The following is a 72,089-nucleotide window of genomic DNA, read 5'->3' on the forward strand; positions in this document are numbered from 1 at the left end:
TTTGCTTATGCTTAATTATGATAGGCAATCTCGTATTTTCCATGTATATTATTAACACGTAATCACATGATTGTTCTAGTGCAATTTGGGATAAACAAGCACTTGTTAATTTTTGCACAGACCACAAATTTACTCGTGCTTGTTTATTCCAAATTGCACTCAAATTCATGTGATTACTTACAAATTGAACCGTTGCTCAGTGAAGTGCATGTTTTGTTTTGTTTGGTTTTTTTTTTAGCAAAGATTTGAAAAATTTATATGATAAAGACCGAGTTCGATACCTAACTGACATCAGCACGGTTTTTAATAACTTTTTCCACTAAGCGGCACTATTGTCTGTGCCGTAAGGCCAAATCCAAACTCAAAGGCCTGCTTGCGGGATAAACAAACGACGGTGAGAGCTCTACATCTATTTAACAATGACTCACCCATCAGAAGGCGTGCATTTATACAAGCGAATAGAGGGGTAAGTTTCTAAAGAAATTGTGGCTGCGTCGGTGGGAGAGTAGAGCAGGTAATTTAGTGTTAACAACTGGGTTGAAAACGTAAATTAGCCACCGTAAAGGGTAAAAAAGCTGACGTTTCGAGCGTTAGCCCTTCGTCAATCGCTCTGACGAAGGGCTAACGCTCAAAACGTCAGCTTTTTTACCCTTTACGATGGCTAATTTACGTTTTCAACCCAGTTGTTAACACTAAATTACCATTTATGCAAGCACCGCACTAAGGGTAAATAGACACTTTTAAGTGACAACTGCAGATGCTAGTCAAAACATGCACCCGTAGCTGTCACATATTACTTTTCTGTAATAACGGTCATAAAGATCATCATTTTTATTAAGAGAAATTTTCAAAGAAAACTTCCTATTGTGCACGCTCATGACGTCGGCAAACATATCCTTCGAGAAATAATTTTCCATCGGGTTTAAAATGTTATAAAACAATTGGTTCATACGTCAGCTGTGCGTTCATCGAGATATGAAGCAAGTCACAGTCTTAAGTCACAGTCAGTGGAGCGCTAGCATTCCTAACTGGTCATTGAACAGTACAGAGGAACACAACATATGTTGCAACCAGGCTTCTTCATCGTTGTCTCAAAATGACCAATACGTCTTCGACGTCTTCTGCTAGTGTCAGCCGACGAAACGATACAAATGATGCATACGATGGTACTCAGGGGGAAGGCATTGCGTTGTGCAGCGCTCTAACGCTAACATCTATTCTAGTTGTCGTGGGAAACTTACTCACCATAACTATTTTTGCGAAAAACAAAAATATTCGCAAGAAATATTTGTTGCTAGTTGTCAATATGGCGTTTGCTGATCTGTTCCTAGGAGCTCTGAGTTTACCAGTATACATTTACGATGTCGGGTATGAGTTCCACCTATGGACCACGTTCGTTGGAAACTTATGGACCTACAAGCCTATCTTAATTCCCTACATGATCATTGACACAGCTTTCTCGCAGGCCTCTCTTATTTCTGCAGTGTTCATAACGTGTGAAAGATTTTACGCCATACGTTGGCCATTTAAGCATCGAAACTTATCGACACAAGCATACCGCATTGCCATATTTTCAGTGTGGGTACTGGCTCTCCTTATTTCCGCAACCATGACTGGTTCAAACCTATTATTTTCTTACAAGTACACTGTGTTTTTTTGGGGGCCGTACAGTTTGATTCTAATTTTAATCACATGTGGCTGTAATATTGGCATTTGGCAAAAGTTTCAAACTGCAAGAGTCGCCGCTTCACATAAAGACAGCCGAGACTTACAAAACAAGCGCTTAACTAAGACTTTGTTAATTGTATCTGGCCTTACTTTACTCGCTTGGCTGCCGCTAATTTTGTTAAACTTACTAATGCATGTTTGGTTCTTCCATGTACCAAAACGATTTTATGATATGGTAAACCTTTTCAACTACTTTAACTCTTTTGTAAATCCAATTTTTTACGCATTAAGAATTGCTGAGTTTCGACGAGCACTGGCTTTATCTTGTACAGGAAGACATGTGCAGGCAGCTTTAAACACAAAGCTTTCTAAAAGAAGGAAAGAGAGGCACGGAACGACCGCTGAGTTTAGTCGTGAACTGGCTTTCGAACAGGATGTTATGGATACCAAAATGTAAAACACATCATTCAAACACATAATGCTAACTGAGGACTTTCCATTTCTCATTAAAAATATTGGAAAATTGCAGAAAAGTAATATTAAACATTATAGTTTGTATGACAAAGAATCCGCAAAGATGAAGAGTTAGAACACATGTACCAAACGTGTTTGCACAAAAGACTCCATATGGTCTAGGGTAGGATCACGAAAGAAACAGTTCAACAAATAAACTATAAGATTAGTATACGATTACTGTAAGAGAAGTATACGATTACTATAAGATTAGTATACGATTACTGTAAGAGAAGTATACGATTACTATAAGATTAGTATACGATTACTGTAAGAGAAGTATACGATTACTATAAGATTAGTATACGATCATGTGGAAAGAACAAAAAAGTGACACACGAGGCACAGCCGAGGGTGTCATTAGTCACGTTCTTACCACATTTTGACATCTGTAATCTATTACTGTAGAGATCCACGGCAACGTGGAATATAATTGTCATATATGACTAATATATACCCCCTCTAGTCTGACAATACATTATAACGAAGAGCCAATCAAGATTCATGTATCATTCACTTTATCGCCTCGATATTCATATGCAGTTGTTAAAATTTGGAGTGGAAAAAGTAATTAAATCTCACTATTTCGAGGACTCACGCTGACGCACGCGCAATTTAGTATAGGTAAATCCCCATCCTCAGTAGGATGGGGAATTGACTTAGCTAGAACCGAGAGATATCGGGTATAAACAGATGAAATCAATTTTTTGAATGTGTGTGTGAAAAAAAAAATTATTACCGTCAGTTGATATCCGATATATGAAAAAATTTTTGGCCGATATTTATGTTTGAGGTTTTTAGGAAACTTTTCATAAATTAAATGAATATGGAGGGACAGATGTTCCAAGCTTTTCAAAAATATCCTGGAGGCTAGGAAATTAGAACGAAATAAGACTTTTGAAAACTTACGGTTTCAATAGTCGCCTGAAAAAGCTTGGATTCACGGAAGGTTCCAAAGGAAATATATCCTTAGATAAACTATTTGAACATGTGCCAATAAAAAATAGCATTACAGGAAGACAGTTTCTACTCTCTCCCAGTGACCCTAAATAGAACGAATATATCAGTAGCATTCTGAAGGATGAAACTATCAGCAAGTTAGAGATTGATTAGAGACCGTCAAGAAAAGCAGTTGGTAATACAGTCAAACTTGTATTTAACAAGGAATGGCGGATTGACCGCTAAAATCAGGTTGACCGCTTAAATACAGGTTCCAAAGAATAGAGATGTCGTAAAAACGATAAAAAACCGCCATTTTATGTCTTAAGTGACAACCAAGAGTATATTTTTACATTCTCTTACTGACCACTCAATGTACAAAAGCTCGCGAAAAAATATTATCAACATTGATTTCAGGAGAAAAACATGGAGTAAGTCTTGCATGAACTGGGAGAATTCTTAGTTTAATTTAAGCGACTCCGCTCCGAGTGACCGTTCAATACAGGTGGAAGATAAACAAGTCGCTAGAACTCAGTGAAGGGTAAGCACGACTGCTTAATAGAGGTGACCGAGTTGAGAAATTACAGTCTTAAAAGAGAACAAATTTCGGGACTTTAAAAGCCGACCTTTACATACAGGTTGACCGCTAAATACGGTGCCGCGTCATAAATGTAGGTTTGACTGTACTTGGCTTTCCAAATTCAGCTTGAGACGCTTCAAAGCTAACGGTCGAAGAATGATTCAACCGAGAGAGGATTTTAACGACCTGAAGAGGCTAAAAAAGGGAAAAATAACACAGCACTTCAGTGCAATGCAATTGAGATCTTTTGGCAAAGATATGCTTAAAATTTGATTGTAGAGCGTTGATTTTCTTCCCAGAATTTCCGCAGCATCGAGTATTTCTTTCTTTTTTGCGCCTATATCTGTTGACTCACGCAACGGATATTGCTGGGAATGAAGGACTGCTCGACGATTTAGGTTGTTCTTCTATATTATAAAGGTGGTAACCTGAGGCTATATACTTCCATCAGTTTCTTTTGTGCTTAATTTCGTAGAAACTCTCATTGATAGGTGAGTCTTTTGGTAAAGGGGGTCAGTTTCAACTACTACAACTAAGAAACTATGGTTTTGAGGGAGGGGGGGGGAAGGAATTACATGATAATTTGGTCTTAGCAACTGAGTTGATAATGTGAATTGGCCACCATAGAATATTTGTAAAGCTGACGTTCCGAACGTAACGTTAGCTGTTGTTCAGAGCGAAATGAGTTTAGTAGTAGGCAGGAAAGTGGGGAAATTTTCAGACTTTCCGGTCAGAGATACAGGTATAGGAGGAAATGGAACCGCTTTACAGCGCTGTAGGACCTTATGACCTTTTGATTCTTTCTGATGCTTGCTGGTTCTCCTGAGATAGAGGACATTCCTCACAACTAAACTATTAAAGGTTTATAATGACAGATATTCTGAATACTCCTACATTTGCTCTTTGTGCGTAAGTATGTTGTTTTCATATTTCACATTTACCCCTGAACACCAGTCTTTTCAATGATGGAGGGTGGAGAATTTGGAGGGGGATCACATGGTTTTAACGGGCAGTGGAGGGGGGGTAAGTCGTCAGCAACAAAATTATAAGGGGGAGGGGGACTACAGAAAGTAGTTAATTTTCCATTTCATTATTCGTTTCCCGTTTTTTTATTTCATTTTTAACTGTAATGATTAAAGGTTCCGAATGAATAGCAGCGGATCTGTTTGTAAAGCTTGAACTTTGAAGTTAGACAACGTAAATTGATTGCTCTCGACTTTTCGGATAGTCAATGCAAATTCAACATCAACCAGTAACGAATATAATGCACAACTCACGTCACTGCGTGACCTCATATCCTCTCCAAAAGGACACTGTCACTCAATCAATCAATGATTGCATATAAACAAGTTATACATATTTTCTTATTTCTTTTACCAACCAATTTACTTCGAACATCTTAATTAAAAAGAGCAATATGACATTACATATTTACTGGATCTTTTACCAAAATAAATGGACGTGATTTGCATAGTTCTTTTAAGCGATAATAGTGCAGTAAAACCAGACTAATATCTTCGACACACACACTCAAGAATTTAATATTTATTTATTAGCTGTTCGGCACTTGGGAGATATATTCCGACCAACAAAATACATATATGTTATTTGCCGGCTGGGAGGTCCGTATGGTGAAAAACTGTGACCGAGGTCTTGAAAATACTGCCCGAGGCCGTAGGCCGAGGGCAGCATTTTCAAGACCGAGGTCACAGTTTTTCACCATACGGACCGACCCTTAGCCGGTAAATAACGTATTTATTGTTTTTAAACTTGACGAAATTCTTTCCGAAAGAACCCGAATGATTTATGGCCGTAAATACGGCAAGATCTTCCATAAACTGAACAAATTTTTTAGTGGGTAAATGGTAGTTAAAATAGAGGTGATGCAAATTTAAGAGAGATGCCTCAGCGAAACATTTTCATTTCCGTAAAGATAAAGGTGATTTAAAAGGCTTTCAAACAAACTTTGAAACATTATTTTTACAAGTTTCTGTCACAATCTGACACCTGTCAATTAGAGAGCGCGCAAGAAAAAAAAAAGCGAAGGAACATTTGAAAATCAACAGAACTAGTTTGGCAAGGACTGTCACGACAATGTTTTCTTCAAAATCAGTTAATGATCTAACGGAAAGTATTATTCACTCTCATCGACGATTCATTCATGTACGAAGATTTACCTCTGTTCATTAAGTAAACGGCGAGGAAAGTAATTGTGAGTAAATTCAATCTTTTTCTTTTGAAGTTGTGAGAGTTTGCTCGTTTGTTTGCTGTAATGGCGTGTTTAACTCTGATCTTTCCTTCACAAAAACTAAATTCGAACGGCACACTCCAACGAGACACAAGGGAATGTAATGCGGCCTTTTCTCAAAAAATTCCTTCAATTTCTGTTGTGCAATTTAAGGTACAAATGTCCAAATTGAACGGAATTGGAAAGACTCACCAGGAGCGTATATTTGTTGTAGAACTTAAATTAAAACTTCGCTCGCTCTTCCACTATGAACAAATTGCTCGAGAAAATTCAGATATTAAATGAATGAAAGTTCCATCGTTCAGTTTAACTGTAGCCAAATACCTCACGTTCCAACTTTCTGGGTACTTTTTGTGAACGATTAAAATTAATTGCAGAAGGTTTTTAGGCCGCTTGTCAACCAACGTAATGACACTATAGTTTATACAAATTCATTCTGAAACCAATATTTTTCTGTCAACCAAAGTGATTTGATAGCAAGAAAAGAGAGGATTCATAAGTTATTTATCGGCTTGAGGTAGTGACCGACTTGTTTGCTTTAAAATACTGCCCAGCCGGAAAACGAGGTATATTTATGAAAAATGACAACGAAAGTTGGGATGTACTCGGCGACTCACGAAAGCGTTACCGTGGCCCGTGGGCAGAGATAGGAAAATACTGACCGGGTAAAGAACCAATCAGATTGCAAGATTCGTTACCGTGCCCTCTAAAAAAACAATAAAAACATCTTATGAAATTTAAAAAACGATCTCTGGCTAAAACTTTTAAAAATACGAGCTTTCGGCTGTTTGCGCTACAGCCTTCAACGGGTAAAATGATAAAAGGTAAAAAATACCAGGTGTGAAGTACAGAGTAAAAATTAAAAATGCTGATAACTAAGAATGTTTGTTAAAAAGAATGTTGTATTGTCCGGGCAAAAGACAGGAATTGTTCAGGGGTAAATGTGAAATATGAAAACAACATATTTACGCACAAAGAGCAAATGTAGGAGTATTCAGAATATCTGTCATTATAAACCTTTAATAGTTTAGTTGTGAGGAATGTCCTCTATCTCAGGAGAACCAGCAAGCATCAGAAAGAATCAAAAGGTCATAAGGTCCTACAGCGCTGTAAAGCGGTTCCATTTCCTCCTATACCTGTATCTCTGACCGGAAAGTCTGAAAATTTCCCCACTTTCCTGCCTACTACTAAACTCATTTCGCTCTGAACAACAGCTAACGTTACGTTCGGAACGTCAGCTTTACAAATATTCTATGGTGGCCAATTCACATTATCAACTCAGTTGCTAAGACCAAATTATCATGTAATTCCTTCCCCCCCCCTCCCTCAAAACCATAGTTTCTTAGTTGTAGTAGTTGAAACTGACCCCCTTTACCAAAAGACTCACCTATCAATGAGAGTTTCTACGAAATTAAGCACAAAAGAAACTGATGGAAGTATATAGCCTCAGGTTACCACCTTTATAATATAGAAGAACAACCTAAATCGTCGATGTTTTATCCTGGCTGCGGCCCCTCTATCTTTTCACAAAAATACAAACAATAATTACGGTAACCCTTTTTCATTAGATTTCATCTGCTTTATTACTTTAATTACAGACAATACGATCGGGAAAGGGATTATGCCGACAGAAACATCTGCCAGTTTTTGCTTAAAACTTGCCTTTTATAAATGTAAATATTTTGTAAGTTTCTGGCATTGATGTCGTCCGTTTTTAAAGTGGTTCTTTGAAATTTGGAAGCTGCTGTCATATTTTGCAGATATTTGAGTATGTGTCGTGCACACTTGAAGAGGAAATAAATGGGATTAATATTGCTCAAATTTTGACAATTTCATGTTCAATTTAAACTTAAATGACTTTGATAACCACTTGAATCAAACGGAAATCATGATTTTATGACAAAGGACCGACTCTAAATGAGAGGTTACAGAATTTGTTTGGAGAAAGTTATTTTCCAAATTTTAATGTCTTTATTTACGACTGAACTCAAGGTCGGATGAGTTAGCCTCTGCAGGGACTTTGGAAGTGCGGTGCGTCATGATCTACAAGCTGAAAAAAAATACTCGGTGGGTACTTCTTAGTAATGGGGATGTGCCGCTGGATGAGATGGTATTTTTCACGACTGGATTGACTATATCAATAGAGTTACTAGAATTGGGTCGCACATTTCCGGGATTTTAAGAGTTAAAAAAATTGTTTTAAGTAAGAATGTGAAAATGGTAATAACCAAATGCACCAGAATATTTGTATTATTGTTCCGCAGGTAAAAGTTTTAAATGCACCAAAATGTTTTTAATGTAGATGAAAAATCAAGTGATCTGCATCGAGTTTAACAAGTAGATTAATTTGTTATAGGATGATCTCCTTAACAGGCTTTATAAAGTAGATGCAATGCCAGAAAGTGACTAAGTTGGGATCAGGAAAATCACATATGCCTAAACGTGATTGCAATGGTGTCTATAATTGGCCACGGAATAGGTTGAGAGGCCAGCGGTACGAACTCGGTAAAAATTGACCAAAGTCCCCCCCCCCCCCCCCCCTCCTCTCGTAGGACCTGGCTCTATTTCAAACCAAGACCCACACTCGTTTTCAAACTTGGTCTCTAAAAGTTGAACTTGGTTCGCGCTTAGCATAAGTAAAAAAAACCTGCACTTCAATGAACAACGGTTCAACCGACTCGGAGCCCAGTGCACTGATCACTGGACTGAACAAAAATGACTCTTTGAATCAGTTGACCACGCATGTTAAAAGGAGCACCTTGTACGGTCGTACGGTCGTACATCCAAATTCTTTCGGCTTGATGGGTTACTAATATTTTGTATAATTATGGGGCTACGCTCTGCGAGCTCCGCTATAACGCGGTAGGGGTTCTGATAGGTCAGCAGCCCATACGCAACAAAAATTGACCCTATTTTCAAATTCCCCTCCCCCGAGCTAAAAACCCATTGCCTTAGGCGGTGCATGTCCATGTATCCTATGTGGAGGAGTCATGGGCTCCTCATGAATTAATTTCTGTCAGATTAGGGGATCCCATTTAATAGATGTTCCAGCACGGGAGCAGCGATGTCAATTTCTATTTCCGCATAATACTGCCTCCCCCCTCACCCCGACTTTGTTTCTGAAGTCTTTGTGGCCAAAGAGTGTTTACATTAAAGAGGTTGGGAAACTTGGTTTAACCCTTAAACACCCAGAAGTGCTCAACATGTAACTTCTCCCTACAATATTCAGACATTATCCAGCAGAAATATAATTCTTGTAACGTAATTCTTGTAACTAATTTTCAAGGAAATGTGTAGTAGTTAGTACGTAATGGAAGGGTTGCCTCGGCTGCTTTAAAAATGCCAAGTTTTTTTTTTTTATCTCCGCGAGGTCATGAAAACCAATTTTAAATGAGAAAGTCCAATATTGGAACTGAAATGGAGAGTTTCTTCATTATTTATGATAAATTGAACCGTTGTTCATTGAAGTCCAGGTTTTTTTTTTTTTTTAGCAAAGATTTGAAAAGTTTAAATGATAAAGACCGAGTTCGACATCTAACTAAGATCAGCACGGTTTTAAATAACTTTTTCCCATAAGCGGCACCCTTGTCTGTACCGTAAGGCGAAATCCAAACACAGGGCCTGTTTGCAGGATAAACAAACAGAGGTGAGAGCTCTTCATCTATGTAACAATGGCTCACCAATCATAACGCGCACACTTATACAGGCACCGCACTGAGGGAAAATAAACACTTTAAGTGACAATACATATGTTGTACCCTGGCGTCTTCATCGTTGTCTCAGTATCATCTCAAAATGAACAAAACGTCTTCGTCGTCTTCTGCTGGTGTCAGCCGACTAAACGATACAAATGATGTATATGATCGCACTCAGGGGGAAGGCATTGCAATGTGTAGCGCTTTAACGCTAACATTTATTCTAGTTGTCGTGGGAAACTTACTCATCATAGTTATTTTTGCGAAGAACAAAAATATTCGCAAGAAATATTTGTTTCTAGTCGTCAATATGGCGTTTGCTGATCTGTTCCTAGGAGCTTTGAGTTTACCAGTATACATTTACGATGTCGGGTATGAGTTCCGCCTATGGACCATGTTCGTTGGAAACTTATGGACCGACAAGCCTATCTTAATTTCCTTCATGATCGTTGACACAGCTTTCTCGCAGGCCTCTCTTATTTCTGCAGTGTTCATAACGTGTGAAAGATTTTACGCTATACGTTGGCCGTTTAAGCATCGAACATTATCGACACAAGCACACCGCATTGCTATATTTTCAGTGTGGGCACTAGCTCTCCTTATTTCTGCAATGTGGACCGGTTCAAACCTGTTGTTTTCTTACAAGTACATTATGTTTTTTTGGGGGCCATACACTTTGATTCTCATTTTAATCACATGTGGCTGTAACATTGGTATTTGGCAAAAGTTTCAAACTGAAAGAGTCGCCACTTCACATCAAGAAAGCCGAGACTTACAAAACAAGCGCTTAACAAAGACTTTGTTAATTGTATCTGGCCTTACTTTACTCGCTTGGCTGCCGTTAGTTTTGTTAAACTTTCTAATGTTTGTTTGGGTTTTCCATGTACCAAGACGATTTTATGATATGGTAAACCTTTTCAACTACTTGAACTCTTTTGTCAATCCAATTTTTTACGCATTAAGAATTGCTGAGTTTCGACGAGCACTGGCTTTATGTTGTACAGGAAGACATGTACAAGCAGCTGTAAACACAAAGCTTTCTAAAAGAAGGAAAAAGAGGCACAGAAGGACCGCTGAGTTTAGTGATGACCTGGCTTTCGAACAGAATGTTCTGGATACCAAACTCTAAAACATATAATTCAAACACTAGCTGGAACTCGATTAAAATGAAATAGGTAGAACACGAGCTGAATATTTTAATGTCAGGAAGTCGAAGTTAAAAACCTAGTAATGCCTCTCAAATGATGGAAATGACAACGGTAGTGTTAAGTAAAAATTGTTCAAATAAATGAGACATATAATAAGGTACTATTCGTCTACATTTAAGTCGGCAATACATGATAGGATAAGAACTGTGTCTTAGTTGACAACTTCCAGGGTCATTACCGGTCAGGTATATTTTCTAAAGTAACCAGAACTTCAGAAACAGCAAAAAAGGAAGAAAAATGACTCTTTGAAAAAATAATTCCTACTTATCTTTACATTGAAATGTAAATCTCACCATTTCAAGGACTCACGCTGACGCATGTGCATTACGTATGGGTAGTGAAGCGATGAAAACTCCTAAGCTGGATGGGGAATTGACCTAGCTAGAATCGAGAGATGTTGGGTATAAACAGAAGACATCAATTTTTTGAACGTGTGAGAAAAAAAAGTTATTGCCGTCAGATGATATTCTACATATGCCAAATTTTTGGCAGGTATTTATGTTTGAGGTTTTTAGGAAACTTTTCATAAATTAAACGAATACGGAGGGACAGATGTTCCAAGCTTTTCGAACACGTCCTGGAGGCTAGGAAAGTAGACCGAAATAAAACTTTTGAAAACTTACACTTTCAATAGTTGCTTGAAAAAGCTTGAATTTACGGAAGGTTCCAGAGGAAATATATCCTTAGATAAACTATTTGAACATGTGTCAATAAAAAATAGCATTACAGGAAGACAGTTTCTACTCTCTACCCGTTACCCTAAATAGCACGAATATATCAATAGCTTTCTGACGGATGAAACTGTCAGCAAGTTAGAGATTGATTGGAGACCGTCAAGAAAAGCAGTTGGTAATACAGTCAAACCTGTATATAACGGGGTATGGCGGATTGACCGCTTAAATCAGGTTGACCGCTTAAATACAGGCTTCACAGAATAGAGATGTTATAAAAAACGATAAAAAAACCCCATTTTATGTCATAAGTAACAACCAAGAGAATATTTTTACATTCTTTTGCTGACCACTTCATGTAAAAAACTTGCGCAAAAATATTACCAACATTGATTTCGGGGGAAATAAATGGATTAAATTTTGCTTGAAAGAGAATTCTTCGCTTAGTTCGAGCTGTACGGTTCCGCTCTCAGTGACCATTCAATACAAGTGGAAAATAGTACAAACAAGCCGCAAGGACTCAGGGAAGGGTGAGCACGACCGCTTAATAGAGGCGACCGCTTAAGAGAGTTGAGAAATTACAGTAGTAAAGGGCAACAAATTTCGGGACTTCGAAAACCGACCGTTAGATACAGGGTGACCGCTTAATACGGTGCCGCGTAATACATGCAGGTTGGACTGTACTCGGCTTTCCAAATTCAGCTTGAGACGCTTTTAAGCTAACGGTTGAAGAATAATTCAACCGAGGGAGGATTTTAATGACCTGAAGAGGCTAAAAAAGGGAAAAATAACACAGTACTTCAGTGCAATGCAATTGACATCTTTTGGCAAAGATGCGCTTAAAATTTGATTGTAGAGCGTTGATTTTCTTCCCAGAATTTCCGCAGCATCGAGTATTTTTATATTGCGCCTACATCTGTTGGCTCACGCAACGGATATCGCTGAGAATGAGAGACTGCGTGACGACTTAGGTCGGTCTTCTGTGTCATAAAGGTGGTAACCAATGGCCAACTTAACTTCGTAGAAACTCTCACCGATAGGTGAGTTTTTGGGTAAAGGGGTCGGTTTCAGTTTTTAAAGAAACTATGGTTCCGGGAGGGGGGGGGAAGAATTACATGATAATTTGGTTTTAGCAATTGAGTTATTGCATTATGAATTTATGCATTATTGAACCAATTTTTAGTTACGCAGATACAGCCTGGGGTGAACTACCCGAGAGCAGTATCACTAGTCTGCAACGATTACAAAATCGAGCCGCGAAAATCGTCACCTGTCAGAAAAGTACAAGGACAGCCCGAAATATTGTAAATTGGCCAGATTTAGAAACACTGCGAAAAATACACAAATGTATTTTAGTATATAAATGTTTACGGAATTTCGTTCCTATATACTTAAAAAACTATTTTAAGGTAAACAATGATGTACACAATTACAACACTAGGCAGAGGAGAAATATTCACCCAGATAAAACAAATCTTGTTCTTGGGGGGCGAACTTTTAAAAATTCAGGGCGTTTAGCTTTTAACTCACTGCCAAGCAGAATCAAAGAGGCAAGTTCTCTAGCAATTTTTAAACGCCTTCTTAAAGGACATTTTATCTGATTTTTTTTTCTCCCCTTTTGTAAATTTTAGCAAATTTTACCTAACCTTGTAATCTTATTGTAAATGTTTATATGTAATTTTTATTGAACCCAGGGCCCCTAAGGATACCAGCCTTGCAGCTGACTGGGCTACCCTGGTAAAATAAAGTTGTCTTGTCTTGTCTTGTCTTGAGTTGATCGTGTGAATTGGCCACTATAGAGAATTTGTAAAGCTGACGTTCCGAACGTAACGTTAGCTGTTGTTCAGAGCGAAATGAGTTAAGTAGTAGGCATGTAGGTGGGAAAATTTTCAGACTTTCTGGTCAGAGATACAGGCATAGGAGAAAATGGAACCACTTCACAACGCTCTTTGACCTTATGACTTTTTGATTCTTTCTGATGCTCACTGGTTCTCCTGAGATAGAGGACATTCCTCGCAACTAAACTATTAAAGGTTTATATTGACAGATATTCTGAATACTTCGAACATCTTAATTAAAAAGAGCAATATGACATTACATATTTACTGGATCTTTTTACCAAAATAAATGGACGTGATTTGCATAGTTCATTTAAGCGATAATAGCGCAGTAAAACCAGACTAATATCTTCGACACGCACACTCAAGAATTATATATTTATTTATTAGCTGTTCGGCACTTGGGAGATATATTCCGACAAACAAAATACAAACAAGGATTACGGTTACACATTTCAATAGATTTTATCTGTTTTATCATTTCGACATGCCGACAGAAACATCTGCCACTTTTTGCTTAAAACTTACCTTTTATAAATGTAAATATTTTGTAATTGATGTCGTCCGTTCTTTGAAATTTGGAAGCTGCTCTCATATTTTGCAGATATTTGAGTATGTGTCGTGCACACTTGAAGAGGAAATAAATAGGATTAATATTGCTCAAATTTTGACAATTTCATGTTCAATTTAAACTTAAATGACTTTGATAACCACTTTAATCAAACAGAAATCATGATTTTATGACACAGGACCGACTTTAAATGAGAGGTTTTTACGACTGAACTCAAAAGTTGGATGAGTTAGCCTCTGTAGGGACTTTGGAGGCGCAATGTGTCATGAACTACAAGCTGGAAAAAAATACTCGGCGGGTACTTCCTGGTAATGGGGATGTGCCGCTGGATGAGGTCGCATTTTTCACGACTGGATTGACTATGTCAATAGAGTTACCAGAATGGGGTCACACATTTTCGGAATTTTAAAAGTAAGTAAATTGCTTTAAGTAGAGATGTGAAAATATAATTGTCTTTCCCTTTGGTTCCATCGGAGTTGAAACGAAAATGACTTTAGTATGTCATCCGAAGTGTCATCCTCTTGCAGAATACCATCAGTTTACGACCGGAATGATCGAATCCATACACGTTTTCCAATCGATGGATAGGGTATACCTATATTTCACGCCTGGAGTTGACTATAAACTGGATTGCGTTTTCAGTAGAGTTCATATATTGGGTTTACATATTTTCGGGACTTTGGGGTGAAGAAAATTTCTGGTACGTAGGGATTTAAAAATAAGAAGAAGAATCGCGGTTAAATTCTTGTTACCGTATCACCAAAAGTGACTAAGATGGGGTCTATAATTGGCCACAGAACAGACTATAATGCGGTAGGGTTCTGATAGGTCAGCGGCCCATACGCAACAAAAATTTACTCTATTTTCAAATTCCCCTCCCCCGACCCTAGAACTCATTATCTCAGGCGGCGCATATCTATGTATCCTATGTGGAGGAGTCATGGGCTCCTCATGAATTAATTTCTGTCAGATTAGGGGATCACATTTAATAGATGTTCCAGCAGTGGAGCAGCGATGTTTTTTATTGAAATAAAATTATTTTTCCGCATAATACTGCCTCCCTCTCAACCCGACTTTGTTTCTGCAGTCGTTGTGATCAAAGAGTGTTTACATCAAAGAGGTCGGGAAGCTTAGTTTAACCCTTAAACTCCCGGAAGTGCTCAACATGTAACTTCTTCCTACAATATTGACACATTATCCAGCAGAAATGTAATAAGAATATTCAAATTAATAAAGTAGAAGTTGCTATCTCGATTTAACAGGAAATTCTTGTCACTAATTTACAAGGAAATGTGTAGTAGTTAGTATGTAATGGAAGGGTTGCCTCGGCTGCTATAAAAATGTCAAGTTTTTTTTTTATCCCGGCGAGGTCATGAAACTAATTTTTAATGAGAAAGTCCAATATTGGAACTGAAATGGAGAGTTTCTTCAATTTTTATGATAAATTGAACCGTTGTTCATTGAAGTGCAGGTTTTTTTTTTTTTTAAAGCAAAGATTTGAAAAGTTTAAGTGGTAAAGACCAAGTTCGACATCTTACTAAGATCAGCACGATTTTTAATAATTTTTTCCCATAAGCGGCACCCTTGTCTGTGCGAAATCCAAACGCAGGGCCTGTTTGCGGGATAAACAAACGGCAGTGAGAGCTCTACATCTATTTCACAATGGGTCACCCATCAGAACGCGTGCATTTATACAAGCACCGCACTGAGGGTAAATAAACACTTTTAAGTGATAGTTGCAGGGCATGTTAAAACATGCACCTACAGCTGTCACTTATTACTTTTCAGTGATAACATCATAAAGATCACCATTTTTAATAAGAGAAATGTACAAAGAGAAAAAAACTTCGTCCTCCGCAATTTAATGGGCGATCTCTGTCATCGATAAGATGTCACAGTCAGTGGAGTGCTTGCATTCATAATTAGTCAGTGAACAGTAAAGAGGCATAAAACATATGTTGTACCCTGGCTTCTTCATCGTTATCTTAGTATCATCTCAAAATGAACAAAAAGTCTTCGTCATCTTCTTCTAGTGTCAGCCGACGAAACGGTACAAATGATGCATATGATCGCACACAGGGCGAAAGCATTGCATTGTGCAGCGCTTTAACGCTAACATTTATTCTAGTTGTCGTGGGAAACTTACTCACCATAACTATTTTTGCGAGGAACAAAAATATTCGCAAGAAATATTGGTTTCTAGTTGTTAACATGGCGTTTGCTGATCTGTTCCTAGGAGCTTTGAGTTTACCAGTATACATTTACGATGTCGGGTATGGATTCCACCTATGGACCACGTTCGTTGGAAACTTATGGACCAACAAGCCTATCTTAATTTCCTACATGATCGTTGACACAGCTTTCTCGCAGGCTTCTCTTATTTCTGCAGTGTTCATAACGTGTGAAAGATTTTACGCCATACGTTGGCCGTTTAAGCATCGTACATTATCGACACAAGCATACCGCATTGCTATATTTTTAGTGTGGGCACTAGCTCTCCTTATTTCTGCAATGTGGACCGGTTCAAACCTATTATTTTCTTACAAGTACACTATGTTTTTTTGGGGGCCATACACTTTGATTCTAATTTTAATCACATGTGGCTGTAACATTGGTATTTGGCAAAAGTTTCAAACTGGAACAGGCGCCGCTTCACATCAAGAAAGCCGAGACTTACAAAACAAGCGCTTAACTAAGACTTTGTTAATTGTATCTGGCCTTACTTTACTAGCTTGGCTGCCGCTAGTTTTGTTAAACTTACTAATGTTTGTTTGGTTTTTCCATGTACCAAGACGATTTTATCATGCAGTAAACCTTTTCAACTACTTGAACTCTTTTGTCAATCCAATTTTTTACGCATTAAGAATTGCTGAATTTCGACGAGCACTGCCTTTATGTTGTACAGGAAGACATTTGCAAGCAGCTGTAAACACAAAGTTTTCTCAAAACAAGGAAAGAGAGGCACAGAAGGACCGCTGAGTTTAGTCGTGAACTGGCTTTCGAACAAGATGTTATAGATATTGAGTTTAGTCGTGAACTGGCTTTCGAACAGGATGTTCTGGATACCAAACTGTAAATACATAATTCAAACACTAGCTGGAACTCGATTAAAATGAAATAGGTAGAGCAGGAGCTGAATATTTTAATGTCAGGAAGTCGAAGTTAAAAACCTAGTAATGCCTCTTAAATGATGGAAATGACAACAGTAGTGTTAAGTAAAAATTGTTCAAATAAATGAGACATATAATTAGGCACTATTCGTGTACATTTAAGTCGACAATACATGACAGGATAAGAACTGTGTCTTAGTTGACAACTTCCAGAGTCATTACTGGTCAGGTATATTTTCTAAAGTAACCAGAACTTCAGAAACAGCAAAAAAGGAAGAAAAATAACTCTTTGAATGGCAGAAAAGCGCAAAATATAATTATGATATTAGGTTGTAGATTTATTCCATTTTAGGGAAACAGCTTCGTCAGATCTCATGACATGGAGCCCTCTGCTTTACTGTTTTATTTTTCATTGCGTTTTATAGTTGTATGTTTTCTGTCTTTTTCATTGTCGATTCACCTCAGTAAAATTAACGGGAACGCTGGCTCTTTGCCCGATGGTAGTAAACAAGAGAATAGTTTGCCAGTTTCTCCCATTGATCGCTGACTCACACGGAGAAATGCTTGCTCATTTACGCATAATACTAAGTAAGGACTTTCTATTTCTCGTTAAATATACTAGACAAGGAAGAAAAGTAATATAAAAAATTTTAATTTGCATGATAAAGAATTTTGTAAAGATAAAGAGTTCGAACAGATGTACCAAAGGTGTCTGCACAAAGACACCTTATGGTATAGGATACGATCACAAAAGAAACAGTTCAAAATATAAACTATAAGATAAGTATACGATTACTATAAGATTAGTATACGATCATGTGGTAAAAACAAAAAAGTGACACACGAAGCAGAGGCGAGGGTGTCATTAATCACGTTCTTACCACATTTTGACATCTTCTCTAATCTATTACTGTAGAGATCCACGGCAACGTGGAATATATTTGTCGTATATGACTAATATATACTCCCTCTAGTCTGACAATACATTATAACGAAGAACCAATCAAGATGCATGTATCATTCATTTTATCGCTTCGATATTTATATGCAGTCGTCAAAATTTTGAGTGGAAAAAGTAATTCATACTTATCGTTACATTGAAATGTAAATCTCACCATTTCAAGGACTCACGCTGACATATTTGCATTAAGTATGGGAAGTGAAGCGATAAAATCTCCTAAGCAGGATGGGGAATTGACCTAGCTAGAATAGAGAGATGTTGGTTATAAACAAGAAGACATCAATTTTTTGAACGTGTGTGAAAAAAAAGTTATTACGGTCAGGTATTTATGTTTGAGGTTTTTAGGAAACTTTTCATAAATTAAGTAAATATTGAGGGACAGATGTTCCAAGCTTTTCAAACATATCCTGGAGGCTAGGAAAGTAGACCGAAATAAAACTTTTGACAACTTACAGTTTTAATAGTCACCTGAAAAGGCTTGAGTTCACGGAAGGTTCCAGAGGAAATATATCCTTAGATAAACTATTTGAACATGAGTCAATGAAAAAAAGCATTACAGGAAGACAGTTTCTACTCTCTACCCGTTACCCTAAATAGCACGAATATATCAATAGCTTTCTGACGGATGAAACTGTCAGCAAGTTAGAGATTGATTGGAGACCGTCAAGAAACGCAGTTGGTAATACAGTCAAACCTGTATTTAACGGGGTATGGCGGATTGACCACTTAAATCAGGTTGACCGCTTAAATACAGGCTCCACAGAATAGAGATGTTATAAAAAAAAAACGCCATTTTATGTCATAAGTGACAACCAAGAGAATATTTTTACATTCTTTTGCTGACCACTTCATGTAAAAAATATTACCAACATTGATTTCGGGGGAAATAAATGGATGAAATTTTGCTTGAAAGAGAAATCTTCGCTTAGTTTGAGCTGTACGGTTCCGCTCTCAGTGACCGTTCAATACAAGTGAAAAATAATACAAACAAGCCGCAAGGACTCAGTGAAGGGTGAGCACGACCGCTTAATAGAGGCGACGCTTAATAGAGTTGAGAAATTATAGTAGTAAAGGGCAACAAATTTCGGGACTTTGAAAACCAACCGTTAGATACAGGGTGACCGCTTAATACGGTGCCGCGTAATACATGCAGGTTGGACTGCACTCGGCTTTCCAAATTCAGCTTGAGACGCTTCAAAGCGAACGGTTGAAGAATAATTCAACCGAGGGAGGATTTTAACGACCTGAAGAGGCTAAAAAAAGAAAAAATAACACAACACTTCAGTGCAATGCAATTGAGATTTTTTGGCAAAGATGCGCTAAAAATTTGATTGTAGAGCGTTGATTTTCTTCCCAGAATTTCCGCAGTATCGAGTTTTTTTATTTTGCGCCAACATCTGTTTACTCACGCAACGGATATCGCTGAGAATGAGAGACTGCTTGACGACTTAGGTCTGTCTTCTGTGTCATAAAGGTGGTAACCAATGGCCATCTTAACTTCGTAGAAACTCTCACCGATAGGTGAGTTTTTTGGTAAAGGGGTCGGTTTCAGTTTCTAAAGAAACTATGGTTCCCGGAGGGGGAAGGAATTATATGATAATTTGGTTTTAGCAACTGAGTTGATCATGTGAATTGGCCACCATAGAGAATTTGTAAAGCTGACGTTCCGAACGTAACGTCAGCTGTTGTTCAGAGCGAAATGAGTTTAGTAGTAGGCACGCAAGTGGGGAAATTTTCAGACTTTCCGGTCAAAGATACAGGCATAGGAGGAAATGGAACCGCTTCACAGCGCTCTATGACCTTATGACCTTTTGATTCTTTCTGATGCTCGCTGGTTCTCCTGTGATAGAGGACATTCCTCACAACTGAACTATTAAAGATTTATATTGACAGATATTCTGAATACTCCTACGTTTGCTCTTTGTACGTAAATATGTTGTTTTTCATATTTCACATTTACCCCTGAACACCAGTCTTTTCAGTGATAGAGGATGGAGAATTTTGAGGGGCATCACATGGTTTTATCGTGTTGTGGAGGGGGGTCAGTCGTCAACAACAAAGTTATAAGGGGGGAGGGGGACTACAGAAAGTAGTTAATTTTCCATTTCATTATTCGTTTCCCGTTGTTTCTTTCATTTTTAACTGTAATGATTAAAGGTTCCGAATGAATAGCAGCGGATCTGTTTGTAAAGCTTGAACTTTGAAGTTAGACAACGTAAATTGATTGCTCTCGACTTTTCGGATAGTCAATGCAAATTCAACATCGACCAGTAATCGAATATAATGCACAACTCACGTCACTGCGTGACCTCATATCCTCTCCAAAAGGACACTGTCACTCAATCAATCAATGATTGCATATAAACAAGTTATACATATTTTCTTATTTCTTTTACCAACCAATTTACTTCGAACATCTTAATTAAAAAGAGCAATATGACATCACATATTTACTGGATCTTTTACCAAAATAAATGGACGTGATTTGCATAGTTCATTTAAGCGATAATAGTGCAGTAAAACCAGACTAATATCTTCGACACACACACTCAAGAATTTAATATTTATTTATTAGCTGTTCGGCACTTGGGAGATATATTCCGACAAACAAAATACAAACAATGATTGCGGTAAACTTTTTTCATTAGATTTCATCTGTTTTATTACTTTAATCACAGACAAATACGATCGGGAAAGGGATTATGTTGACAGAAACATCTGCCATTATTTTACCGTAAACGTTTTTCTTAAAACTTACCTTTTATAAATGTAAATATTTTGTAAATTTCTGATGTCGTCCGTTTTTAAAGTGGTTCTTTGAAATGTGGAAGCTGCACTCATATTTTGCAAATATTTGAGTCTGTGTCGTGCACACTTGAAGAGGAAATAAACAGGATTAACATTGCTCAAATTTGGACAATTTCATGTCCAATTTAAACTTAAATGACTTTGATAACCACTTGAATCAAACGGAAATCATGATTTTATGACACAGGACCGACTTTAAATGAGAGGTTACAGAATTTGTTTGGAAGATGTTATTTTTCAAGTTTTAATGTCTCTTTTTACGACTGAACTCAAAAGTTGGATGAGTTAGCCTCTGCAGGGACTTGTGCGATGCGTCATGATCTTCCAGCTGGAAAAAAAATACTCGTTGGGTAGTTCTTGGTAATGGGGATGTGCCGCTGGATGAGATCGCATTTTTTACGACTGGATTGACTATATTAATAGCGTTTCTAGAAAGATGTCGCACATTTTCGGGATTTTAAGGGTAGGAAAATTGGGTTAAGTTGGGATGTGAAAATAGTAAGAACCAAATGCACCAGGATATTTGTATTGTTGTTCCGCAGGTAAAAGATTGAAATGCACCGAAATGTTTTTAATGTAGGTAAAAAATCAAGTGATCTGCGTCCTGTTAAACAAATGGATCAATTAATCATAGGATGATCTACTTAAAAGGCTTTATGAGGTAGATGAATAACCAGAAAGTGAGTAAGTTGGGATCAGGAATATCACATATGCTCAAAAGTGACTGCGATGGTGTTTATAATTGGCCACGGAAGAGGTTGAAAGGCCAGCGGTACATACTCGGTAAAAATTGACCAAAGTACCCCCCCTCTCCCAGGTTCTGGCTCTATTTCAAACCAAGACCCACACTCGTTTTCAAACTTGGCCTCTAAAAGTTGAACTTGGTTCGCGCTAAGCATAAGTACGCGTCAGAGCCAAAGACAAACTGGTAAATTGACCTAAAAAATTCAGCTCGAGTGACACGATTTGATATTATTGTCTCTCCCTTTGGTTCCATCGGAGTTCGAACGAAAATGACTTTAGTATGTCTTCCTACATGTCATCCTCTTGCAGACTTCCATCAATTTACGACCAGAATGATCAAATTCATACACGTTTTCCGATCTATGGACAGAGTATACCTATTTTTCACGCCTGGAGTTGACTATAAACTGGATTGCGTTTTCAATAGAGTTCATATATTGGGTTTACATATTTTCGGGAATTTGGGGTGAAGAAAATTCAAAAATAATTAGAAGAATCGCGGTTAAATTTTGTTACCGTATCACCAAAAGTGACTAAGATGGGGTCTATAATTGGCTACAGAATAGACTTTAATGCGGTAGGGGTTCTGATAGGCGGTGCATATCTATGTATCCTATGTGGAGGAGTCATGGGCTCCTCATGAATTAATTTCTGTTTGACTAGGGGATCCCATTTAACAGATGTTCCAGCAGTGGAGCAGCGATGTTCTTATTGTAATCAATTTCTTTTTCCGCATAATACTGCCTCCCCCCTCGCCCCGACTTTGTTTCTGCAGTCGTTGTGGGTCCACTAGTCGACGGTAAATATGACAACAGAATTATATATTAAAATAGAAATAAAAATACTAAATCTGTATTGTTTCACTTATTAAGAGTACTCTATACTCAAATAACCGGAGCAGAATAGAATTGTAAAAATGGAGAGTTACACATAAAGATGGTAATGCACAACAAGAGAATATAGAAGACTTTATATTCTCTTGTGCATAGATATATGTTACAAAGATTTTAGACACAAGAAGGGCATTGACCATCATAAACCGACCTTTTCGGGCTCACCATGCTTCACTTTGCATAATCGAAGAATGTTTAAATTAAAGAGATCGGGAAACTTAGCTTAACCCAATATTCAGACATTATCCAGCAGAAATGTAAAGAGAATATTGAAACTTATCAGGTAGAAGTTGCTATCTTGATCTAACAGCAAATTGTTGTAACTAATTTACAAGGAAATGTATAGTAGTTAGAAGGGAGAATTAGCAATCAGATCTTAGGAGTTGGGCGTTAAAGGGTTAAATGAATACCCACTCGTTCAGAACGCGGGTTATACAGGTTACCATGTAATGGAAATGTTGCCTTGGCTGCTATAAAAATGTCAAGTTTTTTTTCTTTTATCCCAGCTAGGTCATCAAACCTATTTTTTTAATGAGAAAGTCCAATATTGGAACTGAAATGGAGAGTTTCTTCAAATTTTATGATTAATAATATACATGAACGGGTCGTCGGACTCGGAGCCCAGTGCACTGACCACTGGACTACTGGACAAAGCTAAGGCGTTGGCGTGCCCGCGGTACAGTTGACCACGCATGTTAAAAGTAGCACCTTGTACGGTGGGTCGTACGGTCGCACGGTCGTAAATCCAAATTTTTTCGGCTTGATGGGTTACTACTACCATTTTGTATAATTATGGGGCTACACTCTGCGAGCTCCGCTATGATAAGCCATCTCGTATTTTTCCATGTATATTATTAACACGTAATCACATGATTTTTCTCGTGCAATTTGGAATAAACAAGCACTTGTTAATTTTTTTTGAAAGACCACAATTTTGTTAGTCTTTAAAAAAAATTACTCCTGCTTATTTATTCCAAATTGAACTCGAAATCGTGTGATTACCTATACAAATTGAACCGTTGCTCAGTGAAGTGCAGGTTTTGTTTTGTTTTGTTTTTTTTAACAAAGATTTGAAAAGTTTAAATGGCAAAGACCGAGTTCTATATCTAACTGAGATCAGCACGGTTTTTAATAACTTTTTTCCATAAGCGGCACCCTTGTCTGTGCCTTGAGGCGAAATCCAAACACAAAGGCCTGCTTGCGGGATAAACCAACGACGGTGAGAGCTCTACATCTATTTAACAATGGCTCACCTATCAGAACGCGTGCATTTATACAAGCACCGCTCAGGGAAAATGAACACTTTTAAGTGACAACTGCAGGTGCCTGTCGAAACATGCACCTGTACTTGTCACATATTACTTTTCAGTAATAACGGTCATAAAGATCACCATTTTTATTAAGAGAAATTTACAAAGAGAGAAAAAAAACTTCATCCTCCGCAATTTAATGGGTGATATCTGTCATCAATAAGGTGTCACAGTCAGTGGAGTGCTTGCATCCGTAATTGGTCAGTGAACAGTACAGAGGAACACAACATATGTTGCAACCAGGTAATGTAGTGTTAACAACTGATTGAAAACGTAAATTAGCCACCGTAAAGGGTAAAAAAGCTGACGTTTCGAGCGTTAGCCCTTCGTCAGAGCGATTACAGGAATTGTGGGTTGTGTGTGGATTTATATGTAAAAAGTGGAGCTACGCCATTGGTGGGAATATGGTGACGAGAAAACAGGAATAAATTAGTTGAATGAAAAGCGCTCGTTGATTCCGTGGGGATTAAGGGTGCCGATTTGGAATATAAATTTTTGTTCTAGTGTTTTACGGCTTTCCGAACTGCCTAGATGTAAGGAAAGGCCGCAAACTGCCATATGCTGTTTAGAATGATAAGGAAGATTAAAGTGTCTAGCGACTGGTTTGGATGCGTCCTTGTCATTTCTTTCCACATCGCGAAGGTGTTCTCGGAATCGGTCACCCAGTCGTCTTCCTGTTTCGCCGATGTATAACTTATTGCAATAAGTGCAAGTTATGCAGTAAATAACATTGGCGGAGGTACACGTAAAGTGATCAATGATCTTAATGGATCTTTTGGGTCCCGATATTTTCTCTACGTTATGAATGAAAGGACAAGTTTTGCATCGTGAGCGAGCGCATTTAAAAGTTCCAGATTGGTCATAGGTTTGAAATGAACTCCTGACTAAAAAGTTGCCTATGTTTTTGTCACGTTTGAATGAAATAAGTGGGGGTTGCGAAAAGATAGTGCCAGTCTCTGAATCGTTTTGGAGTAATTTAAAATTTTTAAGAATGATAGATTTAACTGCGTGGTTGTGAGGGTGAAATGTAAGAGTAAATGGAATGCGGTCAGTGTTCTCCTTCTCGGCCGTTTGTAGTGCTGCCTGTCAATCGATTTGTTGGGCACGGTGGTAGCCCGCTTGAACGACAGAAACAGGATAGCCGCGCTTATCGAAAAACTGGCACATTGCCTCTGATTTTTCGGAAAAATCAGAGTCGTCACTACATAAACGACGAAGTCTGAGAAACTGTGAAAAAGGTATGGAGTTCTTGACGTGTGATGGATGTGAGGATGAATACAACAAGTAACTATGTGAATCTGTAGGTTTGTAGTAAACACTAGTACATAAGCCGTTGCCTTCAATTGAAATGTTGATGTCTAGAAAAGCCAAAGAAGTGTCGGAAATTTCCCAGGTATATTTAAGAGCCGGATGAAAGGAATTGACGGCGGTTATAAATTGAGTGAGCTCCTCCTTGGTAGAGGAGGTAGCGCCGATGCAATCGTCAATGTAGCGGCCGTAGAGTTGAGGTTTTGGGCCGTGGTCTTGGCTAAAAAATTGATGTTCGATAAAACCTTCCAAAAGATTGGCGTAGCTGGGTCCCATTTTAGTACCCATGGCCACGCCATTAGTTTGTTTGTAGTAGTTACCACCGAATGAAAAACAATTGAGTGTGAGTACTAGTTCGGTCAGACGGAGTAGTGTTTCAGAGCTAGGTTGCTTAACAGTGCGTAGATCAAAAAAATGTTTGAGGGCCCGGAGACCTTCGTCATTGGGAATGACAGTGTAAAGAGATGTTATATCCATGGTGAAAATAAGTTTGTTTTGGTCGAGGAAACTAAAGTCACGAAAAATTTCAAGTGCGTGTTGGCTGTCCTTAATGTAAGACGGTAGAGTTTTGACGATAGGTGCCATAATTTTGTCTAAATAGCTGGAAATAAGTTCAGTGGGACAACTACAGGCAGAAACGATGGGTCGACCTGGGTTGTTAGGTTTGTGGATTACCAGGCTTCTTCATCTTTGTCTCAGTATCATCTCAAAATGACCAATACGTCTTCGTCATCTTCTGCTAGTGTCAGCCGACGAAACGACACAAATGATGCATATGATCGCACTCAGGGGGAAGGCATTGCATTGTGCAGCGCTTTAACGCTAACATTTATTCTAGTTGTCGTGGGAAACTTACTCACCATAGTTATTTTTGCGAAGAACAAAAATGTTCGCAAGAAATATTTGTTACTAGTTGTCAACATGGCGTTTGCTGATCTGTTCCTAGGAGCTTTGAGTTTACCAGTATACACTTATGATGTCGGTTATGGATTCCGCCTATGGACCACGTTCGTTGGAAACTTATGGACCAACAAGGCTATCTTAATTTACTACTTCATTGTTGACACATGGTTTTTCCATGTACCAAAACGATTTTATGATATGGTAAACCTTTTCAACTACTTGAACTCTTTTGTCAATCCAATTTTTTACGCATTAAGAATTGCTGAGTTTCGACGAGCACTGGCTTTATGTTGTACAGGAAGACATGTGCAAGCAGCTGTAAACACAAAGCTTTCTAAAAGAAGGAAAGAGACACAAAGCTTTCTAAAAGAAGGAAAGAGAGGCACGGAACGACTGAGTTTAGTCGTGAACTGGCTTTTGAACAAGATGTTATGGATATTGAGATTAGTCATAAAGTGGCTTTTGAACAGAATGTTCTGGATACCAAAATGTAAAACACATAATTCACTGGCTAGAAACTCGATTAAAATGAAATAAGTAGAACACGAGCTGAATATTTTAATGTCAGGAGGTTGAAGTTAAAAACCTAGTAATGCCTCTAAAATGATGGAAATGACAACGGTAGTGTTAGGTAAAAATTGTTTAAATTAACGAGACAAGACGAGACTGTGTCTCAGTTGACAATTTCCAGAGTCATTACCGGTTAGGTATATTTTCTAAAGAAACCAGAACTTCAGAAACAGCAAATTTTTACTGTGATGAAATCTCCTAACCGGGAAGGGAAATTGACCTAGAATCGAGAGATGTCGAGTATAAACAGAAGAAATGAATTTTTTGAACGTGTGTGAAAAAAAATGGCAATTACCGTCAGATGATATTCGATATATGCTAAATTTTGGCAGGTATTTATGTTTGAGGTTGTTTGGAAACTTTTTAATTAATTAAACGAATATGGGGGGACAGATGTTCCAAGCTTTTCAAACACGACCTGGAGGCTAGGAAAGTAGACCGAAATAATTCTTTTGAAAACTTACACTTTCAATGGTTGCTTGAAAAAACTTGAATTTACGGAAGGTTCCAGATGAAATGTATCCTTAGATAAACTATTTGAACATGTGTCATTAAAAAAAAGCATTACAGGAAGACAGTATGTACTCTCTACCAATTACCGTAAATAGAACGAATATATCAATAGCATTCTGAAGGATGAAATTGTCAGCAAGTTAGAGATTGATTAGAGAACGTCAAGAAACGCAGTTGGTAGTACAGTCAAACCTGTATTTAACGGGGAATGGCGGATTGACCGCCTAAATACAGGTTCCACAGAATAGAGATGTTGTAACAAACGATAAAAAACGTCATTTTATATTCTAAGCGACAACCACGAGAATATTTTTACAGAAATATTACCAACATTGATTTCGGGAGAAAAACATGAGGTAAGTTTTGCTGGAACTGCGAGAATTCTTAGTTTAATTTAAGTGGTTTCGCTCTGAGTGACCGTTCAATACAGGTGGAAATAATACAAACAAGCCGCTAGGACTCAGTGAAGGGTGAGCACTACCGCTTAATAGAGGTGACCGCTTAATAGAGTTGAGAAATTACAGTAGTAAAGGTAAAGTAAGGATGTGAAAATTGTAAGAACCAAATGCACCAGAATATTTGTATTATTGTTCCGCAGGTAAAAGTTTCAAATGCACCAAAATGTTTTTAATGTAGATGAAAAATCAAGTGATCTGCATCCTGTTTAACAAATAGATTAATTTGTTATAGGATGATCTCCTTAACAGGCTTTATAAAGTAGATGCAATGCCAGAAAGTGACTAAGTTGGGATCAGGAAAATCACATATGCCTAAACGTGATTGCAATGGTGTCTATAATTGGCCACGGAATAGGTTGAGAGGCCAGCGGTACATACTCAATAAAAATTGACCAAAGTACCCCCCCCCCCTCCTCTCCTAGGACCTGGCTCTATTTCAAACCAAGACCCACACTCGTTTTCAAACTTGGTCTCTAAAAGTTGAACTTGGATCGCGCTTAGCATAAATACGCGTCAGAACCAAAGACAAACTGGTAAATTTACCTCAAAATTCAGCTCGAATGACGAAATTTGATATTATTGTCTTTCCCTTTGGTTTCATCGGAGTTGAAGCGAAAATGACTTTAGTATGTCATCCGAAATATCATCCTCTTGCAGACTACCATCAATTTACGACCAGAATGATCAAATCCATATACGTTTTCCGATCGATGGATAGGGTATATTTATTTTCACGACTGGAGTTGACTATAAACTGGATTGCGTTTTCAATAGAGTTGATATATTGTACAGACAAGGGTGCCGCTTATGGAAAAAAGTTATTAAAAACCGTGCTGATCTCAGTTAGATGTCGAACTCGGTCTTTACCATTTAAACTTTTCAAATCTTTGCTAGAAAAATTAAAAAAAAAAACCCTGCACTTCAATGAACAACGGTTCAACCGACTCGGAGCCCAGTGCACTGACCACTGGACTGAACAAAAATGACTCTTTGAATCAGTTGACCACGCATGTTAAAAGTAGCACCTTGTACGGTCGTACGGTCGTACATCCAAATTTTTTCGGCTTGATGGGTTACTACTATTTTGTATAATTATGAGGCTACGCTCTGCGAGCTCCGCTATAATGCGGTAGGGGTTCTGATAGGTCAGCAGCCCATACGCAACAAAAATTGACCCTATTTTCAAATTCCCCTCCCCCAAGCTCAAAACCCATTGCCTTAGGCGGTGCATGTCCATGTATCCTATAAATAAACACTTTAAGTGACAGCTGCAGGTGCATGTTAAAACATGCATAATTTTTATTAAGAGAAATTTACAAAGAGAAAAAGACTTCCTTCTCCGCAACTCAATGGGCGATCTCTATCATCAATAAGGTGTCACAGTCAGTGGAGTGCTTGCATTCGTAATTGGTCAGTGAACAGTAAAAAGGCACAATACATATGTTGTACCCTGGCTTCTTCATCGTTATCTTAGTATCATCTCAAAATGAACAAAACGTCTTCGTCGTCTTCTGCTGGTGTCAGCCGACGAAACGATACAAATGATGTACATGATGGCACTCAGGTGGAAGGCATTGCATTGTGCAGCGCTTTAACGCTAACATTTATTCTAGTTGTCGTGGGAAACTTACTCACCATAGTTATTTTTGCGAAGAACAAAAATATTCGCAAGAAATATTTGTTTCTAGTCGTCAATATGGCGTTTGCTGATCTGTTCCTAGGAGCTTTGAGTTTACCAGTATACATTTACGATGTCGGGCATGATTTCCACCTATGGACCACGTTCGTTGGAAACTTATGGACCAACAAGCCTATCTTAATTTCCTACATGATCGTTGACACAGCTTTCTCGCAGGCTTCGCTTATTTCTGCAGTGTTCATAACGTGTGAAAGATTTTACGCTATACGTTGGCCGTTTAAGCATCGAAACTTATCGACACAAGCATACCACATTGCTATATTTTCAGTGTGGGTGCTAGCTCTCCTTATTTCCGCAACCGTGACCGGTTCAAACCTATTATTTTCTTACAAGTACATTGTGTTTTTTGGGGGGCCATACATTTTGACTCTCATTTTAATCATATGTGGCTGTAATATTGGCATTTGGCAAAAGTTTCAAACTGAAAGAGTCGCCGCTTCACATCAAGAAAGCCGAGACTTACAAAACAAGCGCTTAACAAAGACTTTGTTAATTGTATCTGGCCTTACTTTACTCGCTTGGCTGCCGTTAGTTTTGTTAAACTTTCTAATGTTTGTTTGGGTTTTCCATGTACCAAGACGATTTTATGATATGGTAAACCTTTTCAACTACTTTAACTCTTTTGTAAATCCAATTTTTTACGCATTAAGAATTGCTGAGTTTCGACGAGCACTGGCTTTATGTTGTACAGGAAGACATGTGCAAGCAGCTGTAGACACAAAGTTTTCTAAAAGAAGGAAAGAGAGGCACAGAACGACCGCTGAGTTTAGTCGTGAAGTGGCTTTCGAACAAGATGTTATGGATACTGAGTTTAGTCGTGAAGTGGCTTTCGAACAGGATGTTATGGATACTGAGTTTAGTCGTGAACTGGCTTTCGAACAGAATGTTATGGATACTGAGTTTAGTCGTGAACTGGCTTTCGAACAGGATGTTCTGGATACTGAGTTTAGTATTGAACTGGCTTTTGAACAGGATGTTATGGATACCAAACTGTAAAACACATCATTCAAACACTAGCTAGAAACTCGATTAAGACGAAAATAGGTAGAACACGAGCTAAATATTTTATTAATGTCAGGAAGTTGAAGTTAAAAACCTAACAATGCCTCTAAAATGATGAAAATGACATTGGTAGTGTTAAGTATAATTATTCAAACAAATGAGACATTAAATATTAAATATTCATCACGATGAATAACTGCAACCTTTTCTGCGAAATGAGACATTGAATAAGGCACCATTCTTTCACGTTTCAATTTAAGTATCGAAGAGACGGCCTTGTCTATATAATCACGCCTTTATGTTTCTACTTATGTCAAAGAATGTTATGTATGTGTATGTTGTAGAGTCTTAAAGTGAGATTATGAGTTTGGGAGTTGATAGCCTGCCGAAGAGGCCTAATGTTTATTATTATTGAAGCGAATGGAAGAAAACACAACTGAGGTGAGCGTGAAGCGCGAGTCACACGTAAGGGGAGCAGGGGCACAAAAAAAAGTTAGTAATTTTTGCACTTCTTCTCCAGTCTGTCCTAACCCTTGCTTACACCTCATGTTCTTACCACATTTTGACATCTTTTGTAATCTATCTCTGTAGACACTCACGGTAACATGGAACATATTTGTCGTATCAGACTGAAAAGTAAAATGTTGTTAATGGTGACGCCATCCTTGCGTCTGTCCTCAATCAGCCAATCAATCAATCATCTCAATTAGGTCGGGAAAAGACGATTGAGCAACACACCAACCACTTACAAAATATAGAAGTAAAAATTGCAAGCTACAAGAAGTACAATACAGAATGAAAAGTTAACTCTACAAATTGACACGCTCTTATTAAGGTAATGAACTAAGGTCATTCCTAAATTCTGTAAGAGACGTAATATTAGGCATATCAGGGAGGAGCTGATTCCAGTCTTTAGCAGTGCTTGGGAAAAAAGGAAGATTTGAACATTTTGATTTTCTTACAGTGAGGTTCAAGAAGCTTAAACCTATGGCTACTCCTGATACGAGTCTCATCACTTAAATTTAAATAGCGGTAATCTTAATGTCAACTAAACCATAAATAATTTTATTCATGAAGATCAAGCGAGATTTTTTTCTCCTTTCTACAAGAGTACAAGTACCTCTTTTCTAGCATGGACGTGACGATTGACGACCAGTCATCGGTAATCGTTTGTACAAAAACGGGCTGTTGCTCTTTGCACTTTCTCTAGTCTGACAATAGATATGCCAAAGAATCAATCAAAAATGCATGTATTATTCAGCTTATAGCGTCTATATTCATATGCAGTTAATAAAATTTGAAGTGGAAAAAGTAATTCCTACTTATCTTCACACTGAAATGTAAATCTCCTCACTTCAAGGACTCACGCTGATGTATGCGCAATCAAGTATGCGAAATAAAGCGAGGAAATCTCCTAACCAGGAAGGGGAATTGACCTAAAACGAGAGATGTCGAGTATAAACAGAAGAAATCAATTTTTTCAACCTGTGTGAAAGAAAAATGGAGATTACCGTCAAATGGTATTCGATATATGCCAAACTTTTGTCAAGTATTTCTGTTTGAGGTTGTTAGTAAACTTTTCATAAATTAAACGAATATGGAGGGACAGATGTTCCAAGCTTTTCAAACACGTCCTGGAGGCTAGGAAAGTAGACCGAAATAAAACTTTTGACAACTTACACTTTCAATAGTCGCCTTAAAAAGCTTGAATTTACGCAAGTTTCCAGAGGAAAAGTATCCTTAGATAGACTATTTGAACATGTGTCAATAAAAAATGGCATTACATGAAAAAAGCTTCTACTCTCTACCAGTTACCCTGAATAGCACGAATATATCAATAGCTTTCTGAAGGATGAAATTGTTAGGAAGTCAGAGATTGATTGCAGCCTCTCTGTAAGGACTTCGGATATGCCATGCGTCATGATCTTCAAGCTGGAAAAAATACTCGGTGGGTACTTCCTGGTAATGGGGATGTGCCGCTGGGTGAGGTCGCATTTTCACGACTGGATTGACTATATCAATAGAGTTACTAGAATGGGGTCGCACATTTTCGGGATTTTAAGGATAAGAAAATTGCTTTAAGTAGGGATGCGAAAATTGTAAGATTCAAATGCACCATAATATTTGTATTGTTTTACCTCATGTAAAAGTTCCAAATGCACCAAAATGTTTTTAATGTAGGTAAAAAATCAAGTGATCTGCATCCTGTTTAACAAATGAATCAATTCGTTTTAGGATGATCTACTTTACAGGCTTTATAAAGTAGATGCATAACCAGAAAATGACTAAGTTGGGATCAGGAAAGTTACATATGTTCAAAAATGACTACGATTGTGTCTGTAATTAGTCACGGAATAGGTTGAGAGGCCAGTGGTACATACTCGGTAAAAATTGACCGAAGTATCCCCCCTCCTCTCTCTCTCTCTCTCTCTATTGTCTTTCCCTTTGGTTTCATCGGAGTTGAAACGAAAATGACTTTAGTATGTTCTCCTACATATCATTCTCTTACAGACTACCATCAATTTACGACCAGAATGATCAAATCCATACACGTTTTCCGATCGATGGATAGGGTATGCTTATTTTCACGACTGGGATTGACTGTACATGCCATAGACTGGATTGCGTTTTAAATAGAGTTCATATATTGGGGCACATATTTTCGGGACTTTGGAATGAAGAAAATTTCTGGTAAGTAGGGATTTAAAAATAAGAAGAAGAATCTCGGTTAAATTTTGTTACCGTATCACCAAAAGTGACTAAGATGGGGTCTATAATTGGCTACAGAATAGACTATAATGCGGTAGGGGTTCTGATAGGTCAGCGGCCATACACAACAAAAATTGAGCCTATTACCAGGTTCCTCTCCCCCCGACCTTAGAACCCATTACCTTAGGCGGTGCATGTCTATGTACCCTATCTTAGGGTACATAGGGCTCCTCATGAATTAATTTCTGTCAGATTAGGGGATCCCATTCAATAGATGTTCCAGCAGTGGAGAAGTGATGTTTTTATTGTAATCAATTTCTTTTTCCGCATAATACTGCCTCCCACCTCGCCCCGACTTTGTTTTTGCAGTCGTTGTTGGTCCACTAGTCGACTGTAAATATGATAACAGAATTATATATAAAATAGAAATAAAAATAATAAATCTGTATTGTTTCACTTATTAAGAGTACTCTATACTCAAATAACCAGAGCAGAATAGAATTGTGAAAATGGAGAGTTTCATATAAAGATGGTAATGCACAACAAGAGAATATAGAAGACTTTATATTCTTTTGTGCATAGATATATGTTACAAAGATGTCAGACCCAAGAAGGGCATTGACCATCATAAACCGACCTTTCCAGGCTCACCATGCTTCAATTTGCATGATCAAAGAATGTTTACATTAAGAGATCGGGAAACTTAGCTTAACCCTTAAATTCCCAGAAGTGCTCAACATGTAACTTCTCCCTACAATATCCACACATTAAATGAATACCCACTTGTTTAGAACGCGGGTTATACAGCTTAGCATATAATGGAAAGGTTGCCTTGGCTGCTATAAAAATGTCAAGTTTTTTTTCTTTTATCCCAGCTAGGTCATCAAACCTATTTTTTTAATGAGAAAGTCCAATATTGGAATTGAAATGTAGAGTTTCTTCAATTTTTATGATTAATAATATACATGAAAAAATTACTCGGTTCTGATTGGTTAAGATAAATGCAGTTTTCAGGTAATTCAGTGCAGAAGAGAGTTAATTCAGAGTAGAAGAGGGTTGATTCAGTGCAACGAAAATAACAAATCAGGCATTCTGATCGGTCAATAGTCAAAGAAACTCACAGGTAGCCAATCAAATGCGAGCGTTAGATGTCGCAACAAAATTTGAAAATTTGCGAGCGAAACAATGGCCGGCGTTTTAAGTAGGTTTCCTTTCGCCACCGCAGCTGAAAAACCGCTCAAACAACGAAAACACTGTAAAAAGCACTGCATTTTGGTTGTTGGTTTGGAAAAAGTGGTTTTTAGAGAAGGGAATTGCCAAGGAAATCAAAAATTACAAGCGGACCCAGCTTAACACTTTGCTCGAGCGATCCAACGCCGAGATTAAAAACAAACATGGTTAAACCTCGGAAACGATGATTCCATTTCATCGAAAGTGATTCGGACACAGACTGAACAATTCCTTGAACTGTTTAGCCGGACTTAGAACTTTTTTGCGCCTTAAAGATGTGAAGATATAACTGCATATTATTGTTTTGATCGTACGCGATTAATTTGACCGAACGCACGGTTTGAATAAATTATTATTTTTGCACTTGATGCGCGCGCTTTGCTTTTGCTTAATTATGATAGGCAATCTCGTATTTTCCATGTATGTTATTAACACGTAATCACATGATTGTTCTAGTGCAATTTGGAATAAACAAGCACTTGTTAATTTTTGCACAGACCACAAATTTACTCCTGCTTGTTTATTCCAAATTGCACTCAAATTCATGTGATTACTTACAGATTGAACCGTTGCTCAGTGAAGTGCATGTTTTGTTTTGTTTAGTTTTTTTAGCAAAGATTTGAAAAATTTACATGATAAAGACCGAGTTCGATACCTAACTGACATCAGCACGGTTTTTAATAACTTTTTCCAATAAGCGGCACTATTGTCTGCGCCGTAAGGCGAAATCCAAACTCAACGGTCTGCTTGCGGTATAAACAAACGACGCTGAGAGCTCTACATCTATTTAACAATGGCTCACCCATCAGAACGCGTGCATTTATACAAGCGAATAAAGGGGTAAGTTTCTAAAGAAACTGTGGTGCTGCGTCGGTGGGAGAGTATAGCAGGTAATTTAGTGTTAACAACTGGGTTGAAAACGTAAATTAGCCACCGTAAAGGGTAAAAAAGCTGACGTTTCGAGCGTTAGCCCTTCGTCAATCGCTCTGACGAAGGGCTAACGCTCGAAACGTCAGCTTTTTTACCCTTTACGGTGGCTAATTTACGTTTTCAACCCAGTTGTTAACACTAAATTACCATTTATACAAGCACCCCACTAAGGGTAAATAGACACTTTTAAGAGACAACTGCAGATGCTTGTCAAAACATGCACCCGTAGCTGTCACATATTAATTTTCTGTAATAACGGTCATAAAGATCATCATTTTTATTAAGAGAAATTTTCAAAGAAAACTTCCTATTGTGCACGCTCATGACGTCGGCAAACATATCCTTCGCGAAATAATTTTCCATCGGGTTTAAAATGTTATAAAACAATTGGTTCATACGTCAGCTGTGCGTTCATCGAGATATGAAGCAAGTCACAGTCTTAAGTCACAGTCAGTGGAGCGCTAGCATTCCTAACTGGTCATTGAACAGTACAGAGGAACACAACATATGTTGCAACCAGGCTTGTTCATCGTTGTCTCAAAATGACCAATACGTCTTCGACGTCTTCTGCTAGTGTCAGCCGACGAAACGATACAAATGATGCATATGATGGTACTCAGGGGGTTGGCATTGTGTTGTGCAGCGCTCTAACGCTAACATCTATTCTAGTTGTCGTGGGAAACTTACTCACCCTAACTATTTTTGCGAAAAACAAAAATATTCGCAAGAAATATTTGTTGCTAGTTGTCAATATGGCGTTTGCTGATCTGTTCCTAGGAGCTTTGAGTTTACCAGTATACATTTACGATGTCGGGTATGAGTTCCACCTATGGACCATGTTCGTTGGAAACTTATGGACCGACAAGCCTATCTTTATTCCCTACATGATCATTGACTCAGCTTTCTCGCAGGCTTCTCTTATTTCTGCAGTGTTCATAGCGTGTGAAAGATTTTACGCCATACGTTGGCCGTTTAAGCATCGGAACTTATCGACACAAGCATACCGCATTGCCATATTTTCAGTGTGGGTACTAGCTCTCCTTATTTCCGCAACCGTGACCGGTTCAATCCTATTATTTTCTTACAAGTACACTATGTTTTTTTGGGGGCCATACACTTTGATTCTCATTTTAATCACATGTGGCTGTAACATTGGTATTTGGCAAAAGTTTCAAACTGGAAGAGTCGCCGCTTCACATCAAGAAAGCCGAGACTTACAAAACAAGCGCTTAACAAAGACTTTGTTAATTGTATCTGGCCTTACTTTACTCGCTTGGCTGCCGGCTTTCGAACAGGATGTTATGGATACCAAAATGTAAAACACATCATTCAAACACATAATGCTAACTGAGGACTTTCCATTTCTCATTAAAGATATTGGAAAATGGCAGAAAAGTAACATTAAACATTGTAATTTGTATGACAAAGAATCCGTAAGGAGGAAGAGTTAGAACAGATGTACCAAACGTGTTTGCACCAAAGACTCCATGTGGTGTAGGGTAGGATTACGAAAGAAACAGTTCAACAAATAAACTATAAGATTAGTATACGATTACTGTAAGAGAAGTATACGATTACTATAAGATTAGTACACGATCATGTGGAAAGAACAAAAAAGTGACACACGAGGCACAGCCGTGGATGTCATTAATCACGTTCTTACCATATTTTGACATCTTCTGTAATCTATTACAGAGATCCACGGCAACGTGGAATATATTTGTCGTATATGACTAATATATACTCCCTCTGGTCTAACAATACATTATAAAGAAGAACCAATCAAGATGCATGTATCATTCACTTTATCGCCTCGATATTCATATGCAGTTGTTAAAATTTGGAGTGGAAAAGTAATTAAATCTCACTATTTTGAGGACTCACGCTGACGCATGCACAATTAAGTATAGGTAGTGAAGCGATGAAAACTCCAAGGCAGGATGGGGAATTGACTTAGCTAGAATCGAGAGATATCGGGTATAAACAGAAGACATCAATTTTTTGAACGTGTGTGGAAAAAAAAAAAAAAAAAAAAAGGTATTACCGTCAGATCATATTCGATATATGCCAAATTTTTTGCAGATATTTATGTTTGAGGTTTTTAGGAAACTCTTCATAAATTAAATGAATATGGAGGGGCAAATGTTCCAGGCTTTTCAAACACGTCCTGGAGGCTAGGAAAGTAGACCGAAATAAAAAATTTTGAAAACTTACACTTTCGGTAGTCGCCTGAAAAAGTCTAGATTCACGGAAGGTTCCACAGAATAGAGATGAAGTAAAAACGATACAAAACCGCCATTTTATGTCACAAGAGTATTTTTTTACATTCTCTTACTGACCACTTAATGTACAAAAGCTCGCGCAAAAATATTACCAACATTGATTTCAGGAGAAAAACATGGAGTAAGTCTTGCTTGAACTGGGAGAATTCTTAGTTTAATATAAGCGACTCCGCTCTGAGTAACCGTTCAATACAGGTGGAAGATAAACAAGTCGCTAGAACTCAGTGAAGGGTGAGCACGACTGCTTAATAGAGGTGACCGCTTAATAGAGTTGAGAAATTACAGTAGTAAAGGAGAACAAATTTCGGAACTTTAAAAACCGACCGTTACATACAGGTTGACCGCTAAATACGGTGCCGCGTCATAAATGTAGGTTTGACTGTACTTGGCTTTCCAAATTCAGCCTGAGACGCTTCAAAGCTAACGGTTGAAGAATAATTCAACCGAGGGAGGATTTTAACGACCTGAAGAGGCTAAAAAGGAAAAAATAACACAGCACTTCAGTGCAATGCAATTGAGATTTTTTGGCAAAGATGCGCTTAGAATTTGATTGTAGAGCGTTGATTTTCTTCCCAGAATTTCCGCAGCATCGAGTATTTCTTTCTTTTTTGCGCCTATGTCTGTTGCCCCACGCAACGGATATTGCTGGGAATGAAGGACTACTCGACGATTTAGGTTGGTCTTCTATATTATAAAGGTGGTAACCTGAGGCTGTATGCTTCCATCAGTTTCTTTTGTGCTTAATTTCGTAGAAACTCTCATTGATAGGTGAGTCTTTTGGTAAAGGGGTTCAGTTTCAACTACTACAACTAAGAAACTATGGTTTTGAGGGAGGGGGGGGGAAAGAATTACATGATAATTTGGTTTTAGCAACTGAGTTGATCATGTGAATTGGCCACCATAGAGAATTTGTAAAGCTGACGTTCCGAACGTAACGTTAGCTGTTGTTCAGAGCGAAATGAGTTTAGTAGTAGGCAGGCAAGTGGGGAAATTTTCAGACTTTCCGGTCAGAGATACAGGTATAGGAGGAAGTGGAACCGCTTTACAGCGGTGTAGGACCTTATGACCTTTTGATTCTTTCTGATGCTCGCTGGTTCTCCTGAGATAGAGGACAACTAAACTATTAAGCAGACAGATATTCTGAATACTCCTACATTTGCTCTTTGTGCGTAAATATGTTGTTTTCATATTTCACATTTACCCCTGAACACCAGTCTTTTCAATGATGGAGGGTGGAGAATTTGGAGGGGGATCACATGGTTTTAACGGGAAGTGGAGGGGGGTCAGTCGTCAGCAACAAAGTTATAAGGGGGAGGGGGGACTACAGAAAGTAGTTAATTTTCCATTTCATTATTCGTTTCAGAAATGTAATAAGAATATTCAAAGTAATAAAGTAGAAGTTGCTATCTCGATTTAACAGGAAATTCTTGTCACTAATTTACAAGGAAATGTGTAGTAGTTAGTATGTAATGGAAGGGTTGCCTCGGCTGCTTTAAAAATGACAAGTTTTTTTTATCCCGGCGAGGTCATGAAAACCAATTTTAGATGAGAAAGTCCAATATTGGAACTGAAATGAAGAGTTTCTTCATTATTTATGATAAATTGAACCGTTGTTCATTGAAGTCCAGGTTTTTTTTTTTTTTTAGCAAAGATTTGAAAAGTTTAAATGATAAAGACCGAGTTCGACATCTAACTGAGATCAGCACGGTTTTTAATAACTTTTTCCCATAAGCGGCACCCTTGTTTGTACTGTAAAGCGAAACCCAAACACAAAGCCTGTTTGCATGATAAACAAACAGCAGTGAGAGCTCTTCATCTATGTAACAATGGCTCACCAATCAGAACGCGCACACTTATACAGGCACCGCACTGAAGGAAAATAAACACTTTAAGTGACAGCTGCAGGTGCATGTTAAAACATGCATCATTTTTATTAAGAGAAATTTACAAAGAGAAAAAAACTTCCTCCTCCGCAACTCAATGGGCGATATTTGTCATCAATAAGGTGTCACAGTCAGTGGAGTGCTTGCATTCGTAATTGGTCAGTGAACAGTAAAGAGGCACAAAACATATGTTGTACCCTGGCTTCTTCATCGTTGTCTCAGTATCATCTCAAAATGAACAAAACGTCTTCGTCGTCTTCTGCTGATGTCAGCCGACGAAACGACACAAATGATGCATATGATCGCACTCAGGTGGAAGGCATTGCATTGTGCAGCGCTTTTACGCTAACATTTATTCTAGTTGTCGTGGGAAACTTACTCACCATAGTTATTTTTGCGAAGAACAAAAATATTCGCAAGAAATATTTGTTTCTAGTCGTCAATATGGCGTTTGCTGATCTGTTCCTAGGAGCTTTGAGTTTACCAGTATACATTTACAATGTCGGGTATAAGTTCCGCCTATGGACCATGTTCATTGGAAACTTATGGACCAACAAGCCTATCTTAATTCCCTACATGATCGTTGACACAGCTTTCTCACAGGCCTCTCTTATTTCTGCAGTGTTCATAACGTGTGAAAGATTTTACGCCATACGTTGGCCGTTTAAGCATCGAACATTATCGACACAAGCATATCGCATTGCTATATTTTCAGTGTGGGCACTAGCTCTCCTTATTTCTGCAATGTGGACCGGTTCAAACCTGTTGTTTTCTTACAAGCACACTCTGGTTTTTTGGGGGCCATACACTTTGATTCTCATTTTAATCACATGTGGCTGTAACATTGGTATTTGGCAAAAGTTTCAAACTGAAAGAGTCGCCGCTTCACATCAAGAAAGCCGAGACTTACAAAACAAGCGCTTAACAAAGACTTTGTTAATTGTATCTGGCCTTACTTTACTCGCTTGGCTGCCGTTAGTTTTGTTAAACTTTCTAATGTTTGTTTGGGTTTTCCATGTACCAAGACGATTTTATGATATGGTAAACCTTTTCAACTACTTTAACTCCTTTGTCAATCCAATTTTTTACGCATTAAGAATTGCTGAGTTTCGACGAGCACTGGCTTTATGTTGTACAGGAAGACATGTACAAGCAGCTGTAAACACAAAGCTTTCTAAAAGAAGGAAAAAGAGGCACAGAAGGACCGCTGAGTTTAGTGATGACCTGGCTTTCGAACAGAATGTTCTGGATACCAAACTGTAAAACATATAATTCAAACACTAGCTGGAACTCGATTACAATGAAATAGGTAGAACACGAGCTGAATATTTTAATGTCAGGAAGTCGAAGTTAAAAACCTAATAATGCCTCTCAAATGATGGAAATGACAACAGTAGTGTTAAGTAAAAATTGTTCAAATAAATGAGACATATAATTAGGCACTATTCGTCTACATTTAAGTCGGCAATACATGATAGGATAAGAACTGTGTCTTAGTTGACAACTTCCAGGGTCATTACCGGTCAGGTATATTTTCTAAAGTAACCAGAACTTCAGAAACAGCAAAAAAGGAAGAAAAATGACTCTTTGAAAAAATAATTCCAACTTATCTTTACATTGAAATGTAAATCTCACCATTTCAAGGACTCACGCTGACGCATGTGCATTACGTATGGGTAGTGAAGCGATGAAAACTCCTAAGCTGGGTGGGGAATTGACCTAGCTAGAATCGAGAGATGTTGGGTATGAACAGAAGACATCAATTTTTTGAACGTGTGAGAAAAAAAAGTTATTGCCGTCAGATGATATTCTACATATGCCAAATTTTTGACAGGTATTTATGTTTGAGGTTTTTAGGAAACTTTTCATAAATTAAACGAATACGGAGGGACAGATGCTCCAAGCTTTTCGAACACGTCCTGGAGGCTAGGAAAGTAGACCGAAATAAAACTTTTGACAACTTACACTTTCAATAGTTGCTTGAAAAAGCTTGAATTTACGGAAGGTTCCAGAGGAAATATATCCTTAGATAAACTATTTGAACATGTGTCAATAAAAAATAGCATTACAGGAAGACAGTTTCTACTCTCTACCCGTTACCTTAAATAGCACGAATATATCAAAAGCTTTCTGAAGGATGAAACTGTCAGCAAGTTAGAGATTGATTGGAGACCGTCAAGAAAAGCAGTTGGTAATACAGTCAAACCTGTATATAACGGGGTATGGCGGATTGACCACTTAAATCAGGTTGACCGCTTAAATACAGGCTCCACAGAATAGAGATGTTATAAAAAACGATAAAAAAACCCCATTTTATGTCATAAGTGACAACCAAGAGAATACTTTTACATTCTTTTGCTGACCACTTCATGTAAAAAACTTGCGCAAAAATATTACCAACATTGATTTCGGGGGAAATAAATGGATTAAATTTTGCTTGAAAGAGTATTCTTCGCTTAGTTTGAGCTGTACGGTTCCGCTCTCAGTGACCATTCAATACAAATGGAAAATAGTACAAACAAGCCGCAAGGACTCAGGGAAGGGTGAGCACGACCGCTTAATGGAGGTGACCGCTTAAGAGAGTTGAGAAATTACAGTAGTAAAGGGCAACAAATTTCGGGACTTTGAAAACCGACCGTTAGATACAGGGTGACCGCTTAATACGGTGCCGCTTTATACATGCAGGTTGGACTGTACTTGGCTTTCCAAATTCAGCTTGAGACGCTTCAAAGCGAACGGTTGAAGAATAATTCAACCGAGGGAAGGATTTTAACGACCTGAAGACGCTAAAAAAGGGAAAAATAACACAGCACTTCAGTGCAATGCAATTGACATCTTTTGGCAAAAATGCGCTTAAAATTTGATTGTAGAGCGTTGCTTGGAAAATTGGAAAATTTTCAGACTTTCCGGTCAGAGATACAGGCATAGGAAAAAATGGAACTGCTTCACAGCGCTCTATGACCTTATGACCTTTTGATTCTTTCTGATGCTCGCTGGTTCTCCTGAGATAGAGGACATTCCTCACAACTAAACTATGAAAGGTTTATAATGACAGATATTCTGAATACTCCTACATTTGCTCTTTGTGCGTAAATATGTTGTTTTCATATTTCACATTTTCCCCTGAACACCAGTCTTTTCAATGATGGAGAATTTTGAGGGGGATCACATGGTTTATGGGGCAGTGGAGGGGGATAAGTCGTCAGCAACAAAGTTATAAAGGGGGAGGGGGGACTACAGAAAGTAATTAATTTTCCATTTCATTATTCGTTTCCCGTTGTTTCTTTCATTTTTAACTGTAATGATTAAAGGTTCCGAATGAATAGCAGCAGATCTGTTTGTAAAGCTTGAACGTTGAAGTTAGACAACGTAAATTGATTGCTCTCGACTTTTCGGATAGTCAATGCAAATTCAACATCAACCAGTAATCGAATATAATGCACAACTCACGTCACTGCGTGACCTCATATCCTCTCCAAAAGGACACTGTCACTCAATCAATCAATGATTGCATATAAACAAGTTATACATATTTTCTTATTTCTTTTACCAACCAATTTACTTCGAACATCTTAATTAAAAAGAGCAATATGACATTACATATTTACTGGATCTTTTACCAAAATAAATGGACGTGATTTGCATAGTTCATTTAAGCGATAATAGTGCAGTAAAACCAGACTAATATCTTCGACACACACACTCAAGAATTTAATATTTATTTATTAGCTGTTCGGCACTTGGGAGATATATTCCGACAAACAAAATACAAACAATGATTACGGTTACACATTTCAATAGATTTTATCTGTTTTATCATTTCGACATGCCGACAGAAACATCTGCCACTTTTTGCTTAAAACTTACCTTTTATAAATGTAAATATTTTGTAAATTTCTGGCATTGATGTCGTCCGTTCTTTGAAATTTGGAAGCTGCTCTCATATTTTGCAGATATTTGAGTATGTGTCGTGCACACTTGAAGAGGAAATAAATAGGATTAATATTGCTCAAATTTTGACAATTTCATGTTCAATTTAAACTTAAATGACTTTGATAACCACTTTAATCAAACGGAAATCATGATTTTATGACACAGGACCGACTTTAAATGAGAGGTTTTTACGACTGAACTCAAAAGTTGGATGAGTTAGCCTCTGTAGGAACTTTGGAAGCGCAATGTGTCATGAACTACAAGCTGGAAAAAAATACTCGGCGGGTACTTCCTGGTAATAGGGATGTGCCGCTGGATGAGGTCGCATTTTTCACGACTGGATTGACTATGTCAATAGAGTTACCAGAATGGGGTCACACATTTTCGGGATTTTAAAAGTAAATAAATTGCTTTAAGTAGGGATGTGAAAATGGTAAGAAACAAATGCATCAGAATATTTGTATTGTTGTTCCGCAGGTAAAAGTTTCAAATCCACCAAATTGTTTTTAATGTAGGTGATCTGCATCCTGTTTGACAAATAGATTAATTCGTTTTAGGATGGTCCATACTCTACTTTATAAAGTAGACTTATAACCAAAAAGTGACTGAGTTGGGAGCAGGAAAATCACATATGCTCAAAAGTGACTGCGATGGTGTTTATAATTGGCCACGGAAGAGGTTGAGAGGCCAGCGGTACATACTCGGTAAAAATTGACCAAAGTACCCCCCCCTCTCCCAGGTTCTGGCTTTATTTCAAACCAAGGCCCGCACTCGTTTTCAAACTTGGCCTCTAAAAGTTGAACTTGGTTCGCGCTAAGCATAAGTACGCGTCAGAGCCAAAGACAAACTGGTAAATTGACCTAAAAAATTCAGCTCGAGTGACCCGATTTGATATAATTGTCTTTCCCTTTGGTTCCATCGGAGTTGAAACGAAAATGACTTTAGTATGTCATCCGAAGTGTCATCCTCTTGCAGAATACCATCAGTTTACGACCGGAATGATCGAATCCATACACGTTTTCCGATCGATGGATAGGGTATACCTATATTTCACGCCTGGCGTTGACTAGAAACTGGATTGCGTTTTCAATAGAGCTCATATATTGGGGTCACATATTTTCGGGACTTTGGGCTAAAGAAAATTTCTGGTACGTAGGGATTTTAAAATAAGAAGAAGAATCGCGGTTAAATTCTTGTTACCGTATCACCAAAAGTGACTAAGGTGGGGTCTATAATTGGCCACAGAACAGACTATAATGCGGTAGGGTTCTGATAGGTCAGCGGCCCATACGCAACAAAAATTGACTCTATTTTCAAATTCCCCTCCCCCGACCCTAGAACTCATTATCTTAGGCGGCGCATATCTATGTATCCTATGTGGAGGAGTCGTGGGCTCCTCATGAATTAATTTCTGTCAGTTAGGGGATCACATTTAATAGATGTTCCAGCAGTGGAGCAGCGATGTTTTTTATTGAAATAAAATTATTTTTCCGCATAATACTGCCTCCCCCTCAACCCGACTTTGTTTCTGCAGTCGTTGTGATCAAAGAGTGTTTACATCAAAGAGGTCGGGAAGCTTAGTTTAACCCTTAAACTCCCGGAAGTGCTCAACATGTAACTTCTCCCTACAATATTGACACATTATCCAGCAGAAATGTAATAAGAATATTCAAACTAATAAAGTAGAAGTTGCTATCTCGATTTAACAGGAAATTCTTGTCACTAATTTACAAGGAAATGTGTAGTAGTTAGTATGTAATGGAAAGGTTGCCTCGGCTGCTATAAAAATGTCAAGTTTTTTTTTATCCCGGCGAGGTCATGAAACTAGTTGTTAATGAGAAAGTCCAATATTGGAACTGAAATGGAGAGTTCCTTAAATTTTTATGATAAATTGAACCGTTGTTCATTGAAGTGCAGGTTTTTTTTTTTTTTTATAGCAAAGATTTGAAAAGTTTAAGTGGTAAAGACCAAGTTCGACATCTAACTAAGATCAGTACGATTTTTAATAACTTTTTCCCATAAGCGGCACCCTTGTCTGTGCCGTAAGGCAAAATCCAAACGCAGGGCCTGTTTGCGGGATAAACAAACGGCAGTGAGAGCTCTACATCTATTTCACAATGGGTCACCCATCAGAACGCATGCATTTATACAAGCACCGCACTGAGGGTAAATAAACACTTTTAAGTGACAGTTGCAGGTGCATGTTAAAACATGCACCTACAGCTGTCACCTATTACTTTTCAGTGATGACATCATAAAGATCATCATTTTTAATAAGAGAAATGTACAAAGAGAAAAAAAACTTCGTCCTCCGCAATTTAATGGGCGATCTCTGTCATCGATAAGATGTCACAGTCAGTGGAGTGCTTGCATTCGTAATTAGTCAGTGAACAGTAAAGAGGCATAAAACATATGTTGTACCCTGGCTTCTTCATCATTATCTTAGTATCATCTCAAAATGAACAAAAAGTCTTCGTCATCTTCTTCTAGTGTCAGCCGACGAAACAGTACAAATGATGCATATGATCGCACACAGGGCGAAAGCATTGCATTGTGCAGCGCTTTAACGCTAACATTTATTTTAGTTGTCGTGGGAAACTTACTCACCATAACTATTTTTGCGAAGAACAAAAATATTCGAAAGAAATATTGGTTTCTAGTTGTTAACATGGCGTTTGCTGATCTGTTCCTAGGAGCTTTGAGTTTACCAGTATACATTTACGATGTCGGGTATGGATTCCGCCTATGGACCACGTTCGTTGGAAACTTATGGACCAACAAGCCTATCTTAATTCCCTACATGATCGTTGACACAGCTTTCTCGCAGGCCTCTCTTGTTTCTGCAGTGTTCATAACGTGTGAAAGATTTTACGCCATACGTTGGCCGTTTAAGCATCGTACATTATCGACACAAGCATACCGCATTGCTATATTTTCAGTGTAGGCACTAGCTCTCCTTATTTCTGCAATGTGGACCGGTTCAAACCTATTATTTTCTTACAAGTACACTATGTTTTTTTGGGTACCATACACTTTGATTCTAGTTTTAATCACATGTGGCTGTAACATTGGTATTTGGCAAAAGTTTCAAACTGAAAGAGTCGCCGCTTCACATCAAGAAAGCCGAGACTTACAAAACAAGCGCTTAACAAAGACTTTGTTAATTGTATCTGGCCTTACTTTACTCGCTTGGCTGCCGCTAGTTTTGTTAAACTTACTAATGTATGTTTGGTTTTTCCATGTACCAAGACGATTTTATCATGCAGTAAACCTTTTCAACTACTTGAACTCTTTTGTCCATCCAATTTTTTACGCATTAAGAATTGCTGAGTTTCGACGAGCACTGGCTTTATGTTGTACAGGAAGACATGTACAAGCAGCTGTAAACACAAAGTTTTCTAAAACAAGGAAAGAGAGGCACAGAAGGACCGCTGAGTTTAGTCGTGAACTGGCTTTCGAACAGGATGTTATATATATTGAGTTTAGTCGTGAACTGGCTTTCGAACAGAATGTTCTGGATACTAAACTGTAAATACAAAATTCAAACACTAGCTGGAACTCGATTAAAATGAAATAGGTAGAACACGAGCTGAATATTTTAATGTCAGGAAGTCGAAGTTAAAAACCTAGTAATGCCTCTCAAATGATGGAAATGACAACAGTAGTGTTAAGTAAAAATTGTTCAAATAAATGAGACTTATAATTAGGCACTATTCGTGTACATTTAAGTCGGCAATACATGACAGGATAAGAACTGTGTCTTAGTTGACAACTTCCAGAGTCATTACCGGTCAGGTGTATTTTCTAAAGTAACCAGAACTTCAGAAACAGCAAAAAAGGAAGAAAAATAACTCTTTGAATCGCAGAAAAGCGCAGAATATAATTATGATATTAGGTTGTAGATTTATTCCATTTTAGGGAAACAGCTTCGTCAGATCTCATGACATGGAGCCCTCTGCTTTACTGTTTTATTTTTCATTGCGTTTTATAGTTGTTTGTTTTCTGTCTTTTTCATTGTTGATTCACCTCAGTAAAAATTGACGGGAAGGCTGGCTCTTTGCCCGATGGTAGTAAACAAGAGAATAGTTTGCCAGTTTCTCCCATTGATTGCTGACTCACACGGAGAAATGCTTGCTCAGTTACACATAATACTGAGTGAGGACTTTCTATTTCTCGTTAAATATACTAGACAAGGAAGAAAAGTAATATAAAAAATTTTAATTTGCATGATAAAGAATTTTGTAAAGATAAAGAGTTCGAACAGATGTACCAAAGGTGTGTGCACAAAGACACCTTATGGTATAGGGTACGATCACAAAAGAAACAGTTCAAAATATAAACTATGAGATAAGTATACGATTACCATAACATTAGTATACGATCATGTGGTAAAAACAAAAAAGTGACACACGAGGCACAGGCGAGGATGTCATTAATCATGTTCTTACCACATTTTGACATCTTCTGTAATCTATTACTGTAGAGATCCATGGCAACGTGGAATATATTTGTCGTATATGACTAAAATATATACTTCCTCTAGTCTGACAATACATTATAACGAAGAACCAATCAAGATGCATGTATCATTCATTTTATAGCTTCGATATTCATATGCAGTCGTCAAAATTTGGAGTGGAAAAAGTAATTCCTACTTATCGTTACATTGAAATGTAAATCTCACCATTTCAAGGACTCACGCTGACATATTTGCATTAAGTATGGGAAGTGAAGCGATAAAATCTCCTAAGCAGGATGGGGAATTGACCTAGCTAGAATAGAGAGATGTTGGTTATAAACAAGAAGACATCAATTTTTTGAACGTGTGTGAGAAAAAAAAGTTATTACGGTCAGGTATTTATGTTTGTGGTTTTTAGGAAACTTTTCATAAATTAAATGAATATGGAGGGACAGATGTTCCAAGCTTTTCAAGCCAAGACAGTTTCTACTCTCTACCCGTTACCCTAAATAGCACGAATATATCAATAGCTTTCTGACGGATGAAACTGTCAGCAAGTTAGAGATGAATTGGAGACCGTCAAGAAACGCAGTTGGTAATACAGTCAAACCTGTATTTAACGGGGAATGGCGGATTGACCACTTAAATCAGGTTGACCGCTTAAATACAGGCTCCACAGAATAGAGATGTTATAAAAAAAAAAAACGCCATTTTATGTCATAAGTGACAACCAAGAGAATATTCTTTTGCTGACCACTTCATGTAAAAATTTTAACAACATTGATTTCGGGGGAAATAAATGGATGAAATTTTGCTTGAAAGAGAAATCTTCGCTTAGTTTGAGCTGTACGGTTCCGCTCTCAGTGACCGTTCAATACAAGTGAAAAATAATACAAACAAGCCGCAAGGACTCAGTGAAGGGTGAGCACGACCGCTTAATAGAGGTGACGCTTAATAAAGTTGAGAAATTACAGTAGTAAAGGGCAACAAATTTCGGGACTTTGAAAACCGACCGTTAGATACGGTTGAAGAATCATCAACCGAGGGAGGATTTTAACGACCTGAAGACGCTAAAAAAGGGAAAAATAACACAGCACTTCAGTGCAATGCAATTGAGATTTTTTGGCAAAGATGCGCTTAATATTTGATTGTAGAGCGTTGATTTTCTTCCCAGAATTTCCGCAGCATCGAGTATTTTTATATTGCGCCTACATCTGTTGACTCACGCAACGGATATCGCTGAGAATGAGAGACTCCTGACTTAGGTCGGTCTTCTGTGTCATAAAGATGGCAACCAATGGCCAACTTAACTTCGTAGAAACTCTCACCGATAGGTGAGTTTTTGGGTAAAGGGGTCGGTTTCAGTTTCTAAAGAAACTATGGTTCCGGGAGGGGGGGGAGGAATTACATGATAATTTGGTTTTAGCAACTGAGTTGATCATGTGAATTGGCCACCATAGAGAATTTGTAAAGCTGACGTTCCGAACGTAACGTCAGCTGTTGTTCAGAGCGAAATGAGTTTAGTAGTAGGCACGCAAGTGGGGAAATTTTCAGACTTTCCGGTCAGAGATACAGGCATATGAGGAAATGGAACCGCTTCACAGCGCTCTATGACCTTATGACCTTTTGATTCTTTCTGATGCTCGCTGGTTCTCCTGTGATAGAGGACATTCCTCACAACTGAACTATGAATGGTTTATATTGACAGATATTCTGAATACTCCTACGTTTGCTCTTTGTACGTAAATATGTTGTTTTTCGTATTTCACATTTACCCCTGAACACCAGTCTTTTCAATGATGGAGGGTGGAGAATTTTGAGAAGGATCACATGGTTTTATCGGGCAGTGGAGGGGGGTCAGACGTCAGCAACAAAGTTATAAGGGGGAGGGGGGACTACAGAAAGTAATTAATTTTCCATTTCATTATTCGTTTCCCGTTGTTTCTTTCATTTTTAACTGTAATGATTAAAGGTTCCGAATGAATAGCAGCGGATCTGTTTGTAAAGCTTGAACGCTGAAGTTGGACAACGTAAATGGATTGCTCTCGACTTTTGGGATAGTCAATGTAAATTCAACATCAACCAGTAATCGAATATAATGCACAACTCACGTCACTGCGTGACCTCATATCCTCTCCAAAAGGACACTGTCACTCAATCAATGATTGCATATAAACAACTAGTATACATATTTTCTTATTTCTCTTACCAACCAATTTACTTCGAACATCTTAATTAAAAAGAGCAATATGACATTACATATTTACTGGATCTTTTACCAAAATAAATGGACGTGATTTGCATAGTTCATTTAAGCGACAATAGTGCAGTAAAACCAGACTAATATCTTCGACACACACACTCAAGAATTTAATATTTATTTATTAGCTGTTCGGCACTTGGGAGATATATTCCGACAAACAAAATACAAACAAGGATTACGGTTACACATTTCATTAGATTTCATCTGTTTTATTACTTTAATCACAGACAAATACGATCGGGAAAGGGATTATGTTGATAGAAACATCTGCCATTATTTTACCGTAAACGTTTTTCTTAAAACTTACCTTTTATAAATGTAAATATTTTGTAAATTTCTGATGTCGTCCGTTTTTAAAGTGGTTCTTTGAAATGTGGAAGCTGCACTCATATTTTGCAAATATTTGAGTCTGTGTCGTGCACACTTGAAGAGGAAATAAACAGAATTAACATTGCTCAAATTTGGACAATTTCATGTCCAATTTAAACTTAAATGACTTTGATAACCACTTGAATCAAACGGAAATCATGATTTTATGACACAGGACCGACTTTAAGTGAGAGGTTACAGAATTTGTTTGGAAGATGTTATTTTTCAAATTTCAATGTCTCTTTTTACGACTGAACTCAAAAGTTGGATGAGTTAGCCTCTGCAGGGACTTTGGATGTGCGATGCGTCATGATCTTCCAGCTGGAAAAAAAAAATACTCGTTGGGTAGTTCTTGGTAATGGGGATGTGCCGCTGGATGAGATCGCATTTTTTACGACTGGATTGACTATATTAATAGCGTTTCTAGAAAGATGTTGCACATTTTCGGGATTTTAAGGGTAGGAAAATTGGGTTAAGTTGGGATGTGAAAATAGTTAGAACCAAATGCACCAGGATATTTGTATTGTTGTTCCGCAGGTAAAAGACTGAAATGCACCGAAATGTTTTTAATGTAGGTGAAAACTCAAGTGATCTGCGTCCTGTTAAACAAATGGATCAATTCATTATAGGATGATCTACTTAAAAGGCTTTATGAAGTAGATGCATAACCAGAAAGTGAGTAAGTTGGGATCAGGAATATCACATATGCTCAAAAGTGACTGCGATGGTGTTTATAATTGGCCACGGAAGAGGTTGAAAGGCCAGCGGTACATACTCGGTAAAAATTGATCAAAGTACCCCCCCTCTCCCAGGTTCTGGCTTTATTTCAAACCAAGACCCACACTCGTTTTCAAACTTGGCCTCTAAAAGTTGAACTTGGTTCGCGCTAAGCATAAGTACGCGTCAGAGCCAAAGACAAACTGGTAAAAAATTCAGCTCGAGTGACACGATTTGATATTATTGTCTCTCCCTTTGGTTCCATCGGAGTTCGAACGAAAATGACTTTAGTATGTCTTCCTATATGTCATTCTCTTGCAGACTACCATCAATTTACGACCAGAATGATCAAATCCATACACGTTTTCCGATCTATGGAGAGAGTATACCTATTTTCACGCCTGGAGTTGACTATAAACTGGATTGCGTTTTCAATAGAGTTCATATATTTGGGTCACATATTTTCGGGACTTTGGGGTGAAGAAAATTTCTGGTAAGTAAGGATTCAAAAATAATAAGAAGAATCGCGGTTAAATTCTTGTTACCGTATCACCAAAAGTGACTAAGATAGGGTCTATAATTGGCTACAGAATAGACTTTAATGCGGTAGGGGTTCTGATAGGTCAGCGGCCCATACGCAACAAATATTGAGCCTATTTTCAGGTTCCTCTCCCCCCGACCCTAGAACTCATTATCTTAGGCGGTGCATATCTATGTATCCTATGTGGAGGAGTCATGGGCTCCTCATGAATTAATTTCTGTCAGACTAGGGGATCCCATTTAACAGCAGTGGAGCAGCGATGTTCTTATTGTAATAAATTTCTTTTTCCGCATAATACTACCTCCCACCTCGCCCCGACTTTGTTTCCGCAGTCGTTGTGGGTCCTTTAGTCGACGGTAAATATGACAACAGAATTATATATTAAAATAGAAATAAAAATACTAAATCTGTATTGTTTCACTTATCAAGAGTAGTCTATACTAAAATAACCGGAGCAGAATAGAATTGTAAAAATGGAGAGTTACATATAAAGATGGTAATGGACAACAAGAGGATATAGAAGACTTTATATTCTCTTGTGCATGGATTTATGTTACAGAGATTTTAGACACAAGAAGGGCATTGACCATCATAAACCGACCTTTTCGGGCTCACCATGCTTCACTTTGCATAATCGAAGAATGTTTAAATTAAAGAGATCGGGAAACTTAGCTTAACCCAATATTCAGACATTATCCAGCAGAAATGTAAAGAGAATATTGAAACTTATCAGGCAGAGGTTGCTATCTTGATCTAATAGCAAATTATTGTAACTAATTTACATGGAAATGTGTAGTAGTTAGAAGGGAGAATTAGCAATCAGATCTTAGGAGTTAGGAGTTAAAGTGTTAAAGGAATACCCACTCGTTCAGAACGCGGGTTATACAGCTTACCAGGTTGCCTTGGCTGCTATAAAAATGTCAAGTTTTTTTTCTTTTATCCCAGCTAGGTCATCAAAACTATTTTTTTATGAGAAAGACCAATATTGGAACTGAAATGGAGAGTTTCTTCAATTTTTATGATTAATAATATACATGAAAAAATTACTCCGTTCTGATTGGTTAAGATAAATGCAGTTTTCAGGTAACTCAGTGCAGAAGAGTGTTAATTTAGTGTAGAAGAGGGTGAATTCAGTGCAAAGAAAGTAACAAATCAAACATTCTGATCGGTCAATAATCAAAGAAACTCACAGGTAGCCAATCAAATGCGAGCTTTGGATGTCCCAACAAAATTTGAAAATTTGCGAGCGAAACAATGGCCGGCGTTTCAACTAGGGTTTCTTTCGCCGCCGCAGCTGAAAAACCGCTCAAACAACGAAAAATGCTTTTTGGTTGTCGGTTTGGAAAAGGTCGAAAAAAACGAAAATTACGAGCCGACCCAGCTTAACACTTTGCTCGAGCGATCCAACGCCGAAATTAAAAACAAACATGGTTAAACCTTGGCCTTAAAGATGTGAAGATATCATGGCATATTATTGTTTTGATCGTACGCGATTGTTTTGACCGAACGCACGGTTTGAATAAATTATTTTTGCACTTAATGCGCGCGCTTTGCTTATGCTTAATTAATATATAAATCTAGCCAAGCCTAAAAGCGAAGCTCGCATTTTTTTCCCGCACGTCCCAAGGGCACAACGCCTTGCCCCGGCCAGGACTAGAACCCGGGTCGTCGGACTCGGAGCCCAGTGCACTGACCACTGGACTACTGGACAAAGCTGAGGCGTTGGCTTGCCCGCGGTACAGTTGACCACGCATGTTAAAAGTAGCACCTTGTACGGTGGGTCGTACGGTCGCACGGTCGTAAATCCAAATTTTTTCGGCTTGATGGGCTACTACTACCATTTTGTATAATTATGGGGCTACGCTCTGCGAGCTCCGCTATGATAAGCCATCTCGTATTTTTCCATGTATATTATTAACACGTAATCACATGATTTTTCTCGTGCAATTTGGAATAAACAAGCACTTGTTAATTTTTTTTGAAAGACCGCAATTTTGTTAGTCTTTAAAAAAAATTACTCCTGCTTATTTATTCCAAATTGAACTCGAAATCGTGTGATTACCTATACAAATTGAACCGTTGCTCAGTGAAGTGCAGGTTTTGTTTTGTTTTGTTTTTTTTAACAAAGATTTGAAAAGTTTAAATGGCAAAGACCGAGGATGATATCTAACTGAGATCAGCACGGTTTTTAATAACTTTTTTCCATAAGCGGCACCCTTGTCTGTGCCTTGAGTCGAAATCGAAACACAAAGGCCTGCTTGCGGGATAAACCAACGACGGTGAGAGCTCTACATCTATTTAACAATGGCTCACCTATCAGAACGCGTGCATTTATACAAACACCGCTGAGGGAAAATGAACACTTTTAAGTGACAACTGCAGGTGCCTGTCGAAACATGCACCTACTGCTGTCACATATTACTTTTCAGTAATAACGGTCATAAAGATCACCATTTTTATGAAGAGAAATTTACAAAGAGAGAAAAAAACTTCATCCTCCGCAATTTAATGGGCGATATCTGTCATCAATAAGGTGTCACAGTCAGTGGAGTGCTTGCATCCGTAATTGGTCAGTGAACAGTGCAGAGGAACACAACATATGTTGCAACCAGGCTTCTTCATCTTTGTCTCAGTATCATCTCAAAATGAACAATACGTCTTCGTCATCTTCTGCTAGTGTCAGCCGACGAAACGACACAAATGATGCATATGATGGTACTCAGGGGGAAGGCATTGCATTGTGCAGCGCTTTAACGCTAACATTTATTCTAGTTGTCGTGGGAAACTTACTCGCCATAGTTATTTTTGCGAAGAACAAAAATGTTCGCAAGAAATATTTGTTACTAGTTGTCAACATGGCGTTTGCTGATCTGTTCCTAGGAGCTTTGAGTTTACCAGTATACACTTATGATGTCGGTTATGGATTCCGCCTATGGACCACGTTCGTTGGAAACTTATGGACCAACAAGCCTATCTTAATTTACTACTTCATCGTTGACACATGGTTTTTCCATGTACCAAAACGATTTTATGATATGGTAAACCTTTTCAACTACTTGAACTCTTTTGTCAATCCAATTTTTTACGCATTAAGAATTGCTGAGTTTCGACGAGCACTGGCTTTATGTTGTACAGGAAGACATTTGCAAGCAGCTGTAAACACAAAGCTTTCTAAAAGAAGGAAAGAGAGGCACGGAACGACTGAGTTTAGTCGTGAACTGGCTTTTGAACAAGATGTTATGGATATTGAGATTAGTCATAAAGTGGCTTTTGAACAGAATGTTATGGATACCAAAATGTAAAACACATAATTCATTGGCTAGAAACTCGATTAAAATGAAATAAGTAGAACACGAGCTGAATATTTTAATGTCAGGAGGTTGAAGTTAAAAACCTAGTAATGCCTCTAAAATGATGGAAATGACAACGGTAGTGTTAGGTAAAAATTGTTTAAATTAACGAGACAAGACGAGACTGTGTCTCAGTTGACAACTTCCAGAGTCATTACCGGTTAGGTACATTTTCTAAAGAAACCAGAACTTCAGAAACAGCAAATTTTTACAGTGATGAAATCTCCTAACCGGGAAGAGAAATTGACCTAGAATCGATAGATGTCGAGTATAAACAGAAGAAATCAATTTTTTGAACGTGTGTGAAAAAAAATGGCAATTACCGTCAGATGATATTCGATATATGTTAAATTTTGGCAGGTATTAATGTTTGAGGTTGTTTGGAAACTTTTTTATTAATTAAACGAATATGGGGGGACAGATGTTCCAAGCTTTTCAAACACGACCTGGAGGCTAGGAAAGTAGACCGAAATAATTCTTTTGAAAACTTACACTTTCAATAGTTGCTTGAGAAAGCTTGAATTTACGGAAGGTTCCAGAGGAAATATATCCTTAGATAAACTATTTGAACATGTGTCATTAAAAAAAAAGCATTACAGGAAGACATTATGTACTCTCTACCAGTTACCGTAAATAGAACGAATATATCAATAGCATTCTGAAGGATGAAATTGTCAGCAAGTTAGAGATTGATTTGAGAACGTCAAGAAACGCAGTTGGTAATACAGTCAAACCTGTATTTAACGGGGAATGGCGGATTGACCGCCTAAATACAGGTTCCACAGAATAGAGATGTTGTAACAAACGATAAAAAACGTCATTTTATATTCTAAGCGACAACCAAGAGAATATTTTTACAGAAATATTACCAACATTGATTTCGGGAGAAAAACATGAGGTAAGTTTTGCTGGAACATACAGGTGGAAATAATACAAACAAGCCGCTAGGACTCAGTGAAGGGTGAGCACTACCGCTTAATAGAGGTGACCGCTTAATAGAGTTGAGAAATTACAGTAGTAAAGGTAAAGTAAGGATGTGAAAATTGTAAGAACCAAATGCACCAGAATATTTGTATTATTGTTCCGCAGGTAAAAGTTTCAAATGCACCAAAATGTTTTTAATGTAGATGAAAAATCAAGTGATCTGCATCCTGTTTAACAAATAGATTAATTTGTTATAGGATGATCTCCTTAACAGGCTTTATAAAGTAGATGCAATGCCAGAAAGTGACTAAGTTGGGATCAGGAAAATCACATATGCCTAAACGTGATTGGAATGGTGTCTATAATTGGCCACGGAATAGGTTGAGAGGCCAGCGGTACATACTCGGTAAAAATTGACCAAAGTACCCGCCCCCCTCCTCTCCTAGGACCTGGCTCTATTTCAAACCAAGACCCACACTCGTTTTCAAACTTGGTCTCTAAAAGTTGAACTTGGATCGCGCTTAGCATAAATACGCGTCAGAGCCAAAGACAAACTGGTAAATTTACCTCAAAATTCAGCTCGAATGACGAAATTTGATATTATTGTCTTTCCCTTTGGTTTCATCGGAGTTGAAGCGAAAATGACTTTAGTATGTCATCCGAAATATCATCCTCTTGCAGACTACCATCAATTTACGACCAGAATGATCAAATCCATATACGTTTTCCGATCGATGGATAGGGTATATTTATTTTCACGACTGGAGTTGACTATAAACTGGATTGCGTTTTCAATAGAGTTGATATATTGTACAGACAAGGGTGCCGCTTATGGAAAAAAGTTATTAAAAACCTTGCTGATCTCAGTTAGATGTCGAACTCGGTCTTTACCATTTAAAATTTTCAAATCTTTGCTAGAAAAATAAAAAAAAAAACCTGCACTTCAATGAACAACGGTTCAACCGACTCGGAGCCCAGTGCACTGACCACTGGACTGAACAAAAATGACTCTTTGAATCAGTTGACCACGCATGTTAAAAGTAGCACCTTGTACGGTCGTACGGTCGTACATCCAAATTTTTTCGGCTTGATGGGTTACTACTATTTTATATAATTATGGGGCTACGCTCTGCGAGCTCCGCTATAATGCGGTAGGGGTTCTGATAGGTCAGCAGCCCATACGCAAGAAAAATTGACCCTATTTTCAAATTCCCCTCCCCCAAGCTCAAAACCCATTGCCTTAGGCGGTGCATGTCCATGTATCCTATGTGGAGGAGTCATGGGCTCCTCATGAATTAATTTCTATCAGATTAGGGGATCCCATTCGATAGATGTTCCAGCACGGGAGCAGCGATGTTTTTATTGTAATCAATTTCTTTTTCCGCATAATACTGCCTCCCCCCTCACCCCGACTTTGTTTCTGAAGTCGTTGTGGCTAAAGAGTGTTTACATTAAAGAGGTCAGGAAACTTGGTTTAACCCTTAAACACCCAGAAGTGCTCAACATGTAACTTCTCCCTACAATATTCACACATTATCCAGCAGAAATGTAATTCTTGTAACTAATTTACAAGGAAATGTGTAATAGTTAGTAGTTAATGAAGGGTTGCCTCGGCTGCTTTAAAAATGCCAAGTTTTTTTTATCCCAGCGAGGTCATGAAAACCAATTTTAAATGAGAAAGTCCAATATTGGAACTGAAATGGAGAGTTTCTTCATTATTTATGATAAATTGAACCGTTGTTCATTGAAGTCCAGGTATTTTTTTTTTAGCAAAGATTTGAAAAGTTTAAATGATAAAGACCGAGTTCGACATCTAACTGAGATCAGCACGGTTTTTAATAACTTTTACCCATAAGCGGCACCCTTGTCTGTGCCGTAAGGCGAAATCCAAACACAGGGCCTACTTGCAAGATAAACAAACAGCGGTGAGAGCTCTACATCTATGTAACAATGGCTCACCAATCAGAACGCACACACTTATACAAGCACCGCACTGAGGGAAAATAAACACTTTAAGTGACAGCTGCAGGTGCATGTTAAAACATGCATCATTTTAAAGAGAAAAAGACTTCCTCCTCCGCAACTCAATGGGCGATATCTGTCATCAATAAGGTGTCACGGTCAGTGGAGTGCTTGCATTCGTAATTAGTCAGTGAACAGTAAAGAGGCACAAAACATATGTTGTACCCTGGCTTCTTCATCGTTGTCTCAGTATCATCTCAAAATGAACAAAACGTCTTCGTCGTCTTCTGCTGGTGTCAGCCGACTAAACGATACAAATGATGTATATGATGGTACTCAGGGGGAAGGCATTGCATTGTGCAGCGCTTTAACGCTAACATTTATTATAGTTGTCGTGGGAAACTTACTCACAATAATTATTTTTGTGAAGAACAAAAATATTCGCAAGAAATTTTTGTTACTAGTTGTCAACATGGCGTTTGCTGATCTGTTCCTAGGAGCTTTGAGTTTACCAGTATACATTTACGATGTCGGGTATGAGTTCCACCTATGGACCACGTTCGTTGGAAGCTTATGGACCAACAAGCCTTTCTTAATTCCCTACATGATCATTGACACAGCTTTCTCGCAGGCCTCTCTTATTTCTGCAGTGTTCATAACGTGTGAAAGATTTTACGCTATACGTTGGCCGTTTAAGCATCGAACATTATCGACACAAGCATACCACATTGCTATATTTTCAGTGTGGGCACTAGCTCTCCTTATTTCTGCAATGTGGACCGGTTCAAACCTGTTGTTTTCTTACAAGTATACTATGTTTTTTTGGGGGCCATACACTTTGATTCTCATTTTAATCACATGTGGCTGTAATATTGGTATTTGGAAAAAGTTTCAAACTGGAAGAGTCGCCGCTTCACATCAAGAAAGCCGAGACTTACAATACAAGCGCTTAACAAAGACTTTATTAATTGTATCTGGCCTTACTTTACTCGCTTGGCTGCCCCTAGTTTTGTTAAACTTATTAATGTATGTATGGTTTTTCCATGTACCAAGACAATTTTATTATGCGGCAAACCTTTTCAACTACTTGAACTCTTTTGTCCATCCAATTTTTTACGCATTAAGAATTGCTGAGTTTCGACGAGCACTGACTTTATGTTGTACAGGAAGACATGTGCAAGCAGCTGTAAACACAAAGCTTTCTAAAAGAAGGAAAGAGAGGCACGGAACGACCGCTGAGTTTAATCGTGAACTGGCTTTCGAACAGAATGTTCTGGATACCAAACTGTAAAACACATAATTCACTAGCTGGAACTCGATTAAAATGAAATAGGTAGAACACAAGCTGAATATTTTAATGCCAGGCACTTGAAGTTAAAAACCTAATGATGCCTCTAAAATGATGGAAATGACAACGGTAGTGTTAAGTAAAAATTGTTCAAATAAATGAGACATATAATTAGGCACTATTTGTCTACATTTAAGTCGGCAATACATGAAAACGATGAACACTGAAAACTCCTAAGCAGGATGGGGACTTGACCTAACTAGAATCGAGAGATGTTGGGTATAAACAAAAGACATCAATTTTTTGAACGTGTGTGAAAAAAAAAAAAGTTATTGCCGTCAGATGATATTCTACATATGCCAAATTTTTGACAGGTATTTGTGTTTGAGGGTTTTAGGAAACTTTTCATAAATTAAACGAATACGGAGGGACAGATGTTCCGAGCTTTTCAAACATATCCTGGAGGCTAGGAAAGTAGACCGGAATAAAACTTTTGACAACTTACAGTTTCAATAGTCGCCTGAAAAAGCTTGAATTCACGGAAGGTTCCAGAGTAATTATATCCTAAAAAAAATCTATTTGAACATGAGTAATAAAAAATAGCATTACAAGAAGACAGTTTCTACTCTCTACCCGTTACCCTAAATAGCACGAATATATCAATACATCTGTTGACTCACGCAACGGATATCGCTGAGAATGAGAGACTGCTTGACGACTTAGGTCGGTCTTCTGTGTCATAAAGGTGGTAACCAATGGCCAACTTAACTTCGTAGAAACTCTCACCGATAGGTGAGTTTTTTGGTAAAGGGGTCGGTTTCAGTTTCTAAAGAAACTATGGTTCCGGGAGGGGGAAGGAATTACATGATAATTTGGTTTTAGCAACTGAGTTGATCATGTGAATTGGCCACCATAGAGAATTTGTAAAGCTGACGTTCCGAACGTAACGTCAGCTGTTGTTCAGAGCGAAATAAGTTAAGTAGTAGGCACGCAGTTGGGAAAATTTTCAGAATTTCCGGTCAGAGATACAGGCATAGGAGGAAATGGAACCACTTCACAGCGCTCTATGACCTTATGACTTTTTTATTCTTTCTGATGCTCGCTGGTTCTCCTGAGATAGAGGACATTCGTCACAACTGAACTATTAAAGGTTTATATTGACAGATATTCTGAATACTCCTACATTTGCTCTTTGTACGTAAATATGTTGCTTTCATATTTCACATTTACCCCTGAACACCAGTCTTTTCAATGATGGAGGGTGGAGAATTTTGAGGAGGATCTCATGGTTTTCAAGTATCGGGCACTGCAGGAGGGTCAATTAGTTATAAAGTTATATAGGGGGAGGGGGGACTGCAGAAAGTAATTAATTTTCCATTTCATTATTCGTTTCCCGTTGTTTCTTTCATTTTTAACTGTAATGATTAAAGATTCCGAATGAATAGCAGCGGATCTGTTTGTAAAGCTTGAACGTTGAAGTTAGACAACGTAAATTGATTGCTCTCGACTTTTCGGATAGTCAATGCAAATTCAACATCAACCAGTAATCGAATATAATGTACAACTCACGTCACTGCGTGACCTCATATCCTCTCCAAAAGGACACTATCACTCAATCAATCAATGATTGCATATAAACAAGTTATACATATTTCTTATTTCTTTTACCAACCAATTTACTTCGAACATCTTAATTAAAAGAGCAATATGACATTACATATTTACTGGATCTTTTACCAAAATAAATGGACGTGATTTGCATAGTTCATTTAAGCGATAATACTGTAGTAAAACCAGACTAATATCTTCGACACGCACACTCAAGAATTTAATATTTATTTATTAGCTGTTCGGCACTTGGGAGATATATTCCGACAAACAAAATACAAACAATGATTACGGTTACACATTTCAATAGATTTTATCTGTTTTATCATTTCGACATGTCGACAGAAACATCTGCCACTTTTTGCTTGAAACTTACCTTTTATAAATGTAAATATTTTGTAAATTTCTGGCATTGATGTCGTCCGTTCTTTGAAATTTGGAAGCTGCGCTCATATTTTGCAGATTGTTTTTTATTGAAATAAAATTATTTTTCCGCATAATACTGCCTCCCCCCTCGCCCCGACTTTGTTTCTGCAGTCGTTGTGGGTTCATTAGTCGACGGTAAATATGATAACAGAATTATATATAAAATAGAAATAAAATAATAAATCTGTATTGTTTCACTTATCAAGAGTACTCTACACTCAAATAACCGCAGCAGAATAGAATTGTAAAAATGAAGAGTTGCATATATAGATGGTAATGCACTATAAAAGATTATACAATAAGCTCAGTTATGCACGCATTCTGATTGGTTCTTACTTATAATCTGTTGGAGGACAGACGTATAGATGACGTCATCATTAAAACTTTTTAAAATTCTTTATTATATAAAACAAATAGATTCCAAGTTGCAGTGTGTCTGTTCAGTAATAGATCACAGATGACGTCAATAAGGTGTCACAATCAGTGGAGTGCTTGCATTCGTAATTGGTCAGTGAACAGTACAGAGGAACACAACATATGTTGCAACCAGGCTTCTTCATCTCAGTATCATCTCAAAATGAACAAAACGTCTTCGTCGTCTTCTGCTTGTGTCAGCCGACGAAACGATACAAATGATGCATATGATCGCACTCAGGGGGAAGGCATTGCATTGTGCAGTGCTTTAACGCTAACATTTATTCTAGTTGTCGTGGGAAACTTACTCACCATAGTTATTTTTGCGAAGAACAAAAATATTCGCAAGAAATATTTGTTTCTAGTCGTCAATATGGCGTTTGCTGATCTGTTCCTAGGAGCTTTGAGTTTACCAGTATACATTTACGATGTCGGGTATGAGTTCCGCCTATGGACCATGTTCGTTGGAAACTTAGGGATCAACAAGCCTATCTTAATTTACTACATGATCGTTGACACAGCTTTCTCGCAGGCTTCTCTTATTTCTGCAGTGTTCATAACGTGTGAAAGATTTTACGCCATACGTTGGCCGTTTAAGCATCGAACATTATCGACACAAGCATACCGCATAGCTATTTTCCTAGTGTGGGTACTAGCTTTCCTTATTTCCGCAATCTGGACCGGTTCAAACCTACTATTTTCTTACAAGCACACTATGTTAATTTGGGGGCCATACACTTTGTTTCTAATTTTAATCACATGTGGCTGTAACATTGGTATTCGGCCAAAGTTTCAAACTGAAAGAGTCGCCGCTTCACATCAAGAAAGTCGAGACTTACAAAACAAGCGCTTAACAAAGACTTTGTTAATTGTATCTGGCCTTACTTTACTCGCTTGGCTTCCGCTAGTTTTGTTAAACTTACTCATGTATGTATGGTTTTTCCATGTACCAAAACGATTTTATCATGCGGTAAACCTTTTCAACTACTTCAACTCTTTTGTCAATCCAATTTTTTACGCATTAAGAATTGCTGAATTTCGACGAGCACTGGCTTTATGTTGTACAAGAAGACATGTGCAAGCAGCTGTAAACACAGAGCTTTCTAAAAGAAGGAAAGAGAGGCACGGAACGACCGCTGAGTTTAGTTGTGAAGTGGCTTTCGAACAGGATGTTATGGATACTGAGTTTAGTCGTGAACTAGCTTTCGAACAGGATGTTCTGGATACTGAGTTTAGTTGTGAACTGGCTTTTGAACAGGATGTTTTGGATACCAAAATGTAAAACACATCATTCAAACACTAGCTAGAAACTCGATTAAGACGAAAATAGGTAGAACACGAGCTAAATATTTTATTAATGTCAGGAAGTTGAAGTTAAAAACCTAACAATGCCTCTAAAATGATGAAAATGACATTGGTAGTGTTAAGTATAATTATTCAAACAAATGAGACATTAAACATTAAATATTCACCACGATGAATACCCACAACCTTTTCAACAAAATGAGACATTGAATAAGGCACCATTCTTTCACGTTTCAATTTAAGTATCGAAGAGACGGCCTTGTCTATATAATCACGCCTTTATGTTTCTACTTATGTCAAAGAATGTTATGTATGTGTATGTTGTAGAGTCTTAAAGTGAGATTATGAGTTTGAGAGTTGATAGCCCGCCGAAGAGGCCTAATTTTTATTATTATTCAAGCGAATAGAAGAAAGCACAACTGAGGTGAGCGTGAAGCGCGAGTCACACGTAAGGGGAGCAGGGGCACAAAAAAAGTTAGTAATTTTTGCGCTTTTTCTCCAGTCTGTCCTAACCCTTGCTTACACCTCATACTCAGAGAGGAATTTCCATTTCTCATTTAAGATATTGGACTATGGCAGAGAAGTAATATAAAACATTGTAATTTGCATGAAAAAGAATCCGTAGAGATAAAAAGTTGGAACAGATGTACCAAATGTGTTTGCACAAGGACTCCATATGGTATAGAGTACGATCACGAAAGAAACAATTCAACAAATAAACTATAAGATTAGTATACGATCACAGATGACGCGATCGAAATGTAGTAAGAACAGGAAAGTGACACACGAGGCAGAGCCGAGGGTGTCATTAATCATGTTCTTACCATATTTAGATATCTTCTGTAATCTATTTCTATAGACACTCACGGTAACATGGAACATATTTGTCGTACGACTAAAAAGTAAAATGTTGTTAAAGGTGACGTCATCCTTGCGTCTGTCCTCAATCAGTCAATCAATCAATCATCTCAATTAGGTCGGTTAAAGACGGTCAGGCAATACACCAACCACTTACAAAACGTAGAAGTAAAATTACAAGCTACAAGAAGTACAATACAGAATGAAAAGTTAACTATACAAATTGACATGCTCTTATTAAGCTAATGAACTAAGGTCATTCCTAAATTCTGTAAGAGACGTAATATCAGGCATATCAGGGAGGAGCTGGTTCCAGTCTCTAGCAGTTCTTGGAAAAAAAGGAAAATTTGAACACGTCTTTCTTACAGTGAGGTTCAAGAACCTTAAACCTATGGCTACTCCTGAAACGGGTGTCATTACTTAAATTTAAAAAGCGCTAATCTTAATGTTAACTAAACCATAAGTAATTTTATTTATGAAGATCAAGCGAGATTATTTTCTCTTTTCTACAAGAGTGCAAAGTTCTAATTTTCTAGCACGGACGTGACGATTGACGATCAGTCATCAGTAATCGTTTCTACAAACAAGGGGCTGCTGCTCTTTGCGCTTCCTCTAGTTTGACAATAAATATACCAAAGAATCAATCAAAAATGCATGTATTATTCAGCTTATAGCTTTTATATTCATATGCATTTGTTAAAATTTGGAGTGGAAAAAGTAATTCCTACTTATCTTCACACTGAAATGTAAATCTCATCATTTCAACAACATTTCAAGTATGCGTAATAAAGCGAGGACATCTCCTAACCAGAATGGGGAATTGATCTAGAATCGAGAGATGTTGAGTATAAACAGAAGAAATCAATTTTTTAAACGTGTGTGAAAGAAAAATGGTGATTACCGTCAGATGGTATTCGATATATTCCAGGTATTCTGTTTGAGGTTGTTAGAGAACTTTTCATAAATTAAACGAATATGGAGGGACAGATGTTGCAAGCTTTTCAAACACGCCCTGGAAGCTAGGAAAGTAGACCGAAATAGAACTTTTGAAAACTTACATTTTCAATAGTTGCCTTAAAAAGCTTGAATTTAGGGAAGGTTCCAGAGGAAAAGTATCCTTAGATAGACTATTTGAACATGTGTCAATGAAATATGGCATTACATGAAGAAAGTTTCTACTCTCTACCAGTTACCCTGAATAGCACGAATATATCAATAGCTTTCTGAAGGATGAAATTGTCAGCAAGTTAGAGATTGATCGCAACCTCTCTGCAGGGACTTCGGATATGCGATGCGTCCTGATCTTCAAGCTGGAAAAAAAAATACTCGGTGGGTACTTCTTGGTAATGGGGATGTGCCGCTGGATGAGGTCGCATCTTTCACGACTGGATTAACTATATCAAGAGAGTTTTTCACTTGGCACTTTGTTCGGGATTTAAGGGTAGGAAAATTGCTTTAAGTAGGGATGTGAAAATGGTAAGATTCAAATGCACCTGAAGATTTGTATTGTTGTACCGCAGGCAAAAGTTTCAAATGCACCAAAATGGTTTTTAATGTAGGTAAAAGATCAAGGGGTCTGCATCCTGTTTAACAAATGGATCAATTCGTTTTAGGATGATCTACCTAACAGGCCTCATAAAGTAGATGCATAACCAGAAAGTGACTAAGTTGGGATCAGGAAAATCACATATGCTCAAAAGTGACTACGATTGTACAAATGCACCAGAATATTTGTACTGACGGTTCCGCACGTAAAAGTTTCAAACGCACCAAATTGTTTTTAACGTAGGTGAAAAGTCAAGTGATCTGCATCTAGTTTAACAAATAGATCAATTCGTTATGATCTAATTAAAAGGCTTAATAAAGTTGATGCAATACCAGAAAGTGACTAAGTTGGGATCAGGAAAATCACATATGTTCAAAAGTGACTGCGATGGTGTCTGTAATTGGTCACGGAATAAGTTGAGGCCAGCGGTACATACTCAGTAAAATTTCAAACCAAGACCCACACCCGTTTTCAAACTTGGCCTCTAAAAGTTGAACTTGGTTTGAGCTAAGCATAAGTACGCGTCAGAGCCAAAGAGAAATACTAGTAAATTCTCCTTAAAAATTCAGCTCGAATGATACAATTTAATATTATTGTCTTTCCCTTTGGTCCATCAGAGTTCGAACGAAAATGACTTTAGTATGTCATCTGAAATGTCATCCTCTTGCAGACTACCATCAATTTACGACCAGAATGATCAAATTCATACACGTGTTCCGATCGATGGATAGGATATATTTATTTTCACGCCTGGAGTTGACTATAAACTGGATTGCGTTTTCAATAGAGTTCATATATTGGGGGCACATATTTTCGGGACTTTGGGGTGAAGAAATTTTCTAGTAAGTAGGGATTTAAAAAATAAGAAGAATCACGGTTAAATTTTTGTTGCCGTACCACTAAAAGTGACTAAGATGGGGTCTATAATTGGCCGCAGAATAAACTATAATCCGGTAGGGGTTCTGATAGGTCAGCGGCCATACGCAACAAAAATTGACCCTATTTTCAAATTCCCCTCCCCCGGAGCTCAAAACCATTACCCTAGGCGGTGCATATCTATGTACTTTATGTGGAGGAGTCATGGACTCCTTATAAATTAATTTCTGTCAGATTAGGGGAACCCGTCTAATAGATGTTCAAACAGTGGAGCAGCGATGTTTTTATTGTAATCAATTTCTTTTTCCGCATAATACTGCCTCCCCCCTCGACCCGACTTTGTTTCTACAGTCGTTGTGGGTCCACTAGTCGACGGTAAATATGCTAACAGAATTATATATCAAATAGAAATAAAAATAATAATTCTGTATTGTTTCACTTATTAAGAGTACTCTATACTCAAATAACCGGAGCAGAATAGAATTGTAAAAATGGAGAGTTGCATATAAAGATGGTAATGCACAACAAGAGAATATAGAAGACTTTATATTCTCTTGTGCATAGATATATGTTACAAAGATTTTAGACACAAGAAGGGCGTTGACCATCATAAACCGACCTTTCCAGGCTCACCATGCTTCAATTTGCATGATCAAAGAATGTTTACATTAAGAGATCGGGAAACTTAGCTTAACCCTTAAACTCCCAGAAGTGCTCAACATGTAACTTCTCCCTACAATATCCACACATTATCCAGCAGAAATGTAATGAGAATTGAAACTTATCAGGTAGAAGTTGCTATCTTGATCTAATAGCAAATTCTTGTAACAATTTACAAGGAAATGTATAGTAGTTAGAAGGAAGAATTAGCAATCAGATCTTAGGAGTTAGGAGTTAAAGGGTTAAAGGAATACCCACTCGTTCAGAACGTGGGTTATACAAGTTATCATGTAATGGAAGGTTGCCCCAGCTGCTATAAAAGTGTCAAGGTCATCAACATATTTTTTAATGAGAAAGTCCAATATTGGAACTGAAATGGATGAGAGTTTCTTCAATTTCTATGATAAATTGAACCGTTTCTCAGTGAAGTGCAGGTTTTATTTTGTTTTTTTTTTTAAGCAAGATTTGAAAAGTTTAAATGGTAAAGACCGAGTTCAATATCTAACTGAGATCAGCAGAGTTTTTAATGACTTTTTTCCATAAGCGGCACCCTTGTCTGTGCCGTAAGGCGAAGTCCAAACACAAGGGCCTGCTTGCGGGATAAACAGACGGCGGTGAGAACTCTTTTCTTTTTACTTTTCAGTAATAACGGTCATAAAGATCATCATTTTTATTAAGCGAAATTTACAAAGAGAAAAGAACTTCCTCCTCCGCAATTTAATGGGCGATATCTGTCATCAATAAGGTGTCACAGTCAGTGGAGTATTCGCATTCGTGATTGGTCAGTGAACAGTACAGAGTAACACAACATATGTTGCAACCAGGCTTCTTCATCGTTGTCTTCAAAATGACCAATACGTCTTCGACGTCTTCTGCTAGTGTCAGCCGACGAAACGATACAAATGATGCATATGATGGTACTCAGGGGGAAGGCATTGCATTGTGCAGCGCTTTAACGCTAACATTTATTCTAGTTGTCGTGGGAAACTTACTCACAATAATTATTTTTGCGAAGAACAAAATATTCGCAAGAACCATTTGTTACTAGTTGTCAACATGGCGTTTGCTGATCTGTTCCTAGGAGCTTTCAGTTTACCAGTATACATTTACAGTGTCGGGTATCAGTTCCACCTATGGACCCGTTCGTTGGAAACTCATGGACCAACAAGCTATCTCAATTTCCTGTATGTTTGTTGACACAGCCCTCTCACAGGCCTCTCTTGTTTCTTGTTTCTGCAGTGTTCATAACATGTGAAAGATTTTACGCCATACGTTGGCCGTTTTAAACATCGAACATTATCGACACAAGCATACCGCATTGCTATTTTTTCAGTGTGGGGTACTAGCTTTCCTTATTTCCGCAACCGTGACCGGTTCATACCTATTATTTTCTAACAAGTACACTATGTTTTTTTGGGGACCATACACTTTGATTCTCATTTTAATCACATGTGGCTGTAACATTGGTATTTGGAAAAAGTTTCAAACTGAAATAGTTGCCGCTTCACATAAAAATAGCCGAGACTCACAAAACAAGCGCTTAACAAAGACTTTGTTAATTGTATCTGGCCTTACTTTACTAGCTTGGCTGCCGCTAGTTTTGTGTAACTTTCTAATGGATGTATGGTTTTTCCATGTACCAAGACGATTTTATCATGCGGTAAACCTTTTCAACTTCTTCAACTCTTTTGTCCATCCATTTTTTACGCATTAAGAATTGCTGAGCTTCGACGAGCACTGGCTTTATGTTGTACAGGAAGACATGTGCAAGCAGCTGTAAACACAAAGCTTTCTAAAAGAAGGAAAGAGAGGCACCGAACGACCGCTGTTTTTAGTCGTGAACTGGCTTTTGAACAAGATGTTATGGATACTGAGATTAGTCATGAAGTGGCTTTTGAACAGAATGTTATGGATACCAAACTGTAAAAAACATAATTCACTGGCTAGAAACTCGATTAAAATGAAATACGTAGAACACGAGCTGAATATTTTAGTGTCAGGCAGTTGAAGTTAAAAACCTAATAATGCCTCTAAAATGATGGAAATGACAACGGTAGTGTTAAGTAAAAATTGTTCAAATAAATGAGACATATAATTAGGCTCTATTCGTCTACATTTAAGTCGGCAATACAAGACAGGATAAGAACTGTGTCTTAGTTGACAACTTCCAGAGTCATTACCGGTCAGGTATATTTTCTAAAGTAACCAGAACTTCAGAAACAGCAAAAAAGGAAGAAAAATAAATGAATCGCAGAAAAGCGCAAAATATATTATGATATTAGGTTGTAGATTTATTCCATTTTCAGGAAACAGCTGCGTCAGCTCTTATGACATGGAGCCCTCTGCTTTACTGTTTCCCTTTTTTCATCGTGTTTTATGTTGTTGTTTGTTTTATGTCCTTTTTCATTGTTGATTCACCTCAGTAAAATTGACGGGAACGCTGCCTTTTTACCCGATGGTAGTATAAACAGAGAAGAGTTTGCCAGTTTCTCCCATTGATTGCTGACTCACACAGAGAAATGCTTGCTCATTTACACATAATACTAAGTGAGGACTTTCTTTCTCGTTAAAGATACTAGACAAGCCAGAAAAGTACTATAAAACATTTTAATTTGCATGATAAAGGATTTGTAAAGATAAAGAGCTCGAACTGATGTACCAAAGGTGTCTGCACAAAGACACCTTATGGTATAGGGTACGATCACAAAAGAAACAGTTCAAAATATAAACTATAAGATAAGTATACGATTACTATAAGATTAGTATACGATCATGTGGTAAAAACAAAAAAGTGACACACGAGGCAGAGGCGAGGGTGTCATTAATCACGTTCTTACCACATTTTGACTTCTTCTGTAATCTATTACTGTAGAGATCCATGGCAACGTGGATATAATTTGTCGTATATGACTTATATATACTTCCTCTAGTCTGACAATAAACTATAACGAAGAACCAATCAAGATGCAAAGATCTTTCATTTTATCGCCTCGATATTCATATGCAGTTGTTAAAATTTGAAGTGGAAAAAGTAATTCCTACTTTTCTTTACATTGAAATGTAAATCTCACCATTTCAAGGACTCACGCTGACGCATGTGCATTACGTATGGGAAGTAAGCGATGAAATCTCCTAACCAGGATGGGGAATTGACCTAGCTAAAATCGACAGATGTTGGGTATAAACAGAAAACATCATTTTTTTGAACGTGTGTGTGTGAAAAAAAAAAAAAAGTTATTGCCGTCATCATTGATATTCTACATATGCCAAATTTTTGGCAGGTATTTATGTTTGAGGTTTTTAGGAAACTTTTCATAAATTAAATGAATATGGAGGGACAGATGTTCCAAGCTTTTCAAACATATCCTGGAGGCTAGGAAAGTAGACCGAAATAAAACTTTTGACAACTTACAGTTTTAATAGTGACCTGAAAAGGCTTGAGTTCACGGAAGGTTCCAGAGGAAAAATATCCTTAGATAAACTATTTGAACATGTGTCAATAAAAAATAGCATTACAGGAAGACAGTTTCTACTCTCTACCAGTGACCCTAAATAGAACGAGCATGTCAATAGCTTTCTGACGGATGAAACTGTTAGCAAGTTAGAGATTGATTGGAGACCGTCAAGAAAAACGCAGTTGGTAATACACTCAAACCTGTATTTAACTGGGAATGGCGGATTGACCGCTTAATTCAGGTTGACCGCTTAAATACAGGCTCCACAGAATAGAGATGTCAAAAAAACGATAAAAAAACGCCATTTATGTCATAAGTGACAACCAAGAGAATATTTTTACATTCTTTTGCTGACCACTTCATGTAAAAAACTTGCGCAAAAATTTACCAACATTGATTTCGTTGGAAATAAATGGATGAAATTTTGCTTGAAAGAGAATTCTTCGCTAAGTTTGAGCTGTACGGTTCCGCTCTCAGTGACCATTCAATACAAGTGGAAAATAATACAAACAAGCCGTATGGACTCAGTGAAGGGTGAGCACGACCGCTTAATAGAGATGACCGCTTAATAGAGTTGAGAAATTACAGTAGTAAAGGGCAAAAAATTTCGGGACTTTGAAAACCGACCGTTAGATACAGGGTGACCGCTTAATACGGTGCCGCGTAATACATGCAGGTTGGACTGTACTTGGCTTTCCAAATTGGCTTGAGACGCTTCAAAGCTAACGGTTGAAGAATAATTCAACCGAGGGAGGATTTTAACGACCTGAAGAGGCTAAAAAAAGAAAAAATAACACAACACTTCAGTGCAATGCAATTGAGATCTTTTGGCAAAGATGCGCTTAAAATTTGATTGTAGAGCGTTGATTTTCTTCCCAATTTCCGCAGCATCGAGTATTTTTTTTTGCGCCTACATCTGTTGACTCACGCAACGGATATTGCTGAGAATGAGAGACTGCCTGACGACTTAGGTCGGTCTTCTTCTGTGACATAGGTGGTAACCAATGGCCAACTTAACTTCGTAGAAACTCTCACCGATAGGTGAGTTTTTTGGTAAAGGGGTCGGTTTCAGTTTCTAAAGAAACTATGGTCCGGGAGGGGAAGGAATTATATGATAATTTGGTTTTAGCAACTGAGTTGATCATGTGAATTGGCCACCATATAGAATTTGTAAAGCTGACGTTCCGTAAGCAACGTTAGCTGTTGTTCAGAGCGAAATGAGTTTAGTAGTAGGCATGCAGGTTGGAAAATGTTCAGACTTTCCGGTCAGAGATACAGGCATAGGAGGAATGGAACCGCTTCACAGCGCTCTATGACCTTATGACCTTTTGATTCTTTCTGATGCTCGCTGGTTCTCTTGAGATAGAGGAAATTCCTCTCAACTGAACTATTAAAGGTTATATTGACAGATATTCTGAATACTCCAACCTTTGCTCTTTGCCGTAAATATGTTGTTTTCATATTTCACATTTACCCCTGAACACCAGTCTTTTCAATGATGGAGGGTGGAGAATTTTGAGGGGGATCACATGGTTTTATCATGCGGTGGAGGGGGGTCAGTCGTCAGCAACAAAGTTATAAGGGGGGAGGGGGGACTACAGAAAGTAGTTAATTTTCCATTTCATTATTCGTTTCCCGTTGTTTCTTTCATTTTTAACTGTAGCGATTAAAGGTTCCGAATGAATAGCAGCGGATCAGTTTGTAAAGCTTGAACGTTGAAGTTAGACAACGTAAATTGATTGCTCTCGACTTTTCGGATACTTAATGGAAATTCAACATCGACCAGTAATCGAATATAATGCACAACTCACGTCACTGCGTGACCTCATATCCTCTCCAAAAGGACACTGTCAACTCAATCAATCAATGATTGCATATAAACAAGTTATAC

The 72,089-nt window shown here is 37.9% G+C and overlaps 7 protein-coding genes across 7 annotated transcripts; all 7 read left to right on the forward strand.

Annotated features, from left to right (window-relative positions):
• Positions 1–1,096: 1,096 nt before the first annotated feature.
• Positions 1,097–2,125, forward strand: LOC131796610 (adenosine receptor A3-like). Its single transcript, XM_059114206.2, has one exon. It carries the CDS (start codon positions 1,097–1,099, stop codon positions 2,123–2,125), a length of 1,029 nt encoding a protein of 342 aa, XP_058970189.2.
• Positions 2,126–9,743: 7,618 nt separating this feature from the next.
• LOC136280336 (adenosine receptor A3-like) lies at positions 9,744–10,772 on the forward strand. Its single transcript, XM_066165354.1, has one exon. It carries the CDS (start codon positions 9,744–9,746, stop codon positions 10,770–10,772), a length of 1,029 nt encoding a protein of 342 aa, XP_066021451.1.
• Positions 10,773–28,995: 18,223 nt separating this feature from the next.
• On the forward strand, positions 28,996–30,204 carry LOC136280337 (adenosine receptor A3-like). Its single transcript, XM_066165355.1, has one exon. The coding sequence runs from the start codon at positions 28,996–28,998 to the stop codon at positions 30,202–30,204; it is 1,209 nt and encodes a 402-aa protein (XP_066021452.1).
• Positions 30,205–35,621: 5,417 nt separating this feature from the next.
• On the forward strand, positions 35,622–36,398 carry LOC136280338 (histamine H4 receptor-like). The gene has a single exon (XM_066165356.1). It carries the CDS (start codon positions 35,622–35,624, stop codon positions 36,396–36,398), a length of 777 nt encoding a protein of 258 aa, XP_066021453.1.
• A 3,080-nt stretch (positions 36,399–39,478) lies between these two features.
• LOC136280339 (adenosine receptor A3-like) lies at positions 39,479–40,507 on the forward strand. The gene has a single exon (XM_066165357.1). The coding sequence runs from the start codon at positions 39,479–39,481 to the stop codon at positions 40,505–40,507; it is 1,029 nt and encodes a 342-aa protein (XP_066021454.1).
• Positions 40,508–58,024: 17,517 nt separating this feature from the next.
• Positions 58,025–59,053, forward strand: LOC131769153 (adenosine receptor A3-like). Its single transcript, XM_059084899.2, has one exon. The coding sequence runs from the start codon at positions 58,025–58,027 to the stop codon at positions 59,051–59,053; it is 1,029 nt and encodes a 342-aa protein (XP_058940882.2).
• Positions 59,054–61,541: 2,488 nt separating this feature from the next.
• Positions 61,542–62,780, forward strand: LOC131770229 (adenosine receptor A3-like). The gene has a single exon (XM_059085945.2). The coding sequence runs from the start codon at positions 61,542–61,544 to the stop codon at positions 62,778–62,780; it is 1,239 nt and encodes a 412-aa protein (XP_058941928.2).
• The last annotated feature ends 9,309 nt before the right edge of the window (positions 62,781–72,089 follow it).

The sequence above is a fragment of the Pocillopora verrucosa genome, chromosome 4 (assembly GCF_036669915.1).
Source record: "Pocillopora verrucosa isolate sample1 chromosome 4, ASM3666991v2, whole genome shotgun sequence".
In the NCBI taxonomy this organism is placed as follows: domain Eukaryota; kingdom Metazoa; phylum Cnidaria; class Anthozoa; order Scleractinia; family Pocilloporidae; genus Pocillopora; species Pocillopora verrucosa.

What these genes read in the sequence shown, in the direction of transcription:
- LOC136280339 (XM_066165357.1), top strand. Translation starts at nt 39,479, where the DNA reads ATGAACAAAACGTCTTCGTCGTCTTCTGCTGATGTCAGCCGACGAAAC.
- LOC136280336 (XM_066165354.1), top strand. Translation starts at nt 9,744, where the DNA reads ATGAACAAAACGTCTTCGTCGTCTTCTGCTGGTGTCAGCCGACTAAAC.
- LOC131770229 (XM_059085945.2), top strand. Translation starts at nt 61,542, where the DNA reads ATGACGTCAATAAGGTGTCACAATCAGTGGAGTGCTTGCATTCGTAAT.
- LOC131769153 (XM_059084899.2), top strand. Translation starts at nt 58,025, where the DNA reads ATGAACAAAACGTCTTCGTCGTCTTCTGCTGGTGTCAGCCGACTAAAC.
- LOC131796610 (XM_059114206.2), top strand. Translation starts at nt 1,097, where the DNA reads ATGACCAATACGTCTTCGACGTCTTCTGCTAGTGTCAGCCGACGAAAC.
- LOC136280337 (XM_066165355.1), top strand. Translation starts at nt 28,996, where the DNA reads ATGAACAAAACGTCTTCGTCGTCTTCTGCTGGTGTCAGCCGACGAAAC.
- LOC136280338 (XM_066165356.1), top strand. Translation starts at nt 35,622, where the DNA reads ATGACCAATACGTCTTCGACGTCTTCTGCTAGTGTCAGCCGACGAAAC.